The 72,089-nt window shown below is 46.6% G+C and overlaps 2 protein-coding genes and 2 pseudogenes across 3 annotated transcripts in view; 2 read left to right on the top strand and 2 right to left on the bottom strand.

Annotated features, from left to right (window-relative positions):
- The window catches only part of LOC123153592 (probable high-affinity nitrate transporter 2.4), a 1,285-nt gene extending 1,015 nt beyond the window's left edge, over positions 1-270 (bottom strand). The window contains exon 1 of the mRNA XM_044572641.1: positions 1-270. This exon is cut by the window's left edge and continues 1,015 nt beyond it. Coding sequence (XP_044428576.1) covers positions 1-170 — 170 coding nt within the window. The 5' untranslated portion in view covers positions 171-270.
- Positions 271-30,917: 30,647 nt separating this feature from the next.
- LOC123153591 (peroxidase 45-like) lies at positions 30,918-50,253 on the top strand (annotated as a pseudogene).
- LOC123155155 (uncharacterized) lies at positions 35,973-36,111 on the bottom strand (annotated as a pseudogene).
- A 2,156-nt stretch (positions 50,254-52,409) lies between the features above and the next one.
- On the top strand, positions 52,410-54,055 carry LOC123153451 (peroxidase 45). 2 transcript variants are annotated; one of them, XM_044572570.1, is made up of 4 exons: positions 52,410-52,739; positions 52,851-53,208; positions 53,321-53,681; positions 53,902-54,055. In XM_044572570.1, the coding sequence occupies exons 1-4, from the start codon at positions 52,518-52,520 to the stop codon at positions 54,053-54,055; spliced, it is 1,095 nt and encodes a 364-aa protein (XP_044428505.1). In that variant the 5' UTR covers positions 52,410-52,517. The 2 variants fall into 2 exon arrangements, with proteins under 2 accessions (XP_044428505.1, XP_044428504.1); XM_044572569.1 differs by lacking the exon at positions 53,902-54,055 and having other exon boundaries at positions 53,321-53,879.
- The last annotated feature ends 18,034 nt before the right edge of the window (positions 54,056-72,089 follow it).

The following is a 72,089-nucleotide window of genomic DNA, read 5'->3' as shown; positions in this document are numbered from 1 at the left end:
CAGGCGAAGAGGGAGAGCCAGGCGAGGTGGAACGCCTGAGTGTGCGGCCGCGACAGCGCCAGCGGCCGCAGCTCCGTCGCGCGGCCGTCGGCGTCGACGCCGTGGTCGATGTGGGCCCAGTCGTTGTAGTAGCTCTGTTCTTGGTCTACCTTCTTGCCCATAGTGACCATGCCTGCTTCTGCTTAGACCGAGCTAGGCACAGATCGAGCAGGCACGCAGTCGCAGGGATCGATCGGTCAGTGTGTGATCGAACGATCTCTTGACCTCTAGCGCCCGATCGACCTTGTAGTTGTAGTACTAGGCTGCTACTGGGTAGCCAATGAGGCGAGGGGTTTAGATTTGGGTGAGCGTGTGTGGTTTAAATACCGGGAAGGAAAGGAGCGGCCACGACACGACGGGAGAGTGGGTGGCAGCTGGGAAGGTGGTGGAATGGAACGGGGGTACATGCAGGGCGCCGCATGCACGAGAGGAGAGGCTCCCGGGCGGCTCCAAGAGGGAAAGCGATGATTAACGCGCGCTCAGCGTCGCAATCAGTCTAAAGCTTGCACGACACCGTGCTTATTTACCGGTGGCTAGCGAGAAGTTATGAAAAATTATAGTGGAGCTACGACGAAGGTAAAGCCCCTTTTAAGTTTTTTTTTCTAAAACATGAAAACACTGAAAACATAAATATACAATCACTATACATCACATACACATGTTTAGATATTAAAAACTGAGGACTGATCTAACATTCCAATTCAATAAGTAAGTTTCAAAATCAGTATAGTGCATCATATATACAAAACAAGAAGGAAGAATGAGGGAGTGGATGGCTCCGTGGAACTTACTAAATTTAGTTTTATAGCGGAATTTATCAGGCTATTAGTTTTTTTTTACCTTTGTCGGTGATAGTTATTTTCACCTTAACATTAAAGGTACATAGCTTGGCGGGAGCACTCTCCAAAAGCTATTACCACGCCATAGCAGACTATTTAAAACCTTGATACATGCCTACATCAAACTCTAGATTTTCTTTTTTAATATCAAGAAAACAGTTGGTTGAATTTACAGAGCTACTGGACGCCAGAATTGTGAATTTGTGGTGCTCGTAGGCTTGTAGCTGCAATATCCATATGTGCGTGTATTATCACAAGGGAGAATATCATACAAAAACCAATGTTCAATGAAAACTTTGTGAAAACCATATTCTAAAGTTTCGTAAAAAAATATGACATGTTAAGAGGGTGATGTTTTATTACCACGTAAAATTTCAAGTTGAAACACATTACGAGATGTGAGCTATGAAAAATACAAATTCAGCCCTAAATAGTGAGATTACAGTTTTATTGCGCACTGCCACCGTGAACAAGTATTTCGCGTACTCTGCAAGTATAACTTCTGCAAATCCCTGATTGCCGAAGTTACGTGATCAGTGAACCAAATGTAAAAGTTAGTGATTTGTCGAGTTGTTCAGCTAGTCAAAGCTACATGACGTACTCCGCGTAAAAAACTAGGGCATTACGTAGTTATCCTTTAATTAACGTGCCACCCAGGAAAGGGTCGACACGAGGCGCCCCATGATCAAAGGCTCAAAGCGGCGGGCCGGCGCTCGCTCTCCGCCACCAGATTTAAATCTTCCTCCTGTTTTTACTCCCTACATCATATAGTGTAAGACGTAGTGCCAAAAAAAATCTTATATTATAAGACTGAGGGACTAACACTGTACGATTGAAGACGGAAATTGTTTTTGGAGCTCGGCCTTCATGGAGGACTTTTGAAAAATTCAAAAAATAAAAATACATATTCTTACATTTTAGAAATTCTTTAAAAAATCCAGACACACATGTCTGTAGTTTTTCAGGGCGAAATACGTTCAAATGAGGTTGTGTAAAAAGATAAATCTATGGCTTTTTGAAAACCTGATACTATTCATCTCTATAAACACATGCATGCAAACTTTACCTCGGAGCTCCTCCGTGATATCGAGCCGGCATTATATTCTATACTAGCAAAGTCATTACAGACGTCTCGTAATAGACAGAAACATCTTTTTTTCTCACTAAACGAGCATCGCCCTTGAACCCTAATGGATTGGGTCCACCAGAAGTAACTAAATCATTTGAGCTACGCCATGTTTGCAACCATCCTCCTATCGAGTGTAAATCCACTATGGATGCATTAAGCATAGGTATTGCCAGCCTCACAGGGCCTTTCCTTAGCGAGCGGATCTCTTAACTGCATGCACGCCCTAACGCCCATCGTGTAGTGCAGACCTAACTAGACTAGCTAATCTTATTCGAACTCACGCACGAAGCTAAAGGTTGTCTTGTGGTATGTGGGTGCATATTAAGTATATATAACCTAGTAGTACGATGACGGCACATAGGTACATATACATGTGTCATTGGTGCATGCAGTATTGCTTCTTTTTTTTTTCTTCTTTTTGCGAGGGGGCATGCAGTATTGCTAACGCTTACAGATTTCTCTCAAAGAAAAAAGGCTTTACAGATGGCGGCTGGCGGAACCATGCGCGGCTGCATGGGTTAGTCACTTGTATACGCACACTATTTCTTTTCGAAAATGCTAGACGTACAGGCTTTTACAGGTTTCTACAAGTTCCTTCCAAACTTTCTAAATACTTCCCCTCTATTTCAACGGGGGTGAGCCCGTACCTCTACTAATGACCAATTAAAAACCATCACAACACCCTGTAAACTCCTCATCCCTATAACAACGGGGGTTATTTACGTATCAGTGTAATTCCACTGCCCTGATCCAAGCAGTACTGGATCTGATAGACGCAGATGCCACATGTCTGCGTATATGCACATCTTTGTTTTTTTTGGAAGGGACGATATATGTATATCTTGATGGCGTTGATGCATGCAATGATGTAAACCAGGAGTTACTAAAATAAGAGCATCTCGAGCCGTTGGCTCCTCCAGGATGCATAAAAATCATCCTCTGGGGTGAGCCGGTGATACAATCGGTGCTGGGGCGGTTTTTGCGCCCAGTCGTCACCCCTAACTCGCCCCCAGGCGCCGAAATTGGTCCACTTTGCAGCCTCATTTTGGCGAATAAAGGGCTCATATGGGCGAGAATAGGTCCATATTCGGCGTGGTTTCGCCGTGTCTCGGCGTTCAATTATCAACACAATTATTTCTTATCACATATTTCATCACAGAAAAATCAAATACTTCAACAAAATAGTACAACAACAAATAGTTCAATACAAATTATATAGTTCAACAAATAAAAACTCGTATTTCATCACACGGCGTCCCCCTTGAGCCTCCATACGTGCTAAATCAAATCTTTCTGCAGTTGATGATGCACATATGGGTCTCGGATCTCCTGACGCATACTGAGATAGGCAGTCCAAGTTGTCGGTAGCTGGTGATCAACTTCGGCTAGAGGACCCTGCCTGTAGTATGGTTCAGTGTCAAACACTGGGTCTTCTTGCTCACTCTCGATGATCATGTTGTGCAAGATGACACAGCAAGTCATAATCTCCCACATTTGATCTTTGGATCAGGTCTGAGCGGGGTACCGAACAACAGCAAATCGAGATTGGAGCACACCAAATGCCCGCTCGACATGCTTCATGCAAGCCTCCTGAAGCTTCGCAAACCAGGAATTCTTGCCTCCTGCCACAGGGTTTGAGATCGTCTTCACAAATTTCGACCATCTCGGATAGATGCCGTCAGCTAGATAGTACCCCTTGTTGTAGTGCCGCCCATTGATTTCGAAATTCATCGGAGGAGAATGACCTTCAACAAGCTTGGCAAAGACATGAGAGCACTGCAGCACGTTGATGTCATTGTGAGTTCCTGGCATATCAAAGAAGGAGTGCCAAATCCAGAGGTCCTGTGTGGCCACCGCCTCAAGCACCACACTGCAACCGCCTTTGGCGCCTTTGTACATCCCCTGTCAAGCAAATGGGCAATTCTTCCATTTCCAATGCATGCAGTCGATGCTTCCAAGCATCCCAGGAAATCCTCTTGCTGCATTCTGTGCTAGGATCTGAGCAGTGTCTTCCGCATTAGGTGTTCTCAAGTATTGTGGTCCAAACACTGCCATCATTGCCCGACAGAACTTGTAGAAACACTCTATGCTGGTGGACTCGGCCATGCGCCCATAGTCGTCGAGTGAATCACCGGGAGCTCCATATGCAAGCATCCTCATCGCTGTCGTGCACTTTGGGATGGAGGTGAATCCAAGAGCGCCGGTGCAATCCATCTTGCACTTGAAGTAGTTTTCGAACTCCCAGATGGAATTCACAATCCTGAGGAAGAGCTTTCGGCTCATCCGATAACGGCGCCGAAATGTTTTCTCGCCGTGAAGTGGAGCATCGACGAAGTAGTCGGAGTAGAGCATGCAGTAGCCTTCGAGACGATGTCGGTTCTTTGCTTTCACCCGCCCAGGCGCCGAGCCACCTTGCCGCGGCTTTTCATTGCTCGCCAGCAGCTGGGCGAGGGCGGCGAGCACCATGAGATGCTCTTCTTCCTGGACGTCGGCCTCGGCTTCCTCCTCCAGCAGCGCGGCAAGCGCTTCCTCGTCATCCGAGTCCAACGCCGAGGCGGGTAAATCGCCGAACACCTTGCGCTCGGTGGGCATGTACCCGCCGCTAAACCGTGCCTCCGCGGCCGGAAACGGCGGCCGGAAACGCTCAGCTGTTGTTGGAGGGGCTGCCGCGGCGAAGCGCTGCTATTTTTCCGACGGGGAATGGCTATCTAGCGGTGTATGGCGGCGGGCGGCGCCGGGATATAGCTAGTGGTGGCCAAGGGCGCGGGGGTGGGAGGCAAGTCGGGGAAGAAAACCTTGACTTTTTCCCTGACGGTGTGAGCCAGCCACGCTTTTCCCTTGCGCCGGAGCCCCCAACTGCTCCCAGTGCGCCGGGTTCGGCCTGTGACCGCCGGGCAGAAAAAAGGGCCGAACCGGCGATTTTCGGCGTCTTGGAGGCGCGACTGGGGCATTTTTTCGCGTCGGCGTCGAAAAAGTGGCCTGGGGGTTCTCTTGGGGCCTTGGGGGCGCGGCTGGAGATGTTCTAAGATATCAAATGGCTAGCTGTACTTGCGCGATTACCACCTAAACAAGAATTAATTGTGCGTAGCTAATCCTAGCTTCTAGAACTCTCTCTGCTGTCATGTACGTAACGACTAGCTAGCTAATGACCAGACCAGTGGGCAGTGGCAGCTTCCCTCCATTAACTGACGTGGCCACGATCCATCAGAAAAAGAAAACTAACGTGGCCACGAAGGCAGCGGGCGACACGTAGTACGAGGCCGCCGACGGGCACAGGCGGTGGGCCCGCGCTCGTCCTCAGCCACCAGCTTAACATCTATGATAGGGCCATTGCGCGAGTAGCCGAGTACATGTCGACTGAGAGCTGCCATCGCTGGCGAAGAGCCTCTCCGGGAGGCTCAGGGGGTGCGCAGCTTGTGTGCTCGCGTCTCCGCGTTTCAGGGCGAGCAGCCCCACGGGATCTCCGCCGGGCAGCCGGCGTGCTGGAATGCTCGATCACTATAATATGATTGATTCCGGTAAATGATTAGGCGCGTGGAGGAATGGAACATTATGTTTCTGGATCTCCCATGAATCTTTTTCTGGCTCCTCGGAGTGGCATTTAGGCAAGCTTGCACAGGAAATCACGTGCTCATCAGGTTTCACGTACGTAGCTTAACTTGTCTTTCTAATGCATGGCTTAAAACGGCACATCTGTTCTCCACTGGTTGGTTGGTTTCATAAGTAGCGTACGTGTGCGTCGTGGCAGGTTTTGTTTTACACAACTATCACTACTCCCACCTTCTGAAGTTATTAGACTCTCTCTTATTTTGAGGTCAAAGTTTGACCATAGATTTAACTAATAAAATATACACTATATGTCATAAAAATTGTACTGTATCGTGGATAACCTCCTACCTTTTTGCGGAAAGTGGATAACCTCCTTCAAATACAAATTCGATAATATGTATTTTTAGCATATACTCTATATTTTGTTAGTCATATAGATGATCAAAGTTTGAATGGAAATATGAATGGGTTCAAGAAACCCGGACGGAAGGAGTACAACGGAAGGGTTTTTATTTAGAAAGGCCCAACGCCACATATTAAATAGTAGTAGCACAAACCCTTAAAAGCGTCTTTGTACAAATTAAAAAATACATCCAGAAACTTGGGGATGGCAAATTCCTCTTCCTCTTACATACATCGGCTACGCGTCGTCAGCAAAGGTTGATGCCGCCTCCGGTTCAGTGGAAGCAAATTTGTTGAATGAGATATAAAAAGGAGCAATGAAAACTCAAAATAGAACTCAGAGCGGTACACTTTCTCATCAATCAAAACAAAACTATGGCAAATAACTCAGAGTGGTATCAAAACAGAAACATCAGCTGCTACAAGGTTGGTAAATATTTCTCAGCATCTCTCTAAGAAAAGTACCGATCCTGCATTCTCACAGCTAGCATCTATCAGGCAGTCACTAAAGAACAAACCCGGGAGTTGTAGAAGCAAAGTTGGGAAGTGCTCGATGTACACAAGAAGATGCCGACAACCAAGATCTATGTAGCAAATCGCCATCTCGGAGAAAAAATGTTGGAGAGGGCATGTATAACATGCCAAATCTAGCCAAATGGAGTCAGAGAAGAAAACACTCACACACTCCCGAAGAAGCCGAAGCTAGCCAACCTTCATCGATCAAAACTAGAGATGAATGACCAAGATGCACAATTGCGTCACTCGCTCTGCAGGACACTGCCGTCGAGACAAACCTCCAGAAGAAAAATCCAAACCCAAAGAACCAGATCGAGGGACACACCAACCACCACACCCATCTCAACGAAGCCAAGAAGCACCATCAGAACTAGGATGAAGCAGGAAGGACTTACTCCATGCCGGTGACCGTGCCATCGCCTCACCACCGATTTGTTGGGAAATGTTGCATGGAAAACAAAAAAATTATATGCACACGCAAGATCTACCAATGGAGATGCATAACTATGAGAGGGGGAGAGCTTCTACATACCCTTGTAAATTGCTAAGCGGAAGCGTTTATCAACGCGGTTGATGTAGTCGTACACCTTCACGGTCCGTTCCGATCAAGCACAGAACGTACGGCACCTCCGCGTTCAGCACACGTTTAGCTCGATGAAGTCCTCGCCTTCTTGATCCAGCAAGAGGGACAACATAGTAGATGAGTTTCGGCAGCACGACGGTGTGGTAACGGTGGTGGTGAAACTATTTACGTAGGGCTTCACCAAGCACAATGGATTTAGAGCAGAGGATGAACTAGAGGGAGAGGGGGCGCTGGCACACGGCTTGGTGAATCGTGTTGTGTTCTAGGGGCTAGCCCTACCCCTCTATTTATACGTTGAGCCTTGGGGTCGTTACTTGGAGATAAGGCCTCCCCAAAGTCGGTTTGGAACGCAAGGAAGAGACCTTCTCGGAATCTAGCACCAGATGCCACGGTCCTCGGTGTCTAGACGAGACGCACTAGTCTCCGCAAAACTTCCTTTTGCACTGACCTAAAGCCCCGTGGGCCTTACCCCTTGGCCCAACCAAAGTGTTCTCGCACCAGAACATTTCTGGAAACATCCAAAACCCTTCCGTTGAATTCTGGAACCCTTCTGGAGACCAAGCACTATCATCCTATATATCAATCTTTACCTCCGGACCATTCCAGAGCTCCTCGAATGTCTGCGATCTCATTCGGGATTCAGAACAACATTCGATCACCAACATACATAACTCATATAATACTATATCGTCAACGAACGTTAAGCATGCAGACCCTACGAGTTCGAGAATGATGTAGACATGACTGAGACGCTTCTCCGGTCAATAACCAATAGCAGGACTCAGATGCCCATATTGGTTTCTACATATTCTACGAAGATCTTTATCGGTCGAACATTTATGACAACATACGTAATTCCCTTTGTCCGTCGATATGTTACTTGCCCGAGATTAGATCATCGGTATCTCCATAGCTAGTTCAATCTCATTACCGACAAGTCTCTTTACTCGTTCCGTAATACATCATCTTGTAACTAACTCCTTAGTCACTTTTCTTGCAAGCTTCTTGTGATGCTGTATTACCGAGAGAACCCAGAGATTCCTCTCTATCATACAAGTGGCAAATCCCAATCTCGATCCATCTCAACTCAACAGACATCTTCGGAGATATCTGTAGAGAACCTTTATGATCACCCGCTTATGAAGTGAAGTTTGATACACACAAGGCATTCCTTCGGAGTCCAGGAGTTGCATGATCTCATGGTCAAAGGAACATGTATTTGACATTAAAAAAGTAGTAGCAATAAACTGAACGATCATATGTTATGCTAATGGATGGGTCTTGTCCATCACATCATTTTCCTAATGACGTGATCTCATTATCAAACGACAACTCATGTCTATGGTTAGGAAATCTTAACCATCTTTTGATCAACGAGCTAGTCTAGTAGAGGCTTACTAGGGACTTGGTATTTGTTTATGTATTCACATGTTTATTTAAGTTTCTGTTCAATACAATTATAGCATGAATAATGAACCTTTATCATGATTAAGGAAATATAATAATAACCCCTTGATTCTTGCCTCTATGGCATATTTCCAACAGTCTCCCACTTGCACTAGAGTCAATAATCTAGATTACATTGTAATGAATCTAAAACCCATGGAGTCTTGGTGTTGATCATTGTCGGTGTCAAAACTGGCGGATCTCGGGTAGGGGATCCCGAACTGTGCGTCTAGGCCGGATGGTAACAGGAGGCAGGGGACACGATATTTTACCCAGGTTCGGGCCCTCTTGATGGAGGTAAAACCCTACGTCCTGCTTGATTAATATTGATGATATGGGTAGTACAAGAGTAGATCTACCACGAGATCAGAGAGGGTAAACCCTAGAAGCTAGCCTATGGTATGATTGTATGTTGCGATTGTTGTCCTACGGACTAAAACCCTTCGGTTTATATAGACACCGGAGAGGGTTAGGGTTACACAAGGTCAGTTACAAAGGAGGAGATATCCATATCTGTATTGCCTAGCTTGCCTTCCACGCCAAGTAGAGTCCTATCCGGACACGAGACGAAGTCTTCAATCTTGTATCTTCATAGTCTAACAGTCCGGCCCATGGAGATAGTCCGGCTGTCCGGAGACCCCCTAATCTAGGACTCCCTCAGTAGCCCCTGAACCAGGCTTCAATGACGATGAGTCCAGCGCGCAGTATTGTCTTCGGCATTGCAAGGCGGGTTCCTTCTCCGAATACATCAGAAGAATTTGAATACGAGGATAGTGTCCGCCCCTGCAAAATAAGTTCCACATCCCACCGTAGAGAGAATAATATTTTCGCAGATCTAATTCGCTGGCTTGTTTTGGTAGCATGACGTTATGTCATGGCCCGGTGATTATTCGAACCGTTCCTTTTAACCAGCTCCGCACATAATGCGAGGCAGTTTTTCGACACGTCTTGTCAAAGCAGAGATCGTGTCCCCTTATCACGGGATTCTCATCAATACGGGCGTGGGTAACCCAACCGCGCCATCAATTGCGGTGCTTGGGGGATAAGCAAGTTTTAACAGGCAAGTGGGGACGCTTAGTTTCGTCCGCCCATATAAAGGGATAAGGATTCACCTTTCTATTCACGCCTTCTTCCTCCTTTGCTCATCCATTTTCACACACTCGAGCTCTAGCGCCCAAGCCCACACTTCTGCCTCAACCTTCTCCAACCATGTCCGGAGCGGGAGGCAAGTGGATGGTCTCCTCCGTCACAGAGGGAGACATCAAGAAACTGAGGAGAGCCGGATACCTGCCCGACGACATCGCGCACCAGCTCCCAGATGAGGGGTAGCTCACCCCCACCCCCAGGCCCCATGAGAGGGTAGTATTCCTCACCCATTTCCTCCGCGGACTGGGATTCCCTCTCCATCCCTTCGTCCGGGGGCTCATGTTCTACTACGGTCTGGACTTCCACGATCTGGCCCCGAACTTCATCCTCAACATCTCGGCGTTTATCGTCATGTGCGAGGCCTTCCTCCGCATCAAGCCCCACTTTGGCTTATGGCTGAAGACCTTCAATGTCAAGCCGAAGGTGGTGGGCGGCCGCCAGGCGGAGTGCGGAGGCACCATGGTGGGAAAGATGCCCAACATAACATGGCTCAAGGGCTCCTTTGTGGAAACCATAAAGGGGTGGCAATCGGGGTGGTTCTATATCACCGAGCCGCGCGTCCCTGCATGGGTAGCGGCCCCCGAGTTCTGATCTGGCATCCCCACGCGGCTCACCTCCTGGAAAGAGAAGGGCCTATCCTGGGGTAGTTCGAAGGAGCTGACCGGACTCCAAACATGTATTCAAAACATGCTGGACAAGAAGCTCAAGCTTGTCAACATAGTCCAAGTCATGCTCATCCGCCAGATACTCCCGTGCCAACAACGGGAGTTCAAATTGTGGGAATTCAATCCGGTGCAGAACCGAACTCTGAATAGGCTCTTCGACACAACTCATGAAGACGCCTGGAGGGTGTTGTTCAAAAGTGCCGAGGTCCCCCCTCCTATTACTGAGGATCGCGGATTCAACGCGAAGCGCCAAGACAGTGCGGTAAGCTGCTTTACCTTTCACAGGATAATCATTTTTTATATAGATTGACTCTATGCGGGGTCTAAACTCTCGTACCTTTGACAGGACTGGCAGAAGATGGCCAGACAGATCGACTGTCCGGCTCCTTTGCCCGAAGGCCCCGCTGACGCTCTTCTGGCGAAGATGTTGACTACGGCCCCTTACAAGGTGCCGGAGAAGAACAAGAAGGCCAAGGGAGCTCGAAAGAGTTCCCGACGCCAGGCGTCGTCGGACTCATCGTCCGATGACTCTACGGCGCACTCTTTCCCCGAAGACGAGGAAGAAGAAGAAGAAGAAGATGCTCCCCCACCGACTGGGGGAGACAAGAAAAGGAAGGCCGCCCCAACCGGGGAGGCTGGAGGGTCCAAGAAGGGAAGGACTCTCCTTCCGGACAGTTCCACCGCCGATGACGAAGGCGAAGACGAGTGGTTACCCAGGGTCAAGCCCCCGGGGAGATCGTAAGTATTCAGATACCAGAGTAACGCATAGGATTCCTTTGTCGCACGGCTTTCCCTAATCGCCAAACATAATTATGCAGGCCGCCACAAGCCAATATCGAGGTATCATCGGACGGCTTCCTGGGCTCGTCGGACATGGATAGCGATCCAGTCCCGACCGCCACCTCCCCTCATCCTGCCGACGACGCCGAGGTGTTGTCTCAAGAGGCACCGGATCAAGGGGAGACAGTCCCAGAGGTGCCTCAAGGTGACCTTCCGGACTCCGGGAGCCGAGGGGAAGGGGCTCCCGAGAGCTTCGAGTTCGGTCCTCAGCCGAACACCACGCCGGACCCTCCAGCGGTTCCGGGCTCGGGCAGGCGGCCTCCTTCTAAGGGGGGCAAGACGCCTGTGCCGGTGACCTCTGTCCATCCAGAGGCACCGAACAATCTGTTGGAAGCGCTTCGCAGCGCTTCCATCGACGAGGAGCACCGCACTATCATGAGTGTGGTGATCCAGAAGGTTCAGTCCGCCAAGAGAGGATTGACTGAAGCCTGTGCCAGCCTTCTAACAGGCTTCGAGGTAAGTGTTTCAAAATGTAGTAGAAATATTACCGCATAGACAGTAGCCCCTGATGCTTTGTTCGGTGTTCGCAAAGAAAAGCCGAACAAAGGATCAAATAATATCGCAGGAGTCTAATATAAGTGTGTCAATATGCATATGCAGGCTTCGCTGCTGGCGTCCGCCGCACTGACTGCGGAGGTCGCTGTACTGAAGTAGGACCTAGAGGGGTCCAAGAAAGAGCTCGGCCTTGCGAAGAGGCAGCTCGAGTAGAACAAGGGTAAGTAATACCCTGTCTATAGAAATGTATATATAAAAAAGGACGCGATTGCAAAATGACAGGATCATTGTATGTTTGCCAGGGGCCACGACCGAGGTGGTGACCCTGCTGGCCAAGGCCGAAGATACAGCGGCCAAGGAGCGCATCGAGCAAGAGAAGCATGAGGCTCGGGTGGGCGAGGTGCAGCAAGAGCTCCAGGCTCTCGTGACAAAGCACGAGGCGTTGGAGCTTGACTTGAAGATGCGAGAGTCTGAGCTTGCAACGGCCCTTGAGAGCGCAAAGAGTGCCAAGGCCGAAGCCCAAAAGGCCCTCCAAGAGATCGACACGATGAAGAAGATAGCAGCAGGTAAGGCTTTCTATATGCAAAGCAAGCATGTAAAAGTTAATTACCGATTACTTACCCGGATCCGGAGCTCTTCAGGAGCATTCGCAGATTTGCCCCGCAGTTTGTTCGATGCCGCACAATTTTACCAGGCCGAGGACGAAAGCTCGACGGAGAAGCTATTATGGTCTTAGTATGCTGAGGCCGAACATCCAGTGCCGATGAGCGACCATCTGAAGCAGATGGTCGAGCTACATAAGGCGGCCAATCAGGCCATGAAGGGCTTTATAGTCCGGCTGTGGCCTGGCAACGCCCTTCCGAGCAGCTTCTTCGGCCTGGTGAGGCGGCTTGTGGATGCCTGCCCACGGCTGGAGGTCGTCAAGCGATCCGTCTGCATTGAAGGTGCACTCCGGGCTTTCGCCCGTGTGAAATTGCAGTGGGTCAAGCTAGATGCCGTGAAGCTGATCAAGGAGGGGCCGCCGGAGGGCAAGGAGCACCGCCACCCCGAGATGTACTACGAGGGTGTTCTGCCGGGTGCTCGTCTTATCGCGGATGAGTGTTCAAAAGATGTAATATTTGAATAAACTCGCTCGTTTTATCCTGTATTTATGAAAACATGTTTCATATGCGCTATGCAACGCTTGTTTGAATTTAAAATATTACCTTCTGTTTGGCTGTTTATCCAATCTGAGAGATGGCTAGTCCTCGGCTTCTGCCCCCATGCCACGAGTGCTGGGGTGTTCGGGATAAACCTGAGCACTCTTGTTCCCATATTTGGGTCCTTCGAGGGAGGTGCTTAGCACAACGGATAAGGCAACCGGACTAATAATGCTTTATCACTCTCACTTAGCCATAGAATTCTATAATTTTAAATTACAGCGAAGCCCCTAGTATCCGAAAGGCCGAATTCGGGGCGCGATACACGCCTGTAAGCCGGACAGGGCCGGCCCCTCGCCCTAAGCGGCATAAGTCTTTAGGGACTCGAAAAACCTCGCCGAACAGCGACCAGTCTCTCGCCTTATCATGATAGTCAGTTTTAGCTTTCTCTACTGAGGTGCTCAGCCCGGCAGAACCGGGGCACAAACGCAGTAGTTCTCCTAGCTCTACCTTAGCCGATAGAGCGGAACGTAAGGTACTAAAACATAGGAGCCGGGAAAACCCAACATTTGACCAAAGACATGATTCAGAGCTGATGCATATAATGCTATAAGTTCGGGGTGCCGCACTTGTGGAAGTGTTCAGACTTTTCACACCGCATTGTGGGGTACGTAAGCCCCTGGTGTATTGGCCGTACCAGAGTGTACGGTTGCAAGGCATCATTAATGAACACACAGATATATATATATATATATATATATATATATAACAAGAATGCAATAATAGTCGTAATGTCATGCATTGTTTATTAAAAATTTGCGTTAAAGCAGAATGATACAGATAGTGCGATAAGCAAAGAGTAGGACTATGTCCCTTCCAAGGGCAAGCTGAGGAATGATATTAAATTGAATATTTCACTCGTTACTGTAATCAACCTGGGAATTCTATGGTATAACGTAGCTCTCTGCCTCCTTGGTTGCTGCATCATGTGTTCGGCAACAGTGCCGCCGGACAGTGTTTCTAGAGATTAAGGTCCTGAAAGAAAAAGAAGAATAACCAAACGGGAAGCCCCTAGTGCAGTTTAGACCACGTTTTGGGGCGTGCCGCAGTTGTGCCCTCCCTCCCCACCTGTGCCCATGGTATTTTTAATGCGTAATTATGTATGCGTGGCACGAGTTTCGCCGCTGGGCTGGGATTGGGGTGGCGGCCGTATTGCTATGCGAGCTCAGATCGTGCCAAGCGGTCTATTTGCCGATTGCCCCGAGCGCGCTTGAAGGTGTCCAGGCTTTGAAGCGCCGAACTGGTTGATTGCCTTGAGAGGTTGCTTTGTGCTTCTGCTGCGAGGGTCGCGGGGTGCTCCTCTGTTCCGAGAGAGCGCTCTGTGTTTCCATTGACTGTAATAACTCCGTGAGGTCCTAGCATCTTGAGCTTGAGGTATGCATAATGCGGTACCGCATTGAATCTAGCAAATGCGGTTCGCCCGAGCAGTGCGTGATAACCGCTATGGAACGGGACTATATTGAAGATTAACTCTTCGCTTCGGAAGTTATCCGGGGATCCGAAGACCACTTCCAGTGTAATTGAGCCTGTACAATGGGCCTCTACACCTGGAATGACGCCCTTAAAGGTCGTTTTTGTGGGTTTGATCCTTGAGGGGTCTATACCCATTTTGTGCACTGTGTCCTGATAAAGCAGGTTCAGGCTGCTGCCGTCGTCCATAAGGACTCGAGTGAGGTGAAATCCGTCGATAATTGGGTCTAAGACCAGTGCGGCGAATCCGCCATGACGGATACTAGTGGGGTGGTCCCTGCGATCGAAGGTGATTGGACAGGAGGACCAAGGGTTGAACTTTGGGGCGACTGGCTCCAACGCATATACGTCCCTGAGCGCACGCTTTCGCTCCCTCTTGGGGATGTGGGTTGTGTATATCATGTTCACCATCCGCACTTGCGGGGGAAACCTCTTCTGCCCTCCAGTGTGCGGCTGCCGGGGCTCCTCCTCGTCATCGCTATGCGGCCCCTTGTCCTTGTTTTCGGCAATTGACTTGCCGGCCTGCTTAAACACCCAACAATCCCTGTTGGTGTGATTGGCTGGCTTGTCTGGGGTGTCGTGTATTTGACATGAGCGATCGAGTATACGGTCCAAGCTGGACGGACCCGGCGTACTTTCTTTGAATGGCTTTTTCCGCTGACCGGGTTTAGAGCCTTTGAATCCGGCATTGACTGCCGTATCCTTAATATTTTCGCCGTTAATGCGGCGCTTATGCTTGTTGAGACGTGACCTACTATTGCTGTCCTTGGTATCTGAGGTACCATGGTTCTTTGATATGTTATTACTGCGGGCCAGCCAGCTATCTTCTCCCGCACAAAAGCGGGTCATGAGTGTCGTGAGAGCTGCCATAGATTTCGGCTTTTCCTGACCAAGGTGCCGGGCTAGCCACTCGTCTCGGATGTTGTGCTTCAAAGCCGCTAAGGCCTCCGTATCCGGATAGTCGACGATTTGATTTTTCTTTGTAAGGAACCGGGTCCAGAATTGCCTGGCCGATTCTTCTGGCTGCTGAATTATGTGGCTCAAATCATCAGCGTCTGGTGGTCGCACATAAGTGCCCTGAAAGTTGTCTAGAAATGCGGCTTCCAGATCTTTCCAACAGCTAATGGAGTCCATTGGCAAGCTGTTAAGCCAATGCCATGCTGGTCCTTTGAGCTTTAGTGGGAGGTATTTGATGGCGTGTAAGTCATCGCCATTGGCCATGTGGATGTGGAGGAGGAAATCCTCAATCCATACTGCGGGATCTGTTGTGCCGTCGTATGATTCAATATTTACAGGTTTGAAACCTTCTGGGAATTGATGTTCCATTACTTCGTCTGTGAAGCATAAGGGGTGTGTGGCGCCTCTGTATTGGGCTATATCGCGACGCAACTCAAATGGGTCTTGCCCGCTGTGTTCGGCCCGGCCGGATTTGCTTCTGTATCCGGCGTGATGTTTGTCGTCTCGCAGAGTGGTGCGCCCTCGTGATCCGTAGATCGATCTTGAATGCTTTGCCTTGTCCTCCAATGTATCTCCCCATGCCTTTTTATTTGAATGGCGTTGGGGTGGAGGCTGAGCTTTTGGTTGGAATGCCTCTCTATCGCGGCCACGAGGTGGCCGATTAGCCGTATCATACGCTTATTCCTCCAGTCGGGGTAGTAACCTGCGCCTTGGGTAACTCTTGGAGGGGCACTCGAGTTTATATTCCTCGGCCGCGAGGACTTCAGTCCATTTGTCAGCCAGCAGATCTTGATCAGCTTGAAGCTGCTGCTGCTTTTTCTTCAGGCTATTTGTCGTGGCCATAAGCCGGCGCTTGAAGCGCTCTTGTTCGACGGGATCCTCTAGGACGATAAATTCATCGTCACCGAGGCTTGCCTCGTCTTCGGAGGGGGGACGTAATTGTCATCCTCCTCCTCTCCATCTGTCGCTCTCTCAGGAGAGCTGGCTCCTTCATCCTCCTGCTCTAAATCTTGTTGGAGGGGATTGTTATTGTCTTCGGCACTATCCAGAGTGTTATTATCTCATGTGCCGGTATCACCACTTTTGCTTTGGTGGGACTTAGATCGGCGCCGCTGACGTCGGCGCTTGGGTTGCTTCTTGGAAGGGTCATCCTCCGCTATCTCGTCGCCATTGCCTTCGTTGGGTGTATCCACCATGTATATGTCATATGACGAGGTGGCTTTCCAGTGCCCTATAGGTGCTGGTTCATGTTCGTCTCCTACATCGTCGTCCATACCGTCGATGTCTTCGGAGTCGAAGTCGAGCATGTCGGTTAAATCGTCGACAGTGGCTACAAAGTGGGTGGTGGGTGGGCGTCGAATTTCTTCGTCGTCCGCATCCCAATCCTGTTGGCCATAATCCGGCCAGGGCTCTCCTGACAAAGAGAGATACCTTAGTGAATTCAGAATGTCGCCGAAGGGCGAGTGCTGAAAGATATCTGCGGTGGTGAATTCCATGATCGGCGCCCAATCAGATTCGATTGGCAGGGGCGCGGGTGGTTCGGAGTCAGAAAAAGAGTCCGGCACCTTGGAGTCACGGGCTGCGCAGAGGATTATGCTGGTGTTCGGCTCAATCGCCGTTGAGACTGCAGCCCCTGAGGCGGTGTCTAATGACCCATCCTTGATTGGCGCAGTTGGCTCCGAACTAAGGGTCGGAGCTGATGCGGGCACAGCCTCTGGGGCACTGTTCGGCGGCAGAGCTAGGTCATACCCATCGCGACAGTGCGGCGCGCCCGGCTGTGGCTCGAATCCGTCGAAGATCAAGTCTCCGCGGATGTCGGCCGTATAGTTCAAACTTCCAAATCTGACCTGATGGTCAGGGGCGTAGCTTTCAATCTGCTCCAAATGGCCAAGCGAATTAGCCCGAAGTGCAAAGCCGCCGAATACGAAAATCTGTCCGGGGAGAAAAGTCTCACCCTGGACCGCATTGCTATCGATGATAGTAGGAGCCATCGAGCCTAACGGCGATGGCATAGAGGAACTCTCAATGAAAGCACCAATATCGGTGTCAAAACCGGCGGATCTCGGGTAGGGGGTCCCGAACTGTGCGTCTAGGCCGGATGGTAACAGGAGGCAGGGGACACGATGTTTTACCCAGGTTCGGCCCTCTTAATGGAGGTAAAACCCTACGTCCTGCTTGATTAATATTGATGATATGGGTAGTACAAGAGTAGATCTACCACGAGATCAGAGAGGCTAAACCCTAGAAGCTAGCCTATGGTTTGATTGTATGTTGTGATTGTTGTCCTACGGACTAAAACCCTTCGGTTTATATAGACACTGGAGAGGGTTAGGGTTACACAAGGCCGGTTACAAAGGAGGAGATATCCATATCTGTATTGCCTAGCTTGCCTTCCACGCCAAGTAGAGTCCTATCCAAACACGAGACAAAGTCTTCAATCTTGTATCTTCATAGTCTAACAGTCCGGCCCATGGAGATAGTCCGGCTGTCCGGAGACCCCCTAATCCAGGACTCCCTCAGTCATGTTTTGCTCATGGAAGAGGTTTAGTCAACAGATCTACCACATTCAAATCCATATGTACTTTGCAAATTTCTATGTCTCCATCCTTGATTTTTTTTCACGAATGGAGTTGAAGCGTCGCTTGATGTGTTTGGTTCTCTTGTGAAACCTGGGCTCCTTGGCTATGGCATTTTCTCTAGTGTTGTCACAAAAGATTGTCATTGGACCCGATGCATTGGGTATTACACCTAGATCGGATATGAACTCATTTATCCAGACTCCTTCATGTGTTGCTTCCGAAACAGCTATGTACTCCGCTTCACATGTAGATCCCGTCATGATGCTCTGCTTAGAACTGCAACAACTGACAGCTCCACCATTCAATATAAATATGTATCCAGTTTGCGACTTAGATCATCTGGATCTGTGTCGAAGTTAGCATCGACGTAACCCTTTACAACGAGCTCTTCGTCACCTCCATAAACGAGAAACATATCCTTGGTCATTTTCAGGTACTTCAGGATATTCTTGACCGGTATCCAGTGATCCAATCTTGGATTACTTTGGTACCTCCCTGCCAAACTTTTGGCAAGGCACACATCAGGTTTGGTACACAGCATGACATACATTATAGAACCTATGGCTGAGGCATGGGGAATGACTTTCGTTCTCTCTCTACTTTCTTCCATGGTCGGACTTTGAGTCTGACTCAATTCCACACCTTGCAACACAGGCAAGAATCCTTTCTTTGACTGATCCATTTTGAACTTCTTCAGAACTTTGTTAAGGTATGTGCTTTGTGAAAGTCCTATTAAGCATCTCGATCTATCCCTATAGATCTTGATGCCCAATATGTAAGAATCTTCACCGAGGTCTTTCATTGAAAAATTCTTATTCAAATATACTTTTATGCTATCCAGAAATTCTATATCATTTTCAATCAACAATATGCCATCCACATATAATATCAGAAATGCTACAGAGCTCCCACTCACTTTCTTGTAAATACAGGCTTCACCATAAGTCTGTATAAAACCAAATGCTTTGATCGCCTCATCAAAGCGTATATTCCAACTCTGAGATGTTTGCACCAGTCCATAGATGGATCCCTGGAGCTTGCACACTTTGTTAGCACCCTTAGGATCGACAAAACCTTCTGGTTGCATCATAAACAACTCATCTTTAAGAAACCCATTAAGGAATGCAGTTTTGATGTCCATTTGCCAGATTTCATAATCATAAAATGCTGCAATTTCTAACATAATTGTGACAGACTTAAGCATCGCTACGGCTGAGAAAGTATCATCATAGTCAACCTCGTGAACTTGTCAAAAACATTTTGTGACAAGTCGAGCTTTGTAGATAGTGATATTACCACCAGTGTCCATCTTCTTCTTGAAGATCCTTTCTCAATGGCTTGCCGATCATCGGGCAAGTCCACCAAAGTCCACACTTTGTTCGATCCTATCTCAGATTTCATGGCCTCAAGCCATTTGTCGGAATCTGGGCTCATCATAGCTTCTTCATAGTTCGTAGGTTCGTCGTTGTCTAACAACATGACTTTCAGGATAGGATTACCATATCACTCTGGTGTGGTACGTGTTCTGGTCAATCTACGAAGTTCAATAGTAACTTGATCTGAAGTTTCATGATCATCATTTGATTCTTCTCTTGTTGGTGCAAGCATCATCGGAACAGTTTTCTCTGATGTGCTACTTTCCAATTCGAGAGAAGGTACAATTACCTCATCAAGTTCTACTTTCCTCCTACTCACTTGTTTCGAGAGAAACTCCTTCTCTATAAATGACCCATTCTTAGCAACAAAGATCTTTCCTTCGAATCTGTGGTAGAAGGTATACCCAATAGTTTCTTTAGGGTATCCTATGAAGACGCACTTCCCCGCTTTGGGTTTGAGCTTATCAAGCTGGAGCCTTTTGACATAAGTGTCGCATCCCAAAACTATAAAAAAATGACAACTTAGGTTTCTTGCCAAACCATAGTTCATACGGTGTCGTCTCAATGGATTTATACGATGTCATATTTAACATGAATGCAGCTGTCTCTGATGCATAGCCCTAGAATGATAGAGGCAAATCGGTAAGAGACATCGTAGAACGTACCATATCTAATAAAGTATGGTTACGACATTCAGACACACCATTACGCTGTGGTGTTTTAGGTAGCGTCAGTTATGAAACAATTCCACATTGTCTTAAATGAAGGCCAAACTAGTAGCTCAAATATTCACCTCCGCGGTCAGATGGTAGAAAGTTTATTTTCTTGTTACGATGATTCTCCACTTCACTCTGAAATTTTTTGAACTTTCAAAATGTTTCAGACTTTTGTTTCTTCAAGTTGATATGCCCATACCTACTCAAATCATCTGTGAAGGTTAGAAAATAACGATACCCACCGCGTGCTTCAACACTCATCGAACTGCATACATCGGTATGTATTATTTCCAATAAGTCACTAGCTCGCCCATTGTTCCGGAGAACGGAGTTTTAGTCATCTTACCCATGAGGCATGGTTCACAAGTATCAAATGATTCATAATCAAGTGATTCAAAAAGTCCATCCGCATGGAGTTTCTTCATGCGCTTTACACCAATATGACCTAAACGACAGTACCACAAGTATGTTGCACTATCATTATCAACTTTGCATCTTGTGGCATTAATATTATGAATATGTGTATCACTACAATCGAGATTCAACAAGAATAGACCATTCACTAAGGATGCATGACCATAAAATATGTTACTCATATAAATAGAACAACCATTATTCTCCGACTTAAATGAATAACCGTTTCGCAATAAACAAGATCCAGATATAATGTTCATACTCAACGCTGGCACCAAATAACAATTATTGAGGTCTAAAACTTATCCCGAAGGTAGATGTAGAGGTAGCGTGTCGACGGCGATCACATCAACCTTGTAACCATTTCCAACGTGCATCGTCACCTCATCCTTAGCCAATCTTCATTTATTCCGGAGCTCCTGTTTCGAGTTACAAATATGAGAAACTGAACCGATATCAAATACCCAAGCGCTACTATGAGCATTAGTAAGGAACACATCAATAACATGTATATCAAATATACCTTTATTCACTTTGCCATCCTCCTTATCTGCCAAGTACTTGGGGCAGTTCTGCTTCTAGTGACCATTTTCCTTACAGTAGAAGCACTCAGTTTTAGGCTTGGGTCCAGCTTTGGGATTCTTTATGGGAGCGGCAACTTGCTTGCTAGTCTTATTGAAGTTACATTTCTTTCCCTTGCCCTTTTTCTTAAAACTGGTGGTCTTGTTAACCATCAACACTTGATGCTCTTTCTTGATTTCTACCTCTGCCAATTTCAGCATCGCGAAGAGCTCAGCAATCGTTTTTGTCATCCTTTGCATATTATAGTTCATCACGAAGCCTTTGTAGCTTGGTGGCAGTGACTGAACAACTCTATCAATAACAGTCTCAACTAGAAGATCAATTCCCAGCTGATTCAAGTGGTTGTGGTACCCAGACATTCTGAGTATGTGTTCACTGACAGAACTGTTCTTGTCCATTTTATAGCTAAAGAACTTGTTGGAGACTTCATATCTCTCAACCCAGGCATTAGCTTGAAATATTAACTTCAGCTCTTGGAACATCTCATATGCTCTGTGGCGTTCAAAACGCTTTTGAAGTCCCGGTTCCAAGCCGTAAAGCATTGCACACCGAACTATCAAGTAGTCATCAGATCGAGCCTGCCAGACGTTCACAACGTCTGCATTAGCTCCTGCAGCAGGTCTGTCACCTAGCAGTGCATCAAGGACATAATTCTTCTGTGCAGCAATGAGGATAAACCTCAAGTTACGAACCCAGTTTGTGTAGTTGCTACCATCACCTTTCAACTTAGCTTTCTCTAAGAATGCATTAAAAGTTAAGGGAACGGTAGCACGGGCCATTGATCTACAACATAGATTTGCAAAGACTATTAGGACTAAGTTCATGATAAATTTTAGTTCAACTAATCAAATTACTAATGAACTCCCACTTAAATCAACATCCCTCAAGTTGTCTAAGTGATACATGATCCAAATCAACTAATCCATGTCCGATCATCATGTGAGATGGGGTAGTCTTCAATAGTGAACATCTCCATGTTGATCATATCTACTATATATGACTCATGTTCGACCTTTCGTTCTGCAGTGTTCCGAGACCATGTCTGTACATGCTAGGCTCATCAAGTTTAATCCAAGTATTTTGCATGTGCAAAACTGGCTTACACCTGTTGTATGTGAGCGTAGAATCTATCACACCCGATCATCACGTTGTGCTTCGAAATGACAAAATTTAGCAATGATGCATACTCGAGAAGAACACTTTTATCTTGAAATTAAGTGAATGGATCATCTTATAATGCTACCGTCATTCTAAGCAAAATAAGATGCATAAAGGATAAACATCACATGTAATCAAAATATGTGACATGATATGGTCATCATCATCTTGTGCTTTTGATCTCCATCTCCAAAGCAACGGCATGACCTTCATCATCACCGGTGCGACACCTTGATCTCCATCGTAGCATTGGGGTCATCTCACCAACTATTGCTTCTACAACTATTGCTAACGGAAGCGATAAAGTAAAGCAATTACATGGCGCTAAGTGATTGACACACAGGTCATACAATAATTAAAGACAACCCTAAGGCTCATGTCGGTTGTCGTACTCATCGACATGCAAGTCATGAACTTATTACAAAACATGATCATCTCATACATCAACATATATCATATCACGTCTTGACCATATCACATCACAACATGCCCAGCAAAAACAAGTTAGACGTCCTCTACTTTGTTGTTGCAAGTTTTACGTGGCTGCTACGGGCAACTAGCAAGAACCATTCTTACCTATGCAAAACCTCAACGGTGATTATCAAGTTGTTATTTAACCTTCTGCAAGGACCGCCAAAGTCAATTAGATTCAACTAAAGTGGGAGAAACAGACACCCACCAGCCACCTTTATGCAAAACAAGTTGCATGTTAGTCGGTGGAACCGGTCTCATGTACGTGGACATGTAAGGTTGGTCTGAGCCGCTTCATCCCACAATACCGCCGAATCAAAATAAGACATAAGTAGTAAGCAATATGAACATCACCGCCCACAACTCCTTTGTGTTCTACTTGTGCATATCATCTACGTATAGACATGGATCATGATGCCACTATTGGCAAACGTTGCATGGAAGACAAAAAATTTATACACACACGCAAGATCTATCCATGGAGATGCATAGCTACGAGAGGGGGAGAGCTTCTACATACCCTTGTAGATCACTAAGTGGAAGCATTTATCAACGTGGTTGATGTAGTCGTACCTTCACGATCCGTTCCGATCAAGCACCGAACGTACGGCACCTTCGCGTTCAGCACACGTTCAGCTCGATGACGTCCTCGCATTCTTGATCTAGCAAGAGGGGTGATGTAGTGGATGAGTTCCGGCAGCACGACGGCGGGGTGACGGTGGTGGTGAAACTATTTCCGCAGGGCTTCGCCTAGCATAACGGGTTTAGAGCAGAGGATGAACTAGAGGAAGAGGTGGCGCCGGCACACGACTTGGTGAGTCGTGTTGTGTTCTAGGGGCTAGCCCTGCCCCTCTATTTATATGTTGAGCCCTGGGGTCGTTACTTAGAGAGAAGGCCTCCCTAAAGTCGGTTTGGAACGCAAGGAAGACACCTTTTCGGATTGCAGCACCAGACGCCACAGTCTTCGGCGTCTGGCCCAGACGCCATGGTCCTCGGCGTCTAGCCCGGGGCCAGATGCCAGGGTCCCTGGCGTCTGGTCCCTAACCTCCGCAAAACTTCCTTTTGCACCAACCTAAAGCCCTGTGGGCTTTACCCCTTGGCCCAACCAAATTGTTCTCGCACCAGAACATTTCCGGAAACATCTGAAACCCTTCTGGAGACCAAACACTATCATTCTATATATCAATCTTTACCTCTGGACCATTCTGGAGCTTCTCCTTATGTCTATGATCTCATCTGGGACCCCAAATAACATTCGGTCACCACATACATAACTCATATAATACTATATCGTCAACGAACGTTAAGCGCGCGGACCCTACGGGTTCGAGAATGATGTAGACATGACCGAGACGCCTCTCTGGTCAATAACCAATGAAACATTTATGACAACATACGTAGCAAGGGACAGATGGCGGGTTGTGATCTCATCAAGGAAGGATTTATACTACACTAGGAACACCTAACATCACTCCCAAGCTGACATGTTGAAAATTAATATTTGATAGAGCCCTCAGTTTTAATTGATATCTTTTCATGATAATATATATCTTGGCTCCTCATACAATGTTGCATATTTTCTCTTCGACTCTCCCTATCTCGCTCTCGACTCATTGAGAGTTGCTCGTGTTCTCCCTTCCCACTCCACTCTCACTGTAGGCTACATCGTCGGCTGATGTATTGTGGGTTACCCCTGTAGATATTTTGTCTAGGTTTCGGATTGCCTTAGAGGTGTATGGTGTGGTGCCGACCTGGAGCGCACCACCGATGCACGCAAGTTGTGTTCGGTGGCTAGCTGTTGCAACCTTGCATATATTTGAAAATGTCCATTGTGTATTCAAAATGATTGTTGTGTTCAATGGCCAGCGGTCGCGATCTTGCATGTATTTGGAAATGTTTGTGGTGTTCGGTGCCTAGAGGTGGCGACCTTGCTTGTTTAAAGATGTTCGTTGTGTATAAAAAAGGCTTATAGCATAAATTTGAAAATACTCGTCATGTATTTAAAGAAATGTTCATCGTGTATTTAAATAGGGTAGATCACGTATTGTTCATCATGTATTAGGAAAATATTCATGGATTTATTTTCAAACTCATTCATTGTGCATTTAAAAAATGATCATTGTTTCTTCATACATGCTCATTGTGTATCATTAAGAAGTTCATTGTGTATTTCAAAAATACGAGAATTTTCAAAAAATATTCAAAAATGCTCACCGTATTTTAAAATTTATGATGAATAATTTTAATAGATGGGAAATATCTTTGAATAGATGGTGAACTATTTTTTAATATGCTATAAACATTTTTTAATGCTCTATTATAATTTTATTAAATATATGGTGAACGTGTGTTTCTTTTTTAAACGCACATTGAACAGTTTTTAATAACTTCGAACAGTTTTCAGATAGAGGTTTAACAATTCTCAAGTACACGACAAACATTTTCCAAATACATGTTGAAGAGTTCTTTTAATACATTGTGAGCATTTTTTTTAAATACACGGTGAACATTTTCTAAACTCACAACGAATGTTTTTAAAATAGTTGTCAAATATTTATTGTAAATACGCGGTGACCATTTTTTTAAGTATATTGAACATTTCTTAACATAGGTTGAATAATTTTCAAAATATATTGTTCATTTATATACACCATCTACATTTTAAAATACACGATGAACCTTTTGACAATACACGGTCACATTTTAATCACATGATGAACATATTTAAGAATGGAAAATAAATAAAATACACACGAACATTGTTTATATCCACAAGAAATTTTGAGATAAATGAACATTTTCAATTTTTTAGGATATGTGTATTTCACCCAAAAGAATGGAGAATAGCAAAAACAAAAATGTCAAATAACGGAAGAGAAAAAGAATAATTAAGTGCTTGCTTATGGGCATTCCTAGTTATATTCTTTTCTAGCCAAGCGCATTGCTCACTGTTTTGTAGGAAGCATTGTTCCTCTTTTTAGGGGCAGAAGCATTGTTCGTTGTTTACACTGGTTAGGAGGAGATGCAAGTCCATTTTACTGGGCCGGGCCAAGTATCCACGCGCTGCAGGTCCTTGAGACTCGCTCACCCGAAAGCTATATCTCGCTCAGTGCAAGACCGAAGTAGAGTCTCACACGAAATGGGCCGGCCCAATGTACGTTGCTTGAAACCTTTCAGGAAGTCCTTTTAGAGCGGTTTTGTAAACCTTTCGGACAGTTTTATGAAAATCTCGTTCGTTTTTTTCATGTTTTGGAAAGCGATGCGGCGATCATTTCGATTATAGCGACGGATCCAAAAGATCCCCTCCCCGCAAGTGCAGCGTGCGGAAACCAAGTTGAACATTTCCTTTGACCGAATGTAACATGGATTGACAAAAAAAAACCAACGAGGAAAAAAAATAAGATTATGGGATTTGAACCTTGGTTTTGGAGGTAGTCTGGTGCACTTATGAAGCCCAATAGAACAATAACTAACCATGTGATAGTTTCCTGAGTTTTTTGTCAGTACAACTTTAACAATATTTACACGAAAGTTACTGCATATGTTTTATCTACTTTTTCCCCAAGTAAAAGTTATCACGGTGTTCGTACGTAACTTATCAAGCATAAGATACGTAAATTACCATGTTATTTACACATAAATTACCGGGTATTTTTCAACAAGTTTTTTTACCACGTTGTTTGTACGCAAGTTATGACGTCTATAGTGTGTAAATTATCATGCTATTTGCATAGAAATTACCGGGTATATTTCATCATCTTTTTTTTCACAGATCAAAGTTACCACAAAATTTGCATGTAAAGTTTATCAGATTTGCAGTTTGTAAATCACCATGTTACTACACAAAAGATATCGAGTGTAAGTATCAACAATTTTTTTTTCTCTAGGTCAAACTTACCATGGTCTATCATGATGATCTGATAAAAAAAAGTGTTGTAGCTACAACCATCGGTCTGATTCAAAATTCTTTTTCACCATTAAATCTGTCGTGGTGAGTCTTTCAAAACTAAATGCCATGTTGATATGTTCTGATGATTTTTTCAGTCCTAAAGTTATACCACGCCTGGGCTATGTAAATTACTAGGTTTGTGGTAAGTAAGTTATCATCTTTTTTGTATAAAAGTTATCGAGTATGTTTTCAACCATTTTTTCTTTATGGGTCGATTTATATGGTGTTTGTACGTAAGTTATCAGGTCTGCATTTCTATATTATCAAGTCATTTACACATAAGTTATTGGGGTTATGTTTTCAATAAAAAAAAGCCATGGTCGATGTTATCATGGTGTTTGTACGTAAGTTATCAGGTCTTCTTTACATAGAGGTTACTGGGGAATGTTTTTCAACAACTGTTTCCCCTGGTCTAAAGTTACCGTGGTTGTTTAGATGTAAATTATTAGTTTTGCAGTGCATATATTACTGTGCTATTTACACATAAATTATCGGGGGTGTATTTTCAACAACTTTTTTTCCTGGTCAGAAGTTACCATGGTGTTGGTATATTAGTTATCATGTATGTGGTGTGTATATTACCGTGCTATTTACACATAAGTTACTGGGGTATATTTTTTCTTAAAAAAAATCCCTTGGTCAAGAAGTTAACTAGTGTTTGTAAAAAGGTTATCAGGTCTATGACGCTATTTACACACAAGTTGCCAGGATAAGTTTTTCAACAACTTTTTCCCATGGTCAAAAGTTACCAATGCTTGTACATAGGTTATCAAATATGCACTACATATATTATCATGTTATTTACATAGAAGTTATCCCAAGGTATATTTTCAACAAATTTTTCTCTGGGGTCAAAATTACCAATGTGTTTGGTTGTAAGTTACTAGGTCTTCGGTGTGAATATTAATGTGCTAATTAGACAGAAGTTACTCGTGTATGTTTCCAACAATCCTTTTCCCTGAGTCAAAGTTACGCAGTGTTTATACATGTGTTATCAGGTTTGCGGTGCGTATGTTATCATTTTATTTATACAGAAGTTACTGGTGTATGCTTTTCAACATTTTTTCGGGGTCAAAAGTTATCATGGTGTTGTGCATGAGTTATCAACTCTGTTGTGCGCAAATAACCATGTTGTTTCCACAGAAGTTAGGGGGTATGTTTTTTAACAACTTTTTTCTCCGGGTCAAAAGTTACCACGATGTTTATACTTGAGTTCTCAGCACCACACGTGTATATTACCGTGCTATTTTCACATAAGTTACCGATAGTATGATTTCAATAACTATTTTCCATGATCCAAATTTACTGTGATGTTTGTGCTTAAGTTATCAGGTCAGCGGTGCATATATTACCATGTTGTTTACACAAAAGTGGTCGAAGGTATGTTTTCAACAACAACAAAATCTCTGGGTCAAAATTATCGCGGTGTTTGTACCTAAGTTATTACGACCACAGTGCATATATTACCATGCTATTTACAGAAAAGTGATTGGAGTATTTGTACCTTTATCTAGTCTTCATTGCATAATTACATGAAAGTTATCGGGTTATCTTTCAATAACTTTCCTGGATCAAAGTTTCTACATACATATTAATTGCCAACAAAGAGATTAACTAGCTATCAACCATGTAATATAGATGATGCACTTGTGTAACTAAAAATTGGGCATTGTTGATAACTAAAAAGTTTGTGTACCTAAAAAAATTGATGCTTGTTTTTGTAGTCTGTACCCACCACCTTGTAGTTTTAAAGCAAACAAGATTCCTCCTAGTAGACATGACATAATCTAGCCTAGTGGGTCAATAGACTTTGGCTAGGCCGACCACGACCAGAGATCAAATCCTGACACTCGCATACATACTTTTATCTCGCAGGAATAACTTAAGTTAAAAGGGAAAAAATGAAAGAGTGTTCATTGTTTGTAACCAGAAAACAGAGAGAGAGAGAGAGAGAGAGAATGCAGCGTTCCAGATGTTGATCGAAAGCGACCGCACATTTTGGTTCTATCGCTAAAATCAGGTAGTTCGCCACCTAACTTTCTTGTTCTATTTTTCTATATTTTTTCTCTATCATTCTTATGTTTTTGTCATTTCATTTTTTCCATTTTTTATTTACCCTTTTTCGTATTTTATTTTTTCTCAATAGTTTCTCAAATACACACTAAACTTTTTTAATACACCTAAAACATTTTTTATATATACATTAATTTTTTAATTCTTATTCACCATTTTTAAATGCATGTTCAATATTTTTAAATACATGATGAACATTTTAGAATATGTCTTGAACATATTTTAAACACATGTAACATGTTGAAGATTTTTCAAATACATGTCAAACATTTTTCTAAATACATGGTGTTTAAATATGCTGAACAATTTCAACATATACGGTGTACATTTTATAAATAAATAATGATCATTTTGCAAATATATGATGCATATTTTGTTAAAATATATTGAGTATTTTATAATTATATGGTTAATTATTAAAAATACATTAAAAAGTTTAAATATATATTAAATATTTAAAAACTCATTTAAAAAAACATGTCGGGCATCTCTTTGAGAAATTTATGTTTATATTTTGTGACACACAATAATCAAATTTTGAAAAACATTTTAGCTTTTTTTAAAGTAGTAAAATAAAAATTCCATCTACAAATTTTAAAGAGTTTCGTATAAATCTATACCAATATAAAAAGACCCAAATGGGCAGATCCAAACCATCTCGACCGTCAAATCATGTTATCTAGCGGTTCAAATCACTCCAATGTTTAGCACCAAACACGTTTAACGCTCTAATTACTCATCACTGCCATTGGTTATAAACAGGTTTTGACTCAATGCTATCCCTTGAAATCTGCCATTTAATTAATATCCTACCATTCCCGCGAAAAAATAATTGATATCTTACCAAATACCTACGTGCAACAGGTATATCTTAACTAATATAACGTGCAACTAATATCTACCTAATATAAACGTGCATTGCACGTACATTATTACTAGTAGATGAAAATAAGTGAAAATTTTGAAAGGAATAAAAAAGCACGTAATATTTTTTAGGGGAAAAAACGCATACATGTGACCCCGCAACCGCAGGGCCGTAGGGGCCTTAGGCGGAGGAGCTGTGGGTTCAAAATCGCTTGAGCGAGGTATAAATGTACCTTTGATACCTCCTAATCAGCGCCTTCGGCGCCTGTTAGTGTACTTTTGAGCCTAGTGGGGTTGCGGCCTAAACATTCGCTCGCTCGCTCTGGTCGCTTGCTCAAGCACACTGTACGCTGCCCTCAAAAAATGGCACACTCTACGCTAGCAGCTAGCTGCTGGTGATGAATAAAACATTTTACTAGCAAAAAATGGTTCCTAAAATATAAAAAAATGGTGAAATCTGAAAATATTTATGAGTTATAAAAAATGTTTTAAATTTGAAAAACTTCCACAAATTTGGAAAACAAATTGTGAATTTAAAAGAGAGTTTGTCTTTTTGAAAATAGTGCACCAATTTGAATAAAATTATTGAGTTCATAAAACATTCAAGAATTCAAAAATAGTTCATGTTTCTGAATTTCTAAATTTTTCATTGATTTAATAAGTATCGTGAATTTGAAAAAAGTCCACCAATTTAAGATAAGTTCATGAATTTGAAAGAAAAATCCAAATTCAAAATCAATTCATAAATTTGTAAAATCTTTAAAAATTAGACAATAGTTTGTGAACTTGAAAGAACCCACAAATTTTAAACTTATGAATTGATCGAAATCTTGAATCAAAGAAAACTTGGAAATTAAAAGATAAAAAAATGGAAAAGAGAAATACAAAGAAGAAGAATGAAAAACAAAAAACCTCCATAAAAACCGTCGTGGAAAACCCCAAAAGAAAAAATATCCTAGAAAAATCAGGGAACCTTCTAGAATGTTGCCAAAACCGGTGAGAAAAAAACTGGATAGGCCCGCATAGGAACTTCATAGTGGAGTTGTGCGAGCCCTACCGACTGCATAGTAAGAGCAAGTTACAATAAGGTGATGTAAGCACGCTATAAGGATTTAAATATAATATTTGTGCTTAGTTGAAGGAGAGAGAATATGAGAGAGAAAAGAAGTGGGTCCGAGATTAGTAATCGGTTGTGGCACGAGCTCCATAAACTTTGTGAGAGAAGAAGATGGTGAGGCCAAGCAATGATAAAGTATTAAATATCCATAGGTCCCTATTGTATGAGTTGGCTTTGAGATTAAATATAGATAACATGGCTACAAGATACAACCAGCAGTTTGCTCTACTATTAACCATGCTCTAATCGATGGTGCCAAACAGGAATTAGCTTAGATTAGGGCAGAAGCCACACACTGACCTAGTGACTGACTATCCATTGTCGGGCTCTATATAGAGCCCACATGCAATCTCCATTTATCCCATCAATTTCATACTGCCTCGATCGAGGTAAACACTATTGAGGAGCACACAATGCAACCATCTCCACGAAGCAATTGAAAAGGACATATCCAAGGTGAACTCATGCTAAGTCTCCCTCACCTTTGTCATCGTCTTGGTCATGGTGCTCCAGTCACCCTTCACCGTCGCCCAGCTGAGGATGGACTACTACGCTATCATCTGCCCCAACCTAGAGATCATTATCCGGAACTCCGTAAACTAGTCTAGGGCCCAGTCTCGAATCTCCGCGCCCGCCACGCTCAGACTCCTCTTCCATGACTGCGCCATTAGGGTACACACCATAGTTCTTTTGTCATGCAATTTTTTTAGAACGGTTAGACCTTAGAATAAGACGCTTACAAAAACAAGAGACTAGAGTAGCAACCAACAAAAAAACAAAGTAATTCGATATAAGACTAGCAAGGGTCTAACATTGTGACCCAGCCCAAGTAGTCATGGATGAGATACGTGTGCCATGAAGGACAACACATGCAGCTCCTAATAGGCAGGTGGGCGACTTCCTAGACGGTGATGTCCCTCCTCGCCAGTCGGTGCACCTCAGTCGCCAGTCGGTGCAGCTCAGTGCAACATGATTGGATGTGAGACGTGAGCAGCTCTACCTGAGGACGGTCATGTGGTCTTGCCAACAACTTCCAAAGCTGCAAGAATACCACCAATTTATACATTAAGTCGACCGAATGACGAAACATATACCCTTCTACAAGCGCTTTGTTGCAAGGTGTCCATAATGTCCACGCCATGGTAGAGAAGCCCACCCACACCAATTTACTGTCCTTGCTAAAAGATTGAAAGGAGATGATGTGAAGCGTATGCCTCCTGGCAGGGACGTCTGCGTGTTATATAGCCAACAAAGAGTACAAGATGCGACGGCAGGTGGTTGAGTCTTGACCCCTAGTGCAAGCTATACATGGATATCTACTAGCACCGGTTCCCTCTAACCACCTGCCTTGATACACAAGTTAACACACACGCACGCACATCTACAATCGTGACAATGTCACGTTACAATGCAAGTCCATCATCTAACATCCTCCCTCAATCTAAACGTGTCAAGGTTGAGATTGTTCTTGAAGACTTGCAATTTTCGAGCTTGTAAGGGCTTGGTGAATCCATCAGCCACTTGATCTCCAGTTGGTATAAACCTGATGTCTAACAGTCTCCTGGCAACTCTTTCTCTAACAAAATGAAAATCAATCTCTATGTGTTTTGTCCTTGCATGAAACACAGGATTGGCAGACAAGTATGTTGCTCCAAGATTGTCACACCATAGACAAGAAACATGTGTTCTTTCAACGCCTAGTTCATTAAGCAGGGTTTCTACCCACATTACCTCAGCAGTAGCATTTGCTAGTGATTTGTATTCAGCCTCTGTGCTAGACCTGGAGACAGTTGCTTGTTTCTTTGCATTCCATGAAATGAGATTAGAACCAAGGAAAACAGCAAACCCACCAGTAGACCTCCTATCATCAGGACATCCTGCCCAGTCTGCATCAGAAAAGGCACTTACTATAGTTGACTGTGACTTACATATTTTCAGTCCTATCCCAGCACTTCCTTGGACATAACGCAGTATCCTCTTAACAGCTGTCCAATGCACAGTAGTAGGAGCATGCAAAAATTGACAAACCTTATTAACAGAGAAAGATATATCAGGTCTTGTCAATGTCAGATATTGAAGTGCACCAACAACACTTCTATACTTAGTCCCTTCTTCTGGGTTTAGTAGCTCCCCTTCATGTAAGGACAACTTTTCTGTAGTAGACAAAGGAGTGCTACAAGGTTTGCATCCTTTCATGCCTACACGCCTGAGAATATCAGTGGCATACTTTTCTTGTGTCAACAAAATCCCATCAGATATCTTTTTTACTTCAATGCCTAGGAAGTAATGTAACTCTCCCAAGTCCTTGAGTGCGAAATCATTTTCAAATTTTTTAACAATGCTGAGGTGGCCTCTGGTGAGGAACTAGCAACAATTATGTCATCTACATAAATGAGCATGTAAATGGTCACCTTTCCTTTCTGGAAGAAGAACAAGGAGGTATCACCTTTGGAGGGCCGAAATCCAAGTTGCTGTAATTTCATGCTCAATCTCGAATACCAAGCCCTAGGTGCCTGTTTCAGACCATAAAGAGCTTTATCCAACTTACAAACATGTTGAGATTTAGTCTCACTGACAAAACCAGGTGGTTGCTTCATATACACCTCTTCCTCGAGAACGCCATGTAAGAACGCATTCTGAACATCCAGTTGACGAAGACTCCATCCCCTGGTGACAGCAATAGACAAAACAAGTCTAATGGTGGCAGCTTTAACAACTGGACTAAACGTGTCCTCATAATCAATGCCATAGCGTTGCTTAAAGCCTTTAGCAACTAGCCTAGCCTTATATCTATCTAGAGTACCATCAGAGTGTCATTTAATTTTGTACACCCATTTACAATCTATAATATTCCTTCCTGACTTGGGAGGCACCAAGTGCCAAGTTTGATTTTTCATAAGAGCATTGTACTCTGTTTCCATGGCACATTGCCAATTCTTTTCTCCTAGAGCTTCTGCCACATTTCGAGGCTCTTGAGTGACAGCGAGATTTGCAAACTTAAAATTTTTATCATACCTGACCGTCCCATCTTTAGGAACCAAAGGCTTGAAAATACCTTTCTGAGCTCGTGTACGAGGGCGTACAGGAGCAGAATCCGCAGAAGATCCGGGCGCCACAGCAGATCCAGCAGGGCTGGCAGCGTCCAAGGATCCAGGAGAATCCCCCTTGCCTGCTGTGCGACCGGACGTGGGATCGCGCGCCGGCCCAGGCGACAGAGCAGGCGAATCAGCCTCGGGTGCAGCGCGGTCGGGTGTTGGATTGTGTGGCCGCACGGGCGACCGGGCGGGAGTCACACGCCTGTGGGCCCCGCTACCAGGCCCATCATTGTATGGAGACGCGCCCGCGCTAGGCGACGCGCCCGCGCCGGACCCACCACGACACGTGGTGTCCGCTGAGACGCCGCCGGAGGGAATCGCGCCAGCTAAGGAGAGCGGCGACAGAGAATCTGCGCCTGCCGCCGCAGGTGCGCGGGATCCTGCGCCGCCGGATCTCTCGGGATCAGTAGCTGCAGTAGAATCGCCCTCGTGTTCTGTGCCGGTCGGCCTTGGACTCATATGCTGCATAAAATCATGTGATGGAGTATCGTTTTGTGCCAAAAAAAATTCACTGTTTCCTGCAGCATCATGATCCGGATTAGTAGCACCATTAATCATATGATCAACACTATTATCCCCCTGATCAGTAGGATTCAAAAGATCTGGTGACAACAAAAGAATTTCAGCTCTTAGCCGTGCACCGGCATTGGAGTGCAAGGTGGAAAACGGAAAAAAGTTTTCATCGAATACCACATCTCTGGAAATATAGACTCTTCCCGTAGAGATGTCTAGACACTTGTATCCCTTGTGGAGGTTACTATAACCAAGAAAGGCACACTGTTTTGATCTAAATTGGAGTTTATGTGTGTTATAGGGCCTTAAATTTGGCCAACATGCACAGCCAAAGATACGAAGGGAAGAATAATTGGGTGTGTCACCAAATAATCGAGTGAGAGGAGTTTCAAAGTTTATGACTTTGCTTGGCATCCTATTGATTAAGTAGGTGGCAGCAAGAAAAGCCTCATCCCAAAATTTTAAGGGCATGCAGGCTTGAGCAAGTAGAGACAGCCCAACTTCAACTATATGACGATATTTTCGCTCAGCTGACCCATTTTGCTGGTGAGCATGAGGACAGGACACATGATGAGAAATTCCTATTTTGGTAAAGAAGGAATTCAACTTTTCATACTCCCCTCCCCAATCTGTTTGGAGAGCTAGTATTTTTCGATCAAATTGTCTTTCAACAAGATTTTGGAAGTCATGAAATTTTTGGAAAACTTTAGACTTATGCTTAATGAGGTAGATCCATGTGAATTTGCTGAAATCATCTATAAAACTCACATAGTATTTCTTTCTACCTACAGTTTCAACGGCAGGGCCCCAAACATCAGAAAAGATAAGTGCTAAAGGAAATTTTGATTCACTCATAGACTGAGGATATGGTAGTTGGTGACTTTTGCCTTTTTGGCATGCGTCACATACAAACTTATTCTCATTATTGCTAACACATGGGAGTTTATTCTTACTAACGATCTTCCTAACAACAATGGAAGATGCGTGACCTAAACGTCGGTGCCACAAGTCTGAAGATGGCTTGGTGGCACTTAGCACATGCTTTGTGACGTTTCCCCCGATGTGTTTGAGAGGATAGAGACCTCTCCTACCCTTGCCGTGAAGAAGAACCCTCTTCGTCTCCAGATCCTTGACAAGAAAAAAATGAGGGTGAATTTCAACGAAAGTGTCATTATCAAGAGCAAGTTTACTTGCAGAGATCAAACTTTTGGTGGCCTCCGGAACATGAAGAACATTATTTAGATGAAGTTCACGATCTGGGGTATAAATAGTTGTATGACCAATATGATTAATCGCCATACCTGAACCATTTGCAGTGTGAATCTGCTCATTGCCGGTGTACCTCTCCCGGACCGTGAGCTTCTCTAGATCACCGGTGATATGATCAGTTGCACCACTGTCCATATACCAGTTTGTATCGATGTCGTATTGCGGAGCAGCAATGTTCGCCGAGCGCTCTTCACCTCCCTGGTAAGCGGAGTCGTACCGCTTCCAGCACTTCCAAGCAACATGCCCAACTTTGCCACAGATCTGACACGTTGGTTTGGCAGCAGGGTTTTTGTTGAAGCCGCCACCGTTTCCTCCTGAATTGCCACGGACACCCCCGCCGCTGGGCTTGTTGAAGTTCCGGCCGCGGTCACCACCGCCGCCGGCTTGCTTGTTGTTGAAGGGGCGACCACGGTCACCACCGCCGCCGCCGTTGCCGTTCTGCTTGTTGGAGTTGGTGAAGCGCCCGCGTGATGCAGCGTTGGCGGAGGACTGAGAGGCTCCCCCGCGGAGGTTCATGCGCGTCTCGAAGCTCAGAAGCTGCGAGTACAGCTCCGGGACGGTTACAGGTTCGACCCGTGAGCACATGGCCGAAACCACGGGATCGAATTCTTCCTCCAGCCTGGCAAGGATGTGTGAAACCACATCTTCTTCGTCCACCTTTTTTCCTGAAGACATCAACTCATCACAAAGAGTTCTGATCTTACCAACGTACTCCGTGATGGTGGAGTTGCCCTTCTGAAGATTCGCCAGTGCGATCCTGACATTGACGGACCGTGCTCGGGTATGCGAGGTGAGCATCCCTTGCACGGTGTTCCACAGCTCCGCGGCGGTGTGGCAGGTTGCCACCTGGATGGCCATCTCACGAGGTAACGTAGTCAGCAGATAGGAAAACACCTGCTGATCACGAGCGTACCAGGTGCCAAACTCAGGGTTGGCGGCCTTCGTCTTGGTCTTGTCGTCGCTGCTGGTCACCTCGATCGTCGTGGGAGGCACTTCTTGCTCCAGATCGAGGAAGCCCGCCATCTGCGCCCCCCTGATGGCAGAGAGGACGGTGGCGCGCCAGAGGGCTTCGTTCCCCTTCGATAGCTTCTCTGTGGCGATGTGTGCAAAGGGAGATGAGGGGAACGTATTTGTGGATGAGTGTGACGCCCGGATAATTAGGCTACAGTAAAACTCTGCTAATGATGCCACGTCACCACTCTTACTGTTGTAAACCTCACGATGATTCAATCACGTCTGAATTCAAAAATTCAAAATCAAGGCAAACAATAAAAATTTTCAAACATTAAAACTAAAATGTTCTATATGTGCCAAATATTGCATAAATAATTATGGTGGAGAATCCACAGTTTTATAAAGTATTTAATGGCACTGAAATAAATAAAACAGTAATAAAAACTAATAATTAAATGCCTTTTACAATTAATAAATTACTAAACTATTTTATTTTGTCACCAAACTTTTTGTGGCATTGGGGTATTTTGTAACACTAATTTAGGTACTACTTGTATATTTTATAAAACAAAATTATATAGAAAATAAAATAGAAAGCTAATAAAAAGAAAAAAAACAAATAAATACAAAAAAAAAGGAAACAGAACCTCCCCCTGGACCATTCGGCCCAGCTAGCCAGGCCGGCCACAGGCCCAACTGGGCCAAGGCCCACCACCGCTCACTTAACCCCCCCACGCCCCCGAAACCCTAGCCCCCACGCACCACCCCCCCGTCGCCCCACTTGCTCCCCCACTTCCCCTCGATGGGATTTGGATCGGGGGCAGAGCCCGATTCCCCCGCCTTCGTCCTCCCCCGCGACGCCATCTCACCGGTGCCGCCCGGCACCGAAACGCCTCGCCCTCGCCGCCCCCTCCCGGCCTTCTTCCTCACCCTCCGGCATCGCGCCCGTCTCCCCCGAGCCCCGGCACGACCTCGTCGCCGCGGACCCCGATCCCGTCGCCCCCATCGCTCGCCCTAACTCCGTCGCCACCCACCGCCACCTCACTGACGCCGCCCGCGCGGCCCCGCCGTCGCCCGCCTCCTCAACCTCCCTCCTGCGTGGATCCGGTCGGGGGCAATCGACGCCCCCGATGCCCTGCGCCAACGCCGGACCACCCCGCCGGAGTCACCCCGCCAACCGCCGTCGTCGGCGCCGCCTCCCCGTCTACGTCGCCCGTCCCCACCCTCCGCCTCGACATCCTCCCCGAACACCGTTGCCCCGTTCCCTACTCCCCCTGTGAGCCGCCATCCGTCCTCCTCTCTCCCCCTCTGCCTCGATGTGGCCACCACATCCCGGTGCGCTCGCCGCGCCCGGGCACCTCCAGCCACGCCCAACGCACGCGCCCGGGGACCGCGGCCCTTCCCGGTGCGCTCACCGCGTCCTGCCGCTCCACCCACGCGCCCGTCGCCCAAGCACCCGCTTCGGCTGCCGCCGTCCGGCGATGGCCCCTGCTACCCCGGCCTAACCTCGCCCCTTCCCCCCGTCGGTGCCGTGCCCGCCGGTGCCCTTCTGGGTGCCGCGGCGCTCGCTCCTGGGCTGCACAGCCCCAGGCCTTGTGCCACTGACCAGGGGGCCCCATGCCCCTGTTAAAAAAAAACAAAAACGAACGGAATTGAAAAATAGAAATAATTATTTAATTAATTAGTAATTTGATTAATTAATTAATTTGCTTAGTTAACTACCTAATTAACTTTGATTAATTAGCCTAATGAACATATTTAGTCTAATTAAACCTGCTTAGTTAAACTAGTCTATGACGATGGGCCCCATTGCCCTGTTTGACCAGTCAACGTTGACCCAGTCAACAGCTAACTAGACTGTTGACTTTGACTCTGACCCCACCTGTCATACACTATGGCTGGCACTGCACTTTGTGACAATAGTTTTACTGATTAAATTTTGGAGTTAAATAAATCAATATAATCATATAAAACTTTGGAAATTCATATAAAATAATCCGTAACTCGGATGAAAATACTTTCTACATGAAAGTTGCTCAGAACGACGAGACGATTCCGGATACGCAGTCCGTTCGTCCGCCGCACACCCCTAACCTATCGAACCCGCAACTTTCCCCCTCCGGCTCCTCTGCCCGAAAACACGGAACACCGGGAATACTTTCCCGGATATCTTCCCCCTTCGTCGGTATCACCTACTACCGCGTTAGGGCACACCGAACACCGCGTATTGCCTTGTTATATTTTGTGATGCTTTGTTTGCTCTGTATTCATTATTTCTTCCCCCCTCTTCTCTCCGGTAGACTACGAGACCGACGCTGCTGCTGCCCAGTTCGACTACGGAGTTGACGACCCCTCTCTCTTGCCAGAGCAACCAGGCAAGCCCCCCCCTTGATCACCAGATATCGCCTATTCTCCTCTATACTGCTTGCATTAGAGTAGTGTAGCATGTTACTGCTTTCCGTTGATCCTATTCTGATGCATAGCCTGACATTGTTGCTACACCTGTTGATACCTTACCTGCAATCCTAAATGCTTAGTATAGGATGCTAGTTTATCATCATTGGCCCTACATTCTTGTCAGTCTGCCTTGCTATACTATTGGGCCGTGATCACTCGGGAGGTGATCACGGGTATATACTTTACATACATACATACTATACAGATGGTGACTAAAGTCGGGTCAGCTCATTGAGTACCCGCAAGTGATTCTAACGAGGGGGCTGTAAGGACAGGTGGCTCCATCCCGGTAGAGGTGGGCCTGGGTTCCCGACGGCCCTCGACTGTTACTTTGTGGCGGAGCGACAGGGCAGGTTGAGACCACCTAGGAGACAGGTGGGCCTGGCCCTGTTCGGCGTTCGCGGATACTTAACACGCTTAACGAGATCTTGGTATTTGATCTGAGTCGGCTACGAGCCTATACGCACTAACCATCTACGTGGGAGTAGTTATGGGTATCCCGACGTCGTGGTATCAGCCGAAGCACTTCAGACGTCAGCGACGGAGCGGCGCGCGCCGGATTGGAACGTAAGCCTGCTCTTGTATTAAGGGGGCTAGTTCTGCTTTCGGCCGCCCTACGCAACGTGCAGGTGTGCTATGGGCGATGGGCCCAGACCCCTGCGCGCTTAGGTTTAGACCGGCGTGCTGGCCTCTCTGTTTTGCCTAGGTGGGGCTGCGACGTGTTGATCTTCCGAGGCCGGGCATGACCCAGGAAAGTGTGTCCGGCCAAATGGGATCGAGCGTGTTGGGCTATGTGGTGCACCCCTGCAGGGAAGTTAATCTATTCGAATAGCCGTGATCTTCGGTAACAGGACGACTTGGAGTTGTACCTTGACCTTATGACAACTAGAACCGGATACTTAATAAAACACACCCTTCCAAGTTCCACAGACAACCCGGTGATCGCTTTTCCGCAGGGCGACGAGGAGAGGATCGCCGGGTAGGATTATGCTACTGGAGATGTACTTGGAGATGTACTTGGAGATGCTACTTGGAGATGCTACTTGGAGGACTTCAATCTACTCTCTTCTACTTGATGCAAGACGGAGGCTGCCAGAAGCGTAGTCTTCGACAGGATTAGCTATCCCCCTCTTATTCTGGCATTCTGCAGTTCAGTCCACTGATATGGCCTCTTACACATATACCCATGCATATGTAGTGTAGCTCCTTGCTTGCGAGTACTTTGGATGAGTACTCACGGTTGCTTTCTCCCCCTTTTTCCCCTTTCCTTTCTTTCTGGTTGTCGCAACCAGATGCTGGAGTCCAGGAGCCAGACGCCACCGTCGACGACGACCCCTACTACACCGGAGGTGCCCCTACTACGTGCAGCCCGCTGACGACGACCAGGAGTAGTTTAGGAGGATCCCAGGCAGGAGGCCTGCGCCTCTTTCGATCTGTATCCCAGTTTGTGCTAGCCTTCTTAAGGCAAACTTGTTTAACTTATGTCTGTACTCAGATATTGTTGCTTCCGCTGACTCGTCTATGATCGAGCACTTGTATTCGAGCCCTCGAGGCCCCTGGCTTGTATTATGATGCTTGTATGACTTATTTTTATTTGTAGAGTTGTGTTGTGATATCTTCCCGTGAGTCCCTGATCTTGATCGTACACATTTGCATGCATGATTAGTGTACGATTGAATCGGGGGCGTCACAAGTTGGTATCAGAGCCGACTGCCTGTAGGAATCCCCCTTCCAACTCCTTGGCCGAAGTCGAGTCTAGACATTGAAAAACTTTTACTAACATGGCTGTGTGGCCCATGGGCCCACGTCGCCATCGGGTGGTAGTAGGATCTTTTACTCCTCGACCTATACTCTGGGGCTCTGACATCTCTTCTATTCGGGTTAAATGAATTTTACTAAATCTAACATTAGGATCTCGTTATCATTTTCACCCGGAGAGCCCCTTATTACTGATGATCGTCCGAGAACTTGTGTTCATCGCGTTTGCAATTCACCTTCCACCGCAAACCCTTATGGATAACTACTTGCATTTGTTATTTTTACATTCATCCCCAGTGGTCTTGTTATTACAAGATACCCTGAAAAACTCGTCGTTGTTTCGATAATCCCTTGAGCTTACTGCCTTGCTGTTCTTTGTCACTTGAATACCCTACGATTTATTCTCGCACTTATCGAGTATCCGCTCATCCCCCAGTTGTTCATGTGTTACACAAAAGTCTTCGAAATACCACCCGATATTCCGAAAATCCTCAGCAACCTATTGCTCTGGAATTTCTTGTTTGCTTTCATTATGATTAATCCCATAAGTATAGAAATCTTATTGACATTCCTTGTCATTATCATTTTGAGTCTGTTGACTCAATATGCTGCGAATACACGCAATCATCATTGATCCTTATAAATTACCTTTCCGGCTGAGCTTCCATTCTTTTAACTGGAATTGGTTCTCGACCAATCCAATTGTCGTTGATTGTACCCTAAGGCTATTCAACTTATCCATCCCTAATCAGAGCATTGCTTCTGATCCCTTGATTTGGAAATCATAATTCCTTTGCTTTTGACAATTGAGTTAGTCAGTTGTTTCTATAATCTGATCTCCTTGCATTCTTCTTCCTCTAGTTGAGTACTGATACTCGTATCAGATCCTTTGTGGACCATCAAGTCCTTTGTTGGATTGTTATCCGACAGTGTCCTTCACATTTGATCACTTTATGAGTTCTTCCCCTGATACATAATGCCTTTGTTAAGTTGTATCCTCTGCTTGGCCAACCATGCTCTGCTTTCGGGCTTGTGTTATTTACTCTTGAAACTTGTGGTATATGTTTCTAAGCCCCTATGGGTTGAACATATGCCTTCTCTAAACCGTGTGAACCCGAAAGTTTTCTCAAGTCATACTCTTCTGGTGCTTCACCAGATAAAATTTCAACACTGCAACTTCATCGAACGTGAGAAGTGAATGAAAGGTTATGCATTGGAGAAGTGGGAGTCGACCTTGAACTTTGTGTTCATGCCCATGGACGCGATGTATATCCTATCATGGAAGCTTCTTGTAACAATAACTATTTCCTTGATAACTAACATATGGTATCTGTGAATTGATCCCTTGCAACCGTGGTTCCGACCATGATTGTTCTTCTTTGATCTCATTTCTCGGACAAGTTAAAACAATTGTCTTCTATGGATCAATACACCAGTCCAACCTTTACTTTGATCTTGTGTTGAGTATTACCCCCCTGGTATCTCGAGATTATCATGGTACTGCATAACTTCTTATGAGTTCTTCATCAAGTGCTACCTTACCACTGATTCCAATTTTTCACGGGCTCTGAGTTATTAAACACTCAAAGACACCGATAACTGAACCGAGTCCGCTCTACGGTTCAACAACTCTTCAGTAAGCTTCTATAAGTATGAGTTTGTACCCGATCACGCCATTCCTAGCCTGTTTGGCTACATCATTGTCGTGATGATTCTAACTGTGCTACCTGGTCCTTATTCTCGGAGCACCAATTTGCGACGATAGCTAAGCTTACGTCGATCTTCCTCGTCATATCATTTCGCCTTGAACAACAAGCTAGATTTCAAGTTTGTGTCGTACCTATGGTTCCAATAACCTCTAGCTTCATCATTCTTTTGACTTGATGTGATCGCGGATCGATTACATCTTCGTGGAATCTCTCGACAAATGTGTCATGATCACCATCTACATTCTGATGCTCTTCCAGGATATCAATTGAATTAATGATGAGAAATACCATCCTTGCCCTCGATGATTTGTGTTGTCATCGACCTCTTTATTGCGTTCCCTCCAACAAAAACTTGTTTGTGTTCTGTGTTATACCTCGAGTTCCTTGCTACCTAGCATTTGTTCTTCTTTACCATGGAGTATTATCATCTTTTATGTCAAGGAGGTCGTGAGGATTACTCCACCTCTTAAGAATTCTTGGTATGGTGATACTTCTCACCCTCACCATTCTTTCTTGGTACCCGTGTTGTTTCTAACCGGAATACCGACAATTGAACCATGAGGTGTGAATTCAAAACTTCTAGCAACCCTATTGCTTTGAAGTAATGGTCGAGTTTCATTCAAATTCTTTTGTTCGTCAAGTCACCACTCTAACTTTGATCGTGCGACCCAACCCATATTCGGGTGCACCTTTCAACCAATGTTTAATTGAGTATGTTTCCTCGAGCATACATCAGTATACCATTTGATCTGACAAATATTATCTCCTTGTTCACATAATTGTGGAAATCCATCTTGTCGGAAATCTCGATGGATTATCGCCGAGCCCATCAGCCACCTCCTCCTCTCCTTGGTTTAATGATGCACTATTGTTTCAGGAACCCACTCCCATAGTTCATTTTCTGAGAATCCTGAAATGTCATTTCGTCTATTTGTGTTGCACCTTTTATTCTCGGACATCCTGAGTCTGAGGTATCATGACACCAATCGGATCTGAATCTCGGTCAGATATGATGGTTGGGACAACTTTCCAAGAGTTATGATATTGGTCCTTTGATGAACCGGTAACTTGATGTCATGCCTAGCACCCCCCCCCCTCGGGTGGAGGACCGATCATTATAAATTCTTTTGCAAGGATAACCATTCTTCCTGGAGGAAATTGTAAGACTTATTCTATAAGTTATTCCTGATGAATCCTTTGTGTACCCGAAGTATGACCTTTACATGAAGACCATGTCAATGCTATCTCGGAGCATGTCTGTGGTACTCCGATTTTCAATAAGAACATTTGAAGCCCAATGCTAAATGTTTCCTGCTCAATTATCCAAACACCGATGTATGGGTAATGTCATGAAAATTCTCCCCCCTACCTAAAGAGTTTTCTACATTATATCCTGTCATGGATATCATGCTCTGTTAATCCTTGGGAAGGATATACCCCTGGATTATGTGTTTAAATTTTCCTTTCCATTGTTCTGTTTAACCTGATGATCACATTTTACTTTCCCTTGGTTTGTTTGACCTTTCTTGTGATCTATATAATCTAAGCAGTAATAATTCACTGCTTATGTAAACACCTCGGTGTACAACTCTGCCAGTGAGACCCTGTTTCTATTGTTGATGACATTTCGGTAACCGCCGATGGACGAGAACTTTGCCTCTTGGCCCGCCTCGTTTCAACGAGCAGGAAAATGGTTCTCTTTGTCCCTCGCCCTTGGTACCGACATTGTTGCCAACATAAATGGCAAGCTACCCTCTAACATACCTTACTATCGTGACCGTGCAAGATGTCAGCACCCTTGCTACTTTTAACCCACATGGTGGGCCCATAACCCACAGTTCCACATGATCGAAACCTGACTCTCCTGTCCACCCTAGATTTCCAAAGCTATGCCTCACGCGTGGCCTCATATATAATTCACGAGCCACCTCCCGAGAGATCATCAATTCTGGTATCAGACACAATACTTATTACCGTTGCTCTGGACCCGTTTCACACTTTGTTTCAGGCATCGAACGATTGCCTACCCGCTCGAAACATCTCATGGTACTTACTTACTCTACTCTCGATATTGTCTTAAGTTTCCATTCAAGAGTTACTTTCCGCCACCATCCCCGAGGTTATCAACCAGATAGTCGACCTTTCAGAGGTCCGTTTTTTTCGCAGTTACCCCTTGTCCTTCATACATACAATGAAGACTCCGAAGAAAGGACGACAACTTCATCGTGATGCATTGATGCATAGGAATGAAGACATCAATGCTATGGATCGTCCTCTTCGAGAAGAGCTACCAAGACCAAGAAGATTCGCTAGAATTTCGTAACCAAACCTTTCCCCCTTAGACCCCTCTTAAATCTCGGGACGAGATTTCTTATAGTAGAGGAGAATTGTGACGCCCGGATAATTAGGCTACAGTAAAACTCTGCTAATGATGCCACGTCACCACTCTTACTGTTGTAAACCTCACGATGATTCAATCACGTCTGAATTCAAAAATTCAAAATCAAGGCAAACAATAAAAATTTTCAAACATTAAAACTAAAATGTTCTATATGTGCCAAATATTGCATAAATAATTATGGTGGAGAATCCACAGTTTTATAAAGTATTTAATGGCACTGAAATAAATAAAACAGTAATAAAAACTAATAATTAAATGCCTTTTACAATTAATAAATTACTAAACTATTTTATTTTGTCACCAAACTTTTTGTGGCATTGGGGTATTTTGTAACACTAATTTAGGTACTACTTGTATATTTTATAAAACAAAATTATATAGAAAATAAAATAGAAAGCTAATAAAAAGAAAAAAACAAATAAATACAAAAAAAAAGGAAACAGAACCTCCCCCTGGACCATTCGGCCCAGCTAGCCAGGCCGGCCACAGGCCCAACTGGGCCAAGGCCCACCACCGCTCACTTAACCCCCCACGCCCCCGAAACCCTAGCCCCCACGCACCACTCCCCCCCGTCGCCCCACTTGCTCCCCCACTTCCCCTCGATGGGATCTGGATCGGGGGCAGAGCCCGATTCCCCCGCCTCCGTCCTCCCCCGCGACGCCATCTCACCGGTGCCGCCCGGCACCGAAACGCCTCGCCCTCGCCGCCCCCTCCCGGCCTTCTTCCTCACCCTCCGGCATCGCGCCCGTCTCCCCCGAGCCCCGGCACGACCTCGTCGCCGCGGACCCCGATCCCGTCGCCCCCATCGCTCGCCCTAACTCCGTCGCCACCCACCGCCACCTCACTGACGCCGCCCGCGCGGCCCCGCCGTCGCCCGCCTCCTCAACCTCCCTCCTGCGTGGATCCGGTCGGGGGCAATCGACGCCCCCGATGCCCTGCGCCGACGCCGGACCACCCCGCCGGAGTCACCCCGCCAACCGCCGTCGTCGGCGCCGCCTCCCCGTCTACGTCGCCCGTCCCCACCCTCCGCCTCGACATCCTCCCCGAACACCGTTGCCCCGTTCCCTACTCCCCCTGTGAGCCGCCATCCGTCCTCCTCTCTCCCCCTCTGCCTCGATGTGGCCACCACATCCCGGTGCGCTCGCCGCGCCCGGGCACCTCCAGCCACGCCCAACGCACGCGCCCGGGCACCGCGGCCCTTCCCGGTGCGCTCACCGCGTCCTGCCGCTCCACCCACGCGCCCGTCGCCCAAGCACCCGCTTCGGCTGCCGCCGTCCGGCGACGGCCCCTGCTACCCCGGCCTAACCTCGCCCCTTCCCCCCGTCGGTGCCGTGCCCGCCGGTGCCCTTCTGGGTGCCGCGGCGCTCGCTCCTGGGCTGCACAGCCCCAGGCCTTGTGCCACTGACCAGGGGGCCCCATGCCCCTGTTAAAAAAAACAAAACGAACGGAATTGAAAAATAGAAATAATTATTTAATTAATTAGTAATTTGATTAATTAATTAATTTGCTTAGTTAACTACCTAATTAACTTTGATTAATTAGCCTAATGAACATATTTAGTCTAATTAAACCTGCTTAGTTAAACTAGTCTATGACGATGGGCCCCATTGCCCTGTTTGACCAGTCAACGTTGACCCAGTCAACAGCTGACTAGACTGTTGACTTTGACTCTGACCCCACCTGTCATACACTATGGCTGGCACTGCACTTTGTGACAATAGTTTTACTGATTAAATTTTGGAGTTAAATAAATCAATATAATCATATAAAACTTTGGAAATTCATATAAAATAATCCGTAACTCGGATGAAAATACTTTCTACATGAAAGTTGCTCAGAACGACGAGACGATTCCGGATACGCAGTCCGTTCGTCCGCCGCACACCCCTAACCTATCGAACCCGCAACTTTCCCCCTCCGGCTCCTTTGCCCGAAAACACGGAACACCGGGAATACTTTCCCGGATATCTTCCCCCTTCGTCGGTATCACCTACTACCGCGTTAGGGCACACCGAACACCGCGTATTGCCTTGTTATATTTTGTGATGCTTTGTTTGCTCTGTATTCATTATTTCTTCCCCCCTCTTCTCTCCGGTAGACTACGAGACCGACGCTGCTGCTGCCCAGTTCGACTATGGAGTTGACGACCCCTCTCTCTTGCCAGAGCAACCAGGCAAGCCCCCCCCCTTGATCACCAGATATCGCCTATTCTCCTCTATACTGCTTGCATTAGAGTAGTGTAGCATGTTACTGCTTTCCGTTGATCCTATTCTGATGCATAGCCTGACATTGTTGCTACACCTGTTGATACCTTACCTGCAATCCTAAATGCTTAGTATAGGATGCTAGTTTATCATCATTGGCCCTACATTCTTGTCAGTCTGCCTTGCTATACTATTCGGGCCGTGATCACTCGGGAGGTGATCACGGGTATATACTTACATACATACATACTATACAGATGGTGACTAAAGTCGGGTCAGCTCATTGAGTACCCGCAAGTGATTCTGACGAGGGGGCTGTAAGGACAGGTGGCTCCATCCCGGTAGAGGTGGGCCTGGGTTCCCGACGGCCCTCGACTGTTACTTTGTGGCGGAGCGACAGGGCAGGTTGAGACCACCTAGGAGACAGGTGGGCCTGGCCCTGTTCGGCGTTCGCGGATACTTAACACGCTTAACGAGATCTTGGTATTTGATCTGAGTCGGCTACGAGCCTATACGCACTAACCATCTACGTGGGAGTAGTTATGGGTATCCCGACGTCGTGGTATCAGCCGAAGCACTTCAGACGTCAGCGACGGAGCGGCGCGCGCCGGATTGGAACGTAAGCCTGCTCTTGTATTAAGGGGGCTAGTTCCGCTTTCGGCCGCGTACGCAACGTGCAGGTGTGCTATGGGCGATGGGCCCAGACCCCTGCGCGCTTAGGTTTAGACCGGCGTGCTGGCCTCTCTGTTTTGCCTAGGTGGGGCTGCGACGTGTTGATCTTCCGAGGCCGGGCATGACCCAGGAAAGTGTGTCCGGCCAAATGGGATCGAGCGTGTTGGGCTATGTGGTGCACCCCTGCAGGGAAGTTAATCTATTCGAATAGCCGTGATCTTTGGTAACAGGACGACTTGGAGTTGTACCTTGACCTTATGACAACTAGAACCGGATACTTAATAAAACACACCCTTCCAAGTTCCACAGACAACCCGGTGATCGCTTTTCCGCAGGGCGACGAGGAGAGGATCGCCGGGTAGGATTATGCTACTGGAGATGTTACTTGGAGATGTTACTTGGAGATGCTACTTGGAGATGCTACTTGGAGGACTTCAATCTACACTCTTTTACTTGATGCAAGACGGAGGCTGCCAGAAGCGTAGTCTTCGACAGGATTAGCTATCCCCCTCTTATTCTGGCATTCTGCAGTTCAGTCCACTGATATGGCCTCTTTACACATATACCCATGCATATGTAGTGTAGCTCCTTGCTTGCGAGTACTTTGGATGAGTACTCACGGTTGCTTTCTCCCCCTTTTTCCCCTTTTCCTTTCTTTCTGGTTGTCGCAACCAGATGCTGGAGTTCAGGAGCCAGACGCCACCGTCGACGACGACCCCTACTACACCGGAGGTGCCCCTACTACGTGCAGCCTGCTGACGACGACCAGGAGTAGTTTAGGAGGATCCCAGGCAGGAGGCCTGCGCCTCTTTCGATCTGTATCCAGTTTGTGCTAGCCTTCTTAAGGCAAACTTGTTTAACTTATGTCTGTACTCAGATATTGTTGCTTCCGCTGACTCGTCTATGATCGAGCACTTGTATTCGAGCCCTCGAGGCCCCTGGCTTGTATTATGATGCTTGTATGACTTATTTTTATTTGTAGAGTTGTGTTGTGATATCTTCCCGTGAGTCCCTGATCTTGATCGTACACATTTGCGTGCATGATTAGTGTACGATTGAATCGGGGGCGTCACAATGAGCTCGCCATGGATGAATCCGAGGTAGGCTCTGATTACCATAAAAGATTGAAAGGAGATGATGTGAAGCGTATGCCTCCTGGCAGGGACGTCTGCGTGTTATATAGCCAACAAAGAGTACAAGATGCGACGGCAGGTGGTTGAGTCTTGACCCCTAGTGCAAGCTATACATGGATATCTACTAGCACCGGTTCCCTCTAACCACCTGCCTTGATACACAAGTTAACACACACGCACGCACATCTACAATCGTGACAATGTCACGTTACAATGCAAGTCCATCATCTAACACTTGCCTCTCGTGCCTTGAGCTAGCCTAAGAAAATGAGAAAATCCAGCCAGGCTCCATGAGCACCATGTGGCCTCCCACAATATAGCCCAAGCAAATCTAGCCACAATGCATCTGCAGAGAATATGGTCTTGATTTTTCATCTTGGCTGCACCAAACACATTTTCCATCGCACTTGTTCTCCACTTGGGATAGGAAGATATTGATTTTTGCGGGATGCAAGCCTTCCAAAATGTCCCTCAAATCACATGGGGGAGCGGCCCTAAATATTCCTTGTAATCCAAACCCATGGAGAACATGCCCGAGGCCTCTAGTCTCCATGAGATAACATCGCAGCCATAGGATATGTGTATGCCACTAACGCTTCCAGCAACCCATGCAACTCCAGGGCATCCTGTTCCCCAAACGTCCTTCTAAAGCGGGCATCGCCAAATATTTGACTAGGACAGACCCGAGTTCACAATTCATCATAGTCCAACTTGTCCACGATGGATCGAGACATGTTTTGTGCATAACCTTTTCCAAACAGTCCCATCTTGCTCTATGATACGCCTTCTCGAAATCAATTTTTTCAATGCAAGTATTATCAATTAGATAGTGCTCAGCGAATGACACACAGATGTAGGGTTGTGATGCATCGATAATCATCAAGAGGTCGGATGCCGAGTGGGGGGAACCCTGACGACCAGTCGCTGAAGTCGCATGGGTTTTAGACGATCATGGACGCCAAGGCTGTGGTGAAGAGCAACCCGCGGTGCCGTCACATGGTGTCCTACGCCGACATACACGCCCTCCGAATCACCGCACGAGAATTCCTCATCCAGGTAATCACTCGAAATCAATTTTTCCGTGATGGCTCACATAGTTTGAGCACGTGAAATGCTACACACATTCCTTGTACCGTGCATTGTTGCAGAGGCAATGAGAGTACTACCAGGTGGAACTGGGTGGGTACGGCGGGAGGATCTCGACGAAGGACAGGGTCGTGTTGCCGCACTTCGACTTCAGCCTTGATAACCTCGCCACCTTCTTCTCAACCTTAGGCCTCTCCCAGACGGACATAATCGCGCTGTTAGGTACTAACTCAACTAGTACCCGTCAACGGACCATCATGTTGACCATCCCGCGTCACTTGTGTGTGAATTCAGGTGGCCACACCATGGGCGATGTGGATTGTGCCTTCTTCGAATACAAGATCGGCACTGACCTAAACAAGAACTCGAGTTTAGCCACACATCTCCGTGGCACCTACGTCAACAAGCAGGGCTTCAAGTTCATATAGCATTGATGACCTAGGTCAATATTGATCCATGCAACGGGGGGGGGGGGGGGGGGGGGGGGCTGTCGCCCCCTACCCCCGTGCGCGCATACGCGCACACCCACCCGGTGTCCCTGGCATGGGGTGGGGCGTCATTGGCTAAACTCAGACTCTGCTCGACCACGACTCAAGCATCCCGGCGACGGGCCTCCGCTCCGCTCCGTTAGAAGTTAGCCTTTATTGGAATTTAGACCACAACTTAGCAATTTCACTACTCCTATGATTCTTGCGGAAGTTATATTGTATTTCATAGAGAGGAAATTTTAGTGTACGTAGCTTCCTCGATTTGCTGCAAAATCCTACCAAAACTTGTGTTTGTTTTCACAAGTGGACAATCACTGAACAATTCCAAAACGGTCTTGGGTGTTTCCCTAACAGATCATGGTGATGTATACGGTGTACATGGCAATCACTTAACTTCATCATATTCATCAGTGCAAGAACATGTTAGCAAACAGACCCCTACGGAAGGCTTCATACATAGTGGGCAAGCATGACGAGATAGAGGCGACACGATACAGGTGCAGTGGTGCTGATGTAGACGAGGTTGGACTGCGAAGGATGTTGTGGAGGAGAAAAAAATAGTTGAGGGAAAAAGAATCGGCGGTTTGCCTCCCAATTAGTGGCGGCATGTCTAAGAACTCATGGCTGTGGCCTGAATCCTAGATCTGGTTGTGCATCTTAGTCGGCGAAGGTGCCGAAGTTGCAGCAGTTGCTTCGAAGTGGACTTCAAGTATCCCAATCGGACACTAAACCACAAATATCCCATCACATGTATGGTCTTTAGGCACTTTTTTTTCCTTCCAATCGGATACTTTGTAATTAGCGTTGGATGGCTCTCCTGTATCTTGTCCACGGACGACGTCCGGACATAAAAACATACATATACCTAAGGAATTTGCGGGTCGGTGTTAGAGATGTCCTATGTGTCATTCGATCAAGCATCGTCTTTTCCCCCAAGCCGTGTGGATCCCTCTCTCGGCGGATTTTGGTGACTTCTCGACTGCATGCATCGACATTACTCTCATGTTCTAGCAGCGGCATCTTCAGTGCACCCTAGGGTTTGGATCTAACAACTCACAAAAGCAACCACGACTAAAATGACGATTGGGTGGGGTGTCCAACGGTTCGCACCAAGATTTTGTTCCTTGTTTGTCATTTGTTAAGGCCTAATATCATTAGCATAGCCAACTCAATAATCCAGGGTGGTCCAATAGTAGAACTTTCATTTGTGTTTAATTGCTCATGTTAGATTTTACTTATTTTTGGCTATAATATGGCTATAGTAAAATCATGGACCACCCTGGCCCCTCTAGCTATATCTATACCTACTAATAAAAGAAATAGGTATTCTTAGTCCGTCATGTTATTTTATAGAAAAAACCCTAATGTTTCTGACATTAAACCCGCGGTACATATCAAATGTTTTTTAAAACACTCGTATCTTCTAAACCGTAACTTCAAATTTAACATGTTATATATGGAATTTGATTAGAAAAATATATAAAATCTGAATATAATGTTATTTTACCTGTTAATAATTTAAAAAGTACTATCTATTAACCATCTTTCTTTCATATCATTACTGATTCGGATTGTGGATGAACCTCTCAACAAGGATTGGAGACAAAATTGAAGATCACTTCCCCGTTTTTTTGTATGTATTAAATCTACATGTAAACTGTGTTTAAATAGAAGAAATGTGAAATCTTGAACTTGCGCTTTTGTAGGCGTAGACCATCTTTGTTTGGGCCGTAACTAAAAATACTCAGATTATAGACCATTTTTTGTAAATTAAGAGCGTGTGATATTCTTTACTCCCGTTGCAACCCACGGACCCTTTGCTAGTCCTACTGGTTGAAGGAGGAACAGCTCGTTCGTCAGCGTGCAACGGCACGTACGTCTCTGCAACCTGCATAACCAATTCCTCGGCCGTTACACACACACCGTGTTAAATGAGCTGTGTCTTGATCACCATGCACGAGCATTATCTCCTACGTACTCCAAGTGGCAAATATCTAGCTGTTGCTCAAGCGGCGAGGATTGGATCAGTCGGTCTCCGGCTCTGGGCTATATAACCCCACGTGCAACCTCCATATATCTAGATCGAGCTAAAACCGGTAAGGCACGACCGCACGAGGCCACGAGCTAGCCGGCCAGCCACACTTTTGGGAGAGCACGCAAAGGCAACAGTCTTCGCGAAGCAACTGAAAGGGGCCGATCGACCCATGGCGAACCTTGGATGGTTAGCCTCCCTCGCCGCCGCCGCCGTCGTTGTGGTGGCGCTCGGCTCGCCGTTCGCCGCCGCCCAGCTGAGGCCGGGGTACTACGCCAGCACCTGCCCCAACCTGGAGACCATTGTCCGGAACTCCGTCAGGCAGTCCATGGCCCAGTCCCAAATCTCGGCGGCCGCCACGCTCAGGCTCTTCTTCCATGACTGCGCCGTCAGGGTACACAACCTCTGATCACTGGCCGATTGAGCTCGCCCTTGTAGAGTTACATGTCGACTTGATGAGTTGATGACGTAGGTATCTATAACTTGTTGTGCACGTACGTTGCAGGGCTGTGACGCGTCGATCATGATCGTGAACTCGAACGGCGACGACGAGTGGGGGAGCCCGGACGACCAGTCGCTGAAGCCGCAGGGCTTCCAGACGGTCCTGGACGCCAAGGCCGCCGTCGACAAGGACCCGCAGTGCCGTTACAAGGTGTCCTGCGCCGACATACTCGCCCTCGCCGCTCGAGAGTCCGTCGTCCAGAGCGGAGGGCCATACTACCAGGTGGAGCTGGGCAGGTACGACGGGAAGGTCTCGACGAAGAGCAGCGTGGTGCTGCCGCACGTCGACTTCAACCTCGACAAGCTCAACGCCTTCTTCTCAGGCCTGGGACTCTCCCAGACCGACATGATCGCACTCTCAGGTAACTGAAGTAGTACGTACTCATCAACTTCTCCTGAACGCCATTTGCAACACACGCCGACCTGTTGAAATCTCGCTGGCTGCACGATCGCATCACTTGCGCGCGAATCCAGGTGGCCACACCATGGGCGCGGCGGACTGCAGCTTCTTCCAGTCCAGGATCGGCACCGACCCGACCATGGACTCAGGCTTCGCGGCGCAGCTCCGGGGCACCTGCACCAGCAGCCAGAGCTCCGCGTTCCTCGACCCGACGCCGTTGGGATTCGACAACTCCTACTACAAAAACCTGCAGGGCGGCAGAGGCCTCCTGGGCTCCGACCAGGTGCTGTACACGGACCCAAGGTCACGCGGCACCGTCAACTACTACGCGTCCAACCAGGGTACCTTCTTCTACGACTTCACCGTCGCCATGACCAAGCTCGGCAGGGTCGGGGTCAAGACGGCGGCCGACGGCGAGATACGCCGCGACTGCCGGTACACGAATTAGTTACAGAGTCCCCGCTGGCTGGTTGCTGATGCTCACACAGTTTTAAAAAAACTGTCCATGACGCAACTGTAATAAGATCGATCAAGTTGTTATACATGCATGTGGCTTTGATTCTTGGAGCCCATGATGTCTTCAACTAATCCACTGTAAGATGTCCTTGGCTGATCGAATTGTGATGCCTTGCCGTTGGATATGTTGTCTTGATAGATCATGTGAGGATGCAGGTGTCTTTTGTGACAACGAGTCAGACTCCAGCACAAAACAGCATGATGATGGCTCTAGCCTCGATCTAGCTAGGTCGCGACTGGCACCAAAAGCAAATCATATCAGACCTAACTTCATCAACGTCAAATGCCCATGATCTGCACTTGCATGCTCCAACGACCTTTGAAATGGAGCACTATGATTAGTGCAATTGAGTGCACCATGCGTTAACTAGCAATTCCCACAGGGTACGTAACAGCACCATCTGCGTGAGCATGTTCAGGTTGCCCATTGCCCGGCCGTCCGCACGTTTTTTATGATTTTAGATCGATCTTCCTTTGTACTACTCCTATGATCCTTGCGGATGTTTTTGTGTAGTATTTCAGAAATAGTGGATTTCAGTATACGTGGCTCCAGCAATTTGCAAAAACCTACCAAAACTTGTGTTTGCTTTCACAAATACATGGTCACTTAACCACCCACCAGAAAGATCTTGCCTGTTTTCCTAGCAGATCTTGGTGATGTCTAAGGTGACATGGCAATCACTCAAACTGTGCATCAGTGCATGAGCATAAAACCAACAAACCCCTATGGATGGATTGATACATAGTGGGAAGCATGACAAGCTGGAGGTGGCGCGATACCGGATGTGGTAGTGCTGATGGAGGCGAGGTTGGATTGAGATGGATGCGGTGCTAGAGGAAAAGAAAATAGAATGTTCCATAGGGTGTAGATCTAAAGATTTGGAAAATAACTCCGCAAAAAAATATTCAGAAAATAAATCATGGTTAAGAAAGACGATGGGGTCCTAGATGTGGCGGTTTCGTTCCCCGTTGGTGGCAGCTCTATGAGCACATGTGTGCGCGGCCTGGGTATAGGTCTGCATTTTAGTCTCCCGGGCGGTAGCGCCTAGGTTGTAGGAATTTCATCGAATGGGCTTCGGGTATCAGGTCAAGGATCGTCGTCCACTCCTACTCCTTCCTGGAGTGGCGGAGATGGTAAGGGCTACAAGGGTTTGTCATTAGACTCAATATCGCCTTCTTCTTTGAATTGTGGATCCTTCAGGATATACGTCGACGACGCTTTCGGTAGAGACCGATGACTTCTCAACTCTCTACTTGAATATTACTCTCCTATTCAATGGCTAGGGCGGACAATAGATGTGGCAGTTTCTACGCACCATCAACATATGTACGAGACGCAAAAGACGAGGATGTTTCTGAGGATCGGAGTTGTTTTTGGAGGAACTTTCATATTATGTAATTTCAGCAATCGTTCTTTTAGGAAAATAAACAAATATGATATAGGCCATGTGACATATTCCTCCATGAGATTGTCGAAAAACACTCTTGCCCCGCTTATACAACCATCAGACAATACAAGTGTCGAGTAGCACAAAAGAAAGATGCATGTTTGGGCCACCAACACTACTAAGGAAAACACTAATAATAGCGCGGGTTTTGAGGCTATCAGCAGCGCGGGCAACCGCGCTACCAATAAGGTGCGACAGCTAACTGTTAGTAGTAGCGCGGTCTGTACCCGCGCTACTACTATGGATTGTATCAGCAGCGCGTTTCCGGAACGCGCTACTACTAATTAGCTGTAGCGATTTCCTGGCCCCGCGCTACTGTTATATCTTTCATCATTTCCCCCGGGCTTTCTACCCCGTTTCAGCTTCAATAAACAGCAATTTCCAGATACTAGGTACTACTGGATATCAATTTCATAAAGCATTATAGGTACTAGGTAGTACTCCCTCGGTTTCAAATTTGAACTAAAACCACGACGAGTAATTTGGAACGGAGGGAGTACTAAATAATAATTTCATATATACCCAACATGCATCCTCAAGCAGTACAAGATGATATCGACGACGATCATCATATGTAGTTCTAGATAATATCAACGACGATCATCATATGTAGTTCTACATGATATCGACAACGATCATCATATGTAGTTCTAGATGATATAGCCACACACACACATATGTAGTTCTAGATGATATCGACGACGATCATCATCCTCAAGCATGGGCGGTGGGTGTTCCTGATAGTAATTAGGATGGCCTGTCCAACACAAAGATTCTTGCCAACGAGGAATCTCTTCCACCCAACCTAGTTTAAGTGTGTGCGACCGTCTGTGTCCATGCGGTAAGTACATGTGGTGATGGAGCCCCTTGCGGTAAGGCGTAGTCCAGCTGAGCCTTCTTCATCAGGCTCGATACCACAACTCACAGATAGGTTCTTTGGCAATTTCTGAATAAGAAAAATATATCAATTAATAAATAGCCTCGCACATACTCTTGCAAATATATTTCTATTAAGTCTAGTTTCTACACTATCAAAAGACACAGTACTACGCATTTATACTAACTAATCATGAATTCTACTAATAAGTATATATGGATTATCTACACTATTAATAGTTTTTTGGATTCTACACTAATAAGAGCATGTGATCAGACTCTACACTAAAGCATATCATTGACTAGATTCCACAAAGCATATCATTGGACTCTATATTAAACATATCATCGAATTCACTAAGCATATCATCGATTAATTTGCATTTGTAAGTATAACAATAAAGCATATATATATATATATATATATATATATATATATATATATATATATATATATATATATATATATCATCAAATTACTACAGGCAGTACGTATAACATACCATTTCATGCCGATCGACCATGGTACTTGTCAGGTGGGTCACGAATGGCACCCCGACAAAGTCATCACATGGCGGAATTATATCCCATATGTTGCACACCTCCTCCCCGCTCGGCCTCATTCTTTGAGCTATGATGGCTTCATGAAGTGGGTTCTCATCATCTTCATCGAGTGGGTCCTTATTATCTTCGTCATCTTCATCATCTTCGTCATCTTCCACCAGGTTAAGATAAATGATAGCCAGCTTGGGTCTTTCTGCTCTGAAGGAGAAGCTGATCAACTCACCACCAGTAAGATGCATGTGGGCAAGGAAACGGGCCCATCCATCTCCTCCAATCTGCGACATATTGCGTCCTTTCTCGACCTTCATAGTGTACGGCCCCCCAGGAGCCTCAAATGTCACAGTGTCTCCTGTCAGCTTGTTGAATTTCAACCTCACATTGCATGGGACGATCTGTGTAAAAAAAGCAAAATGACACAATGCAGCAACGCTAACACTAAAAATAAAATAGTTGTTACATTTCATCTAATTTCTTACCGCCGCATGACGAAAACTCGGCTGGAAGTAGATGCCGAACAGCTTGCCAGTTGCAAGGCTGCTGGCGCACCTTGACTTGCACAGTCAACATAGTGGTGGTGGTGGTGGTGGCGCCATTTTCTAAATCAACTAAATCAACTGGTCTACTAAATCAAAATGTTCTAAATCAACTAAATCAACTAGCCTACTAAATCAACTAAATCAACTAGCCTACTAAATCAACTAAATCAAGATGTTCTAAATCAACTAAATACTAAATCAACTAAATCAAAATATTTTAAATCAACTAGCCTACTAAATCAAAATGTAGCAGGGAGGAGGGGTTGTGGATGGAGGAGGGAGGAGGGAGAAGGAGGGGCGACTCGAGGAGGGAGAAGAGAGTAGGACGGAGGAGGAAGACGGGGCGAGGAGGGGCCAGCCGGCGGTGAGTGGAGGGAGGACTGGGGAGGAAGGCAGAGCGAGGAGGGACCGGCTAGCGGCGACTAGAGGGAGGACGGAGGAGGAGGCCGGTACCGAGTCCAGTGAGGAAGAGGAGGTGGCGGCGGCGCATATAGGAGGAGGGGCGACGGGGGAGGACCGGCGTGGGGGTTGAGGGGGAGATCGAGTGAGTGTGAGTGTGAGTGGATCAGATAGGTCGGAGAGGGGGGAGATGGAATGGTTTAGCAGTAGCGCGCTATAGCAAAAGGCGCTACTGCTAAACAACCTAGCAGTAGCTCCTTTCATGTCGTGGTATTCTCACGGGGGGCTTGCGAGTCGACAGATGCCACAAGGGCTTAGTGTGAGGGTAAGACTGCTGCTGATAGGACCGGGAGCGGGTATGCAAGTAGCACGCGCTAGTTTACCCAGGTTCGGGGCTCTCTGGAGAGATAACACCCCTACTCCTGCATGTCTGAGTATATCTGATATATCTGGTATAAAGTGCTCCTGGAGCTGTATCTGAGATCAGTGCCAAGGGCATCTGATCTCGTATATGCATGCGTATGGCCGGCTCTAGTGGCCAAGTATGGCCATGGCTTGTGGCCGTGAGTGGCCTTGTGGCCAAATGAGTGTGGCGTGCCTGAGTGGATGGATGGATGTGTGCCCCTTTTATAGTGTGGGCTAGCTTACTTCCTAAGCTATGTAGTGGCATGGACAAGTGGGCATGGGGGTATGGTGTGGGTGTCATGCTTGTCTCTTAGGTTACTTCATGAATAATGCCCAGGAACAAGTGACACTGTACATGATAGTGTCGTGGTATAGCTGTCTCGTCCGAGGTATGGCCGTCTCATCGGTGTCGGGTCGGGCTGCAGTCGGCAGCCAGCTGGTCGGCGCAGTCGGCAGCCGGCAGCCGGTCGGGTAGAGCAGTCGGACGGGGAGCCGGCAGGAGCAGCCGGGCAGTCGGACTGAGGGGCTTTGCTAGCCCTGATGTCTTGAAATATTGTCTTGCCGTCATCGGGGTACCCTGGGTTAATTACTCCGTCAGTAGCCCCCAAGCCTCCGAGCAACTTGGCAAAGTTGGGCGGAGGTTTTTTGGCGAGTGTTCATGGAAATGATCATAAAAAGGACAAAGTTAGTCCACGCAGATATATCAAATATTTGCTTTTAGCATTGCAAGTTTTATGCGGAGGGTGCCGACTCGGTTTCGTCCGAGCCCCCTTCAATCTTTTTCATGTTCCCTCCGCTTTTTGGCTTGTGCTCTCGCTCGCCGGACAGCCGCTCTGCGGTCTGTGGCTGAGAGTGGGCCATGAAGCGGAGTGTACAGTACTCAGAATCTGGGAGCAGATTTAACCGAGCAGATACTTGTAAAGGAAACGGCCGGGTCGCCCGAGCCGTTTTTCTTCCTGGACGTTTTTCGCGTGGGTGGCCTCCAGCGTTCACCTTTGCTAGCCGGACAGCCGCTCTGCGGTCTGTGACTAAGAATGAGCCTTTGGTACCGCGCACGGTACTAAGCCGTCTGCGGGAACTAACGTATCAGGCTAAGCGGCCAGCCCCCGGGCCAACTCTGGCTGGCGCCGGGGCGAACAGTGATGCTACTGTAATAAAATGCGGAGACAGCCCCCGAGCATCGCTCGGGGTTATCCGTGCTTGTGTAGTGCAAAAGTATGTGGGTGAAGAGCTCACATTGATTTTTGTGTAGTCGCGGTCGTCGAAGACAGCCGACGCGGCTCGGCGCTCGCGGAGTGCATCGGCGCACCCGCTGGGTGTAGCCTTCAAGCCCCCGGGTGCTCGAAGGGGGGTCCCGGCCGGTCAGGCTCGACCGGCCAGGCGGCGAGGCGTCTTGCAGCACCTTTTTTCTTCTTGTTCTCTTCTGCCGGCTGCTGGAAGCCGGACAAAACTCTTCTTTTGTCTGCAATCTTCACGGGGGCGCGTCAGCGCACCCGCTGGGTGTAGCCTCCGAGATTCGGGACGACTGCTGAACAGTCAGGCCGGATCTCTCGGCGACTACTTTGTCCTCTTTTTTTAAAGTTTGTGCTTTTTTCTTCTTCAGCCGGTTGGGCAGACGGACCCCCCCACAGCAGTCGGGCTCTTTGCAGCCGGACAGGCAGTCAGCGGTCGGACGCATATCAGGCAGTCAGACGTATATTCCAACTGGTTGCGTGGAGTCGAACGCACATCTCTCGCATCATTTTTTTTCTCTTTGTCTGAGCAGCCGGACGGACACTTTTTCGCTTTTTCCTACCAGCTGTGAGCACCCAGATGTAATTTTTTTTTGACAGCTGGCATCTTGACTAATTTTTTTTCTCCGCCTGCTGGACAGTCGGCCTTGGCTTCTTCTTTCAGACGGACCTTTTCTTTTACTTCTCTTTTTCAGCCGGCCTCCCACTTCTTTATCTCATTACCCTCAGCCGGCTTGGGCAGCCGGCCTGGGCATGTTTCTCTTCTTCTTATTTTTTTGCACGAGCAGCCGGACGTGAGAGTGTCTGAAGCAGCACGTGGGCGGCCGGCCGGGTGAGGCGGCGACGGTGGAGCGGAACCTGGTAGGGACGCGCGAGGCGCAGCCGGCCACGGCGCCCGACGCGGGAGCCGGCAAGCATGGAGCAGGCGGCCGCGAGCGCACCTGGCGGGAGCCGGCGGGCGGAGGCGAGCAACCGGCGTGGCCAGGGGTGGGGGCGCCGGAGCCGTCCGGGGTGCGATCCGGTGCACGGCCGCGCGGGGTCTTCGAGCCGACGAGGAGGTGACGAGGCGGAGCCGGCCGCGTGGAACAGCCGGCAGGCAGGGCAGCGAGGCGGCGTAGGGAGAGCTGGCAGGCGCGGGCGAGACCGAAGCCGAGGAGGCGCGCGACGGCGCAGGGCGGCCAGCCAGGTCATCGAGCCGGCCGGGTGGCAGGGGAGCCGGCAGCCGGCTGGGGCAACGAGCCGGCAGCCGGCCAGGTCGACCCAGCGGGTGGAACAGGCGTGCGGGGCGCGGTCGGAGGCGGAGTAGGCGGCCATGGGGGCGCACGCAGGCGGAGGGGAGTGGCACAACCGGACGCGGAGCCGGTGCGGGGAGGCGATGCGGCGCAGCCGGCAGCCGGCGGAGGACGCGACAACGCGCGTGGAGGCAGGGGGCAGCGAGGCCGTGCACAGGCTGAGCAAGGAGCGAGGCCAGGCGGAGAGCACAGTAGCCGGGCCGCAGGGCGCGACAGCCGCGGCCGAGCGAAGCTGCAGAGGTGGTCGGGGGCGGCTGCACGGAGCTCCTGCTCGCGCACGCAGCAGGCGGCCACGAACTCGGTTCGCTGCAGGAAACCGAGAAGAGGGAGCGCCAGAAGTGGAAGGAGCCAGTGTTTGGGTAACGTACAAGCAATGTCTAGCCATCATCCGGCCGTTGTACGGAAAGCTTATGGCTAGTGCAAGACCACTATCACCATTATCTGGCTAGCGTTTGGGCATTGTCTGGCTAATGCATGGCTAGAATCTAGCCATTATCTGGCTTGATTATGGCTAATGGTCTGACCATTGTATGAATTACATCTAGCTAGCTTGCATAGATGGTATGTGAAGGAGCGAGCGCGCGTGTCGGCCGGAGTAAGGCGCTGCGCGGAGGAAAGCAGACGCGAGCGACGCGGCACGGCGCGCGCACGGACGCGGCCGGCCGAAGCATGGTACCGCGCGTGCGGACAGACGGACGGCGTCGCAACGGTGGTGATGACGAAGGCGACGAGGCCGGCGACGATGAAAGGATCGAGATGGACCTAGAGGGGGGGGGGTGAATAGGCACAAATACAAATTTTAATTGTTACTTGGCAATTTTAGGCAATAGTGCGGGATATGAAAGTGAGCCTAACAATTGCAAGTGTGATGCTAAGAGTTAAACAAGATAATCAAGTAATACAAGTAAATGAGTAAACTGACACAATATGATTTAGGTAAGTGCAGATGAGACAAGTAACCACAAGCAGAGAGTTAAGGTTAGGGATAACCGCAACTCCGAGAGACGAGGATGTACACCGATGTTCACTTCCTTGGAGGAAAACTACGTCACTGTTTAGAGAGGTGGGTATTACCACGAAGGCACACCAACGCCATGAAGGCTCATCATGTTCTCTCTTTGAGACAACACCACGAAGGCGTTTCTCAACCACTAGTGGTAGACCTTGGGGTGGTCTCCAAACCCTCACAAACTTTTCCGGGGCTAATCACAAAGGTTGATTCCTCTCCGAAAGACTCCTACCGCCTAGGAGTCTCCAACCTCCAAGAGTAACAAGAACGATGGGAAAAGCTCAAGACTTGCTCAAGTCACAAATTCCTTTGGTGCAAAGAAGGGGAAGGAGTGGATCTATCACTTGGTCGGACAACTTCTCTCAAATGCTCTCAGATCCCTTGGGGATCTAAGATTTGGTGTGGAGGAGTGAGAGAGAGTGTAATGTGTTCTAGGGTTTGTTCAACGTGAGTGGTCAACCCCATCCCGAAGGGGAAGAAAGGCTATATATAGTGGTAGTGAAAAGCTAGCCGTTTGGCCACTTAAGGCACAGGAGCTGCCGGACGTCCGGTGGGTACCGGACGACCGGTGACATAGATCGGACCGGACGTCCGGCCGGGCAGCCGGTCGTCCGCTCGCTGGAGTATAAATCTGACCGTGAAAACAGCATAGGTAGCGGACATCCGGAAGGCGCCGGTCATCCGGAGCCCGAACGTCCGGTGTCATCGGACATCCGTTAATTGTAGTTTTGTTGGAGTGCACCGGATATCCAGAAGTGAGCGGACGTCCGGTGACCGGACATCCGGTGTGACCGGTCTTCCGCTAATTTCAGTTCTGTGCAGACTCACCGGACGACTGGAGAGAGTCGGATGTCTGGTTGGTTGAGAGAGGCCGGACGTCCGTAGACTTCGGACGTCCGGTGAAAGTTGGACCTTTTAGCTTGGAAACCTACTACCACTTTTGCACAAGTTAGAGGAAGAATTTGTGAGATGCTATGAGAGGGAATTTTGTGGTTTTGAGCAAGTTCTTTCACGAAATCCATCGATCCCCTCTTAATAGTGTGGGATCCCTACACTCAAGAGCAAAACCGAAAACAAGGAGCCGAAGCTTTTTATCTTTGTCTTGTGTCTCTGCTCTTGGGTGATATATGTTGTTATGTCCTTAGTCATGATCCACACACACACATAGCCCTTGGGACATAATCCTGAGAAATACTCGATAAACATGATTAGTCTCAATATGCATGTTGTCATCAACATCAAAATACGATTAAGGGCATGATTGCACTTTCAATCTCCCCCTTTTTGGTATTTGATGACAACATACATGCACTTTTTAGAATAAAGCTTTGAATATCGAAAGAATTTAAAAACATTGAATATCGAAGGGTTTGTTGTGGAGCTCCCCCTCAATATGTGCAATAACTCATAGGTAAACATGAAGAGAGCTCCCCCTCACTATGATACCAACACAACCGAAACTCATACACAAGATAATCAAGATAACATCAAATTTAGAATAGGCTTCACAAGGATTCATCACTCATAGCATATAACATAAGTCGGTCCAAACATATCATAAGTTCAATAACAGGTTAACCACATAGCATGAGTTCGATAACATGATAATAGTAAGATCATAGCATCATATCAATAAGGCCTATCATATCACATAAATAAGTGCCTACTCCCCCTTGGCAGCAAATACCCAAAAGGAGGTGTCATAACAGCATCAAAGAGCATCATCGTCATCATCATCATGAGCACCACTACCACCAGCCTCGTCAAGGAAGTCAGCCCACTCAGGACCCGAAGGAAAGCCGAAGTCAGAAGGTGGATCATCAGGAAGACGTTCATCGTCACTCACATCGTAAACTCCGGAGTCTCTCAGACGAGCCTTCAAAGCATTCTTGGAGGTGACCAAGCGTGTGACAACGTCGTGATTTGAGAGCAATGAAAGGTAAACATCTTCATCATGGCAGAGTGAGCTTTCCCAAGAAAGCGAGAGATGCGACCAAAAGGTGCGGAGCCAGAAGAAGTAGACTGAGTGGTGGAAGAAGGAACACTAGCCGGGGTACGACGAGTAGGAGCAGAAGAGTCCTTGGGAACCCAATCCTCCACCATGTGAGATGGAATGACCCACCGTTCGTGCAAGTGAGTGCGGGCAATGGGAAACGGAGCAACACTCTCGATAAATGCCTGAAGGAAGGGGGCATGAGGAAAGGCTCACTTGTGTTGAAAACAAGCCAGACGGATCTCATGCCATAGAAAGTGAGGGATATTTATCTTCCCTGTGGAAGACTCATAGAGGCAATGCATGAGATCAATGCAGTAGCTGTTACATGACCCCTTGTCACCCATCTTGGGATATATGGTGTGAATAACACACTGAAAAATGATGTAGAAGGGTGAGCGCCAAATTGAAACTTGGTTCAGGCCCTTATGTTTCTCCTGATTAGACATTTCACTTATGGGCTTGAGAAGATCCGCACAGACCTCTATGCTCTTGGGCTTATGGTTAGGGTCATCCTTATGGATTTTGAACCCTGTGTCAGGAAAACCAAGAGCAGCAACAAATTGAGCATAGGATGCTGTGAGCATGGTGTCGGAGGTCATCCAAGTGACAGTTTTATCGGGACCAAAGTAACAAGTGGCATAGAATTGATGAATTGCAGCATAGTTAAAATCATGCTGGAATTCAAATGGTGCAGCAAGACTGGAGGACTCAATGAGCTCAATGGCTCCCGAATATTTCTCCGGATGAGTGCGGATATGCTCTAAGTCGATGCACATATGGATAGATAACCCTTTAGGAATGACTATGGTGGTGAAAATGTCGGCTTGGACATTTGTGCGAAAACGAGCATCCTGTGAATCGCTGAGAACAGTGAATTGATTTACATCACGACGAAGCTTAAGGTAAGAAGCGATGGGAACCTCATTGAACCGTTTAATGATGCGGCCGTGAGGGAGTGGAGGTTCAAGAGAGATGCGACGGGCAGCACCTGGAGGTTAAACCAGAGGAGGAGGAGGCTTGAATGTGGGCCGACGAGTTCCAGGCTTGGGTGCAGTGGTGCGAACAGCAACATAAGTGGGTTCCTCAATTTCTTCCAATTCATCCTCGTAGTCGGATTCTTCCGTCGAAGAGGCGCTAGTGGAGCTGCGAGGGTGAGCGGCATGCTTCCGAGGACGAGCGCGCTCCTGTGAATCATCGGACCCACCACGACGAGACGGACGAGAGCCTCCAGCGGTGACCTGCTTTCGAGCAGAGCGCTTTGTCTGTGGCATTGCTCGGGAGGTCGAGAAGAGGTTTCCCCCGAAACCGGCCAGGTCGAGAGAAGAGCGGTCGTGTTGACCGGATCTGAAGGTCCGGTCGATCCACGCTCACCGCACCAGGTCGGAGGCGCGACGAAGGCCGGAAGGGCAGAAATAGGGTCCCGGCGGCGAGGGGTCCAGCCCGTGAACGCAGCAAGGAGAGAGTGCGGCGGCGGCGGCGAGAGGAGTTAGGTTTTAGAACTGACCGGACCACACGCCCGAGTATATATATAGGTGGGCGAGAACCATACCAGACATCCGGTGTGAACTGGACGTCCAGGACCTGAGAGGGCAACCTGACACGAGAAGTAGCGGACAACCGGCAAAAAAACGGACATCCGACGTGTTTAGACAGAGCAGTATTTAACAGAAGTCCAGTTACAGCGGACGACCAGCAATAGGGCACCAGAGAAATTTTTATGGATGACCGGTACAGATCGGACGACCGGTGCAAGAGCACCAGAAAGGATTTGACGGACGTTCGGTGGGTTTATATATATATATATATATATATATATATATATATATATATATATATATATATATATATATATATGTATGTATATCTTTTCGAGGAAGACTAGGGTGCCATAGTTGGTGCTAATGACAATGATGGAGAGATGATGAGTGACATATGTAGTAGGATGCAAGGACACCCTAGATGAAGCAATGAGTTTCCTAAGCCAACAATAATAAACACACATACTGCTCACATGTTGTTCTAATGACAAGGCGGTGGCTGATGCCACCATGTATGAGTATACGTGACATGACACTGCAAAGATTTGAACTTTGGGTCCATAATCACTACGCCATCATTGAAAGCACCATAGTTAGAGTAACATGGTAGCTTTGAGAGTGTTTGTTCTTTTTATGCATTTCATAGGGTGAGAGAACGCATGAGTTGAGTGTCTCCCCCTAAATATATGCCTACATAGAGACAGGACATTATGACAATGCATGCATGAGTACTAGTTTTCACATAATGTTGTCAAGCTCCAAGATACCAAGTTCACGCCTAAGTTGGCAAAATCTTGCCTCATCCAATGGCTTGGTGAAAATATCTGCAAGTTGCATATCTGTGCCAACATGAGCAATGTCAATATCACCCTTCTCCACATGATCTCTCAGGAAGTGGTACCTAATGTCAATGTGCTTGGTGCGGGTATGATCTTTGGGGTTCTCAGCAATATTAATGGCACTTTCATTATCACATAGAAGAGGCACATGTCTATAGGTGATACCGTAATCCTTCAAAGTTTGCCTCATCCATAGTAACTGAGTTGCACAACTGGCGGTTGCAATATATTCAGCTTCGGCAGTGGAGAGGGCAACACAATTTTGCTTCTTCGAGGACCAACTTACCAAGGAGCGTCCAAGAAATTGACATGCACCGGAGGTGGATTTACGATCCACTTTGTCTCCAGCCCAATCCGCATCCGTGTACCCAATGAGATCAAACTTAGCATCCTTGGGGTACCATAGACCCAACTTTGGGGTGTGAACAAGGTATCTAAGAATGTGCTTAACCGCCTTATGATGGCTTTCCCTAGGGGAAGCTTGAAATCTAGCACACATGCATACACTAAACATGATGTCTGGTCTAGATGCACAAAGATAAAGCAATGAACCAATCATAGAGCGGTATTTAGATGGGTCGAAGGGGATACCGTTTGAGTCTTCAGTGAGTACAATTTTGGTTGGCATGGGGGTCTTACATGGGCTAGCATCAGACATGCCAAATTTTGCTAGGATATCCTTGAGGTATTTGGCTTGAGACAAGAAAATTCCTTCTTGAAATTGTTGAATTTGAAAACCGAGGAAGAACTTCAAATCCGCATTGAGTGACATTTCAAAATTCTTGGTCATTGATGCCGCAAACTTCTTGCATAAATGAATATTAGGAGAACCAAAAATGATATCATCTACATAGATTTGGCATAAGATCAAATCACCTTTGTCCCTCTTAGTAAAAAGAGTGGGATCGATCACCCCTCTCACAAAACCATCATCGAGTAGAAACTTCTTAAGATGATCATACCAAGCACGAGGTGCTTGTTTGAGGCCATACAAAGCCTTATGAAGTTTATACACATAGTCTTTGTGATCGGGGTCAACGAACCCAGGTGGTTGTGATACATATACTTCTTCTTGTAGAGGACCGTTAAGGAAAGCACTCTTCACATCCATTTGATGTAATGTAAAGCCATTGAAAGCAGCATAAGCAAGTAAGATGCGAATGGATTCAAGACGGGCAACGGGGGCAAAGGTCTCACCAAAGTCCAAACCTTCAACTTGTGAGTACCCTTGTGCCACTAACCTTGCCTTGTTGCGGATGATTACGCCATTCTCATCTTGCTTGTTCTTGAAAATCCACTTTGTTCCAATGACGTTGTGTTCCGTAGTTGGCCTCTTGACTAATGACCACACTTGATTGCGCTCAAAACTATTCAACTCTTCTTGCATAGCAATAAGCCAATCGTTGTCTATCAACGCATCTTGTACCTTGAGAGGCTCAACACTAGACACAAAAGAGAAGTGAGCACAAAAGTTTGTCAATTGTTTACGAGTGACTCTACCTTCCGATATGCCGGTGAGGATTTTATCAACATCAACACGACCGGCCACTCGAGGCATGATGGAGGTTAAGGTTTCGCGAGGTTCAACTTCATGTCCATCATCCACGTCCTCAACATATGGATCATTAATGTGTGGTGGAAAATCTTCTTCTTCTTCTTGCATTTGTTGAGGTTCATTGTCAATGATTGCACTTTCTTGTTCTTTCCCTTGAGGATGATCTTGTTCTTGATGATTATCATGAAGAGGAACTTGATCATCATCTTGTACTTGGACTAAGGGCATTGATTTAGTAATAGGTGCTTGTGGTGGTATGGGTGTGGAAGTAGTTTGATGGTGTGTGAGGCCTTCATCTTCTTCTTCATCATCATGAGGGTCTTGTTCCATTGGAAGAAGTGCACCAACACCCATCGTCAAGATATCTTGAGAAGAATCTTCTTCACCTACATCACTTAGATCAACTTGCTCCCCATGGGAGCCATTAAATTCATCAAACACCACGTCACAAGTTTCTACAACACATCCATTGGATTTGTTGTAGACTCTATAGGCGTGAGAGTTTGATCCATAACCAACAAATATGCCCTCAATGGTTTTAGATTGAAATTTTCCTAACCGCTCTCTTTTGTTGAGGATGAAGCATTTACACCCAAATACACGAAAGTACTTGACATTTGGCTTGTTCCCGGTCAGGAGCTCATATGGAGTCTTTTCCAATATCGTGCGGAGGAAGAGCCGGTTTGAAGCATGACATGCAGTGTTGACGGCCTCGGCCCAAAAACTATGTGGCGACTTGTATTCATCCAACATGGACCTTGCCATCTCCACAAGGGTGCGGTTCTTCCTTTCTGCAACACCATTTTGTTGGGGAGTGTATGGAGCTGAATATTGATGCTCAATCCCTTCATCACTAAGAAATCCTTCCAAGGTGTAATTCTTGAACTCGGAACCATTATCACTTCTTATTGCCATGATTTCTTTGTCAAACTTGCGTTGTGCTTGCTTGGCAAAATCAATGAAGGTGATCTTCGTCTCGTCTTTGGACTTGAGGAAAAACACCCATGTGTATCTTGAGTAATCATCCACAATGACAAGTCCATACTTTTTCCCACCAAGACTATCCCATGAAGGAGGCCCAAACAGATCCACATGAAGGAGCTCCAAAGGCCTTGAAGTAGACACAATATTCTTGGGTGGGTGCTTTGATTGATGTTGCTTCCCGGCTATGCATGCACTACACACACGATCTTTCTCAAAAGAGACATTTGTTAGTCCAAGGATGTGATTTCCCTTTAAGAGATCTTGAAGATTTCTCATGCCGACATGGGCTAGCCGGCGATGCCATAGCCACCCCTTGTCGGCCTTGGCCATTAGACAAGTTGCATGGAATGTGCTCTCTTTCGAGAAATCAACCGTGTAAAGGTTGCCATCCAACTCTCCAACAAAGGCCACTTCGAGAGTATCTCTCTTAAAGACTTTCACATCCGTTAGTCCAAATAGTGTATCATAACCAACAGAGGCCAATTGGCGAACAGAAAGCAAATGGTATTTAAGGGATTGGACAAGCATGACATTTGCAAGAGACATGTCATTTGTGATAGCCACCTTACCCAAACCGAGTACCTGTCCTTTTGATCCTCCACCAAACATAATGCTCATAAATGGTTGAATAGCTTCCATGAAATCGTAGAGCAACTTGCTATCTCCGGTCATATGATTGGTACATCCACTATCAATCACCCATTTTACTCCACCGGAGAAGGCAACCTACACACAATTATTACTTGGTTAGAGGCACCCATTTTGCAATTGGACCTCTCAAGTTAGTCACAAGGGTCTTAGGGACCCAAATAGCATAAAACCGAAATGCATTTCGAGGACCAACAAACTTTGCACAAACTTCCCCATCCTTAGTCTTACGAAGAACATAGGATGGAGGCATGAACTCTTTTGGCTTGATGACAGTGGGCATGCCCCTTGTGGCCTTCCCACAAACAACCTTACCTTTCTCCTTGTGCCCTTCTCGTACAAAAGTTTCTTCTAGAGGGATGGTGCACTTTTGAGAGGATGTCTTCTTCTTGCTTGTGCTTGGGTCAAACCCGAGTCCTTCTTTGGCAAACACTTCATTGTGTTGGCTCAACACCTCATTAAGGTTCTTTTGCCCTTGAGCACATGTCATGAGCCCTTTCTCGATTTGAGCTTTGAGAAAGCGATTCTCCTCAAGAATAGATGCTAGATCACTACTAGAGTTAGTAGTACAAGCATCAACATTGATAATAGGAGAAGAGTAAGCCTTGGCTAGAGTTTCAAGATAAGTAAGCTTGAGTGTCTCAAAACTCTTTGTAAGAAGGGTGAGCTCTTCTTCCTTGGTCTTGAGGGACACGGATAGGAGCTCACAATCCTTAGAGAGAGAAGCATTAGACTTTACAAGCTTACTTTTATCATTCATCAACTCTTCGCAAGAGTCGATAGCCTTTTTCAAGGAGGCAAGATCTCTAGTATGAACATCAATGTTTGCACCAATTTTTAAGCATAGTTCATCATTGCGTGCTTCCTCATATTGGACTTTCCGCTCAAGGATTTCATATTTTTCCTTTTCCTCGGTGACGAGGGTTTCGAGTTCCTTAATGGAAATGGTGTGCTTACTCACCATCTCCATAAGCATACGAAACATAGTGAGCTTCTTTCCTTTAAGAGAGCACATGAACTTATTTAGTTTAGCAAGCATAGGATCATTTATATCATCATCCTCATACCTATCCTCCGCATCAAGATACTCATCACTAGGAGTAGGAGGAGTGAAAAGAGGAGGGTTTGATCGTGGGGTTACCTTGACCTTGTCAGGAGAGTGTTGGTCCTCTCCATCTTCTACCACGGCCTTCGCCATGAGACACTTGTGAGCGTTGCCCTTGTAATCCTTCATGTAGTTGTAGGTGACAACTTCACCACTCTTGTTGACTAGCCTCAATGTGTTTTGAGAATCTTGAGCAACTCCGGCAACACCACTAACATCATCAGGATCGGATTCTTCTTGAGCAACCATTGCTTTCCCATCTCTCTTCTTGAGCTTGGAGTTCAAAGGATTTGGCAACTTCTTCTTGGGAAAGGTCTTGGGAAACCTTGGTTTATCTTCTCTCTTCTCATAAGGGCACTCGTTGGAGAAGTGGTTGGTTTCTTCACAGTTGTAGCATTTTCTTACTTTCTTCTTTTGAAACCTCCCTTGAATTTTCCCGCGCTAAACTTCTTGACAAAGAGAGCCATGTCTTCATATGAAGGGCCCTCATCGGATTCAACCTCATCACCATCTTCTTCATCATCATCATCATCTTCTTCTTCTTCACTTTGCTCATCTTCACATACATGCTTGGCCTTCAATGCAAGATTGATCTTCGACGATGGGGTGCCATGCATGGCAAGATGTTTTGTAGCATTTGCCTTTGAATCTTCAAATAGTTGGAAAGTGGATATGATGTCATCTGTAGTCATTTCCTTGAAGGCATGGTGTTGTCTTATGTCCCATACCATCTGATGGTGATATGGAGCAAGAGCATGGAGCAACTTGTCCACAAGGAATCGCTTAGTCATGTTAAATCCATCTTGTGACTTGTCACACTCACATGACTCAATATCAGCGGTGAGAGTCATGAGACGCTCAAGGAGTTGATTTGGAGTTTCACCTTTCTCCATACAAAAGTTTTGCAATTGCCCCTTGGCAATTTCATATTGAGCACTCCGAAGGGTGGAGGTACCGGTCCTGGATCTTATAATACTTTCCCATAATTCCTTGGCACTTGTGATGTGTATGAAAGGTCTCCTTTGCTTTTCAACCATACCTCTCCTTATACACATGATTGCCGTGTCATTGAGATTCTTGTCATAAATTTCTCTTGGTGTAGGATTCTTTGGATCAACCACATGGTAACCATACTCCAAGATCTCTAGCATCTCATCGTTTCCAAATCGAAGATGATCCTGCATAGCAACTCTCCACAAAGCAAAATCGGAAGTGGAGTCAAGTAAAGGAGGTTTGCCTTGAGAGTTATATTTTGGTTTCTCAACTTGGGGTCTTGCATAAAGCCAAGGAACACTAGAGTGTTCATTGCTAGGAGGTTGTTGACCAAGTGACGGAGTAGGCACAGTTGGTCTCGAAGCCGCACCACCCGAAAGTGGTGCAAGCACCATGGACAATGTGGCTATCCTCATTTGGACCAAGGCCTCTACAGAAGCATCATGCTCCTCCTTTTGCTTAGCAAGGGCCCGTTCTAGATCCTCAGAAGTAAAGGTCTTGACTTCAGAAGAAGCCTCGCCTTTATCCTTCGGATCTACAACAAGGGGAGTCCCATCGGGGTTCATCTCGCTCTAGGGCGGTTAAGCCACAAGAATAGAGCACGAGGCTCTGATACCAATTGAAAGGATCGAGATGGACCTAGAGGGGGGGTGAATAGGTACAAATACAAATTTTAATTGTTACTTGGCAATTTTAGGCAATAGTGCGGAATATGAAAGTGAGCCTAACAATTGCAAGTGTGATGCTAAGAGCTAAACAAGATAATCAAGTAATACAAGTAAATGAGTAGACTAACACAATATGATTTAGGTAAGTGCAGATGAGACAAGTAACCACAAGCAGAGAGTTAAGGTTAGGGATAACCGCAACTCCGAGAGACGAGGATGTAAGCCGATGTTCACTTCCTT

The sequence above is a fragment of the Triticum aestivum genome, chromosome 7A, assembly GCF_018294505.1.
Source record: "Triticum aestivum cultivar Chinese Spring chromosome 7A, IWGSC CS RefSeq v2.1, whole genome shotgun sequence".
Classification (NCBI taxonomy): domain Eukaryota; kingdom Viridiplantae; phylum Streptophyta; class Magnoliopsida; order Poales; family Poaceae; genus Triticum; species Triticum aestivum.
This window is presented reverse-complemented; position numbering and strand designations above follow the sequence as displayed.

Excerpts from the sequence above, each read along its gene's own strand:
- LOC123153451 (XM_044572570.1), top strand. The coding sequence starts at position 52,518 with ATGGCGAACCTTGGATGGTTAGCCTCCCTCGCCGCCGCCGCCGTCGTT. Across the intron at positions 53,209-53,320 it reads CGACATGATCGCACTCTCAG|GTGGCCACACCATGGGCGCG; the intron begins GTAACTGAAGTA and ends GCGCGAATCCAG. Across the intron at positions 53,682-53,901 it reads GAGATACGCCGCGACTGCCG|ATCATGTGAGGATGCAGGTG; the intron begins GTACACGAATTA and ends TTGTCTTGATAG.